Raw genomic sequence first — 72,089 nt, 5'->3', positions numbered from 1 at the left:
GTGGACCGAGGCTGCAGTTGGGCAAGATAGAGGACTGAGCCAAGGCACAAACGGCTGGCCAGGTAGGGCACCTGAAGTGCAGATCCGCCAGGCCCGCTGCCGGCCTTGAATTAGCGCTGCTGGGCAGTTTCCAAGGAGACGGGATCTGTCCCAAGAGGGGAGATAGGGCAGGGGTGCCAGATGCCGGGTTAGGTGCGGTCTTACAGGCGAGCCACGGTGAGAGGGTTCAGAGAAGCCCCTGTGTTGGCGGGGCTAGGAATTTGGGGTATGGGGTGGGGATGGTGTGTGCCATGCTCTGTGGTCTCCCCAAGAACTCTCACCCCCAAGCAAGGGACCCTGCTCCCTCCACCATTCACTGCATCCCCTGCCTTCCCCAGCACCACTGCCCCTGCCCCCGGAGTGTCCCATGAACTCTCCCCACACCGGGCACTGTCCCTGTTACAGGTACTGAGGTCCTGGTGTTTCCAGCCCGAGGGTGGGGGCTGTATCTGACCAGTTAGGATGCCTGGAGCCTTGTATGAAACCTCAGAACATAATGCAGACGTGCACAGAGGCCCCTCAAACAGGATTCCCTGCATGGCCCTCCCACCACGGACCCGCAGCGCAGCTGCCACACCAGGCCAAGCCTGCTGGAAGACCGCTGGTCCCTCTCACCCTGTTCCTGATCAAGAGTGCACCGCCCACACTGCTGGGTATTTAGGGGGCTTTAGAAGAGCAGCTGGTATTTTCATGGGCAAATATTTGCTCTTTTGGGAAGATTTTAGTGCAAAGGGATGTAGGATATGCTTTTTCTGTTGCCCTGAAACTGGTGACTAAGATGCAAACTTAAGTCAAAACAGGTTTTAGAGAGAGCTGCAAAATATATAACCCAAAGATCACTGTTCCCCAGCAAAGGCAATACCACCTGGCCGGTGGGGTCCTGGTCCCTCTTTCTGGAGGTTGGGGTTTGCACCCTCCAGCTGGGACAGAGTCCAAAACAGCTCTGAACACGCTCCAACAGGATTTCCCAGCACAAAATGCCTTTATTTTGAATCTGGGTGAAGGAACCAGCTGAGAAATCTGAGTAAATCTTCCTGGGTGTAACCATGCCTTTTATGCTGAATGAAAGAGCGGCTCTCCACATGCTAACATCTTAGAACTGAATGTGTGTCGAAGCCTTCATGCATGTAGCATGTTGGGAACAGCGTTTCATGGTGAGGGGAACTATATAACTTACATGTGTATGGGGAAGCCCTCACTCCAACAGGCTTTTCCCTCGCAAACTGCCTTTATTTCGAAATTGGCTGTTGCTGAGAAATCTTGGTAAGCGTTCCTAGGTGTGACCATGCCCATTATGCTGGATGAAAGAGCGGCTCTATACCTGTTCACATCTCAGAAATGAATGTGTGTTGAAGCCGTCATTCACGTAGCGTGTTGAGAACACAGAGTTTCGTGGTGAGAAGAACTATGTAAATTACATGTCTATGATGAAGCAATTGCTCGAAATGGGTATTCCAGCGCATACTGCCTTTATTTCGAAACTGGCTTCTCAGAAGACCTGTGGTCTCCACTGCAGGTCTGTCTCCAAGCCCTGGGCCAGCATGGTGACTCTGCTCCCCCTGTCTATTCTGGGAGGTCTAGGGGTCCTCCATGGCCCTTCCACCATTGTTTCTTTTGGAAACACTCCGCAGATGAAATGGGCCTGAGAACAGGAGAGCTGGATGCCAGCAGCCACTGCCCAGTTTGTGGCTCCTGGGAGGGACATCTCCTCTCTGTGGGCTCTGATCTCCCCTCCCCTCTCCCCTACCCCCACCCCTCTCCTCCTGCATTTCCCAATTGATCCCTGGATAATGGTCCATACCAGGAATGATCTGGGAGAGGTTTTATGAGTCTTTAAGGGGAAAAAAAAGAAATCTTTAAACAAATTACTGAAAGTAACTTCCAGCTTTCCCGGGAAAGCCCTCTTTCCAATGTTTAAGGCTAGTTGACAGGGTGTCAAATTGCCTAACCACTCACATCTGAGCAACAGCTTACTCTCTCCAGTTCCCCGCAGCATCCACCTCTGGCAACTTGGCCACAAAAGGGCAAGAAAGCTCTTTCCCCACACCAGCGCCAGCGTGGCTTTGGAGGCAGTGGAGGCTGAGAGAAAGGGCCCCGCCCTGAAGTTTGGGGGGCCTCCAGCCACAGCCAGAGGAACGGGGGTTTTCAGAGTGCCCCAGCAGGGAAACCAGGCAAGGCTGCCTGGCCCAAGTCTTCCCTGCCCAGAGAGCCCCATGAACTGCTTTGGGCCCCACTCCCCATTTGGGCCCCCTGCAAAAAGGTACCACGGGATCCACACCTGAGAAGGCAGAAGGACGGCCCTTTGGCCTGGGGTCCCAGCAGGTGTGTCCTGTGAGACCTGTGGCCACATATCTTCCTTGTCTCTCCAGGTCAGTGAAGGGTCTGTGCTGGGCACCTTGGTGCTCAGGAACATGGGAACAACTCTAAACTCAGAAGAAAGACAGAGAGACTCTGCCTGGAAGCAAGGATTCCAGGGAGACGTCTTGCCCAGAACTGGGGGACTGTGTGCTGAGTAGACCCCTGGGAGGCAATGTGGGGCTGTGGGGTCCTCTTCAGAGAAGGGAGCAGGTGTGCTTTCCATGGGTGGGGCCCTGCTTTGTCCAGTCATGTCCTTGTGTAAGACTCATTTACAAACACCTTCCAGTCCACCTAGGGGTGGCCTCAGGGTTGGGGGTAGAAGAGGAGAGTGAAGGGTGCAGACTTAGGGCCCCCTAACCCACCCAGGGAGCCAAGGGTCAGTGGGAACATCGTGGGAGTCTAGTGCAGGGGTGGAGGACGAGCACTAAGAACATGCCAAGTCATGCAATAAAGTGACCCATGATCACGAGACACAGGTGGCTGTACACCAAAGGAGGGAGATAGAAATTTAGACCCAAGCTCTGAGAACCTTGAGAGGGGCTGGAGGGTCCCAGGAGCCCTGAGGAACAGCTCTTCTAGGGGCACAGATATCCCAATACACACATTTCTCATGGATGCTTTTTGGGTGCAGAGTGAGTTACCAGGATCCTGAACTTAGTATGCAATCCCACCCCCTTGTTCATCACGATTCCTGGCAATAAATTGCTGTCACTTGTCCCTGGACATGCACAGGGGAGGTGACTGCTGTGGGGGTCACTGCAGGACTAGAATCTTCTGGTGTGGGCTCTGTGACCACAGAAACCCAGGGGGATTTCTTAACGGGAGCACATGGAGACCATGCCTGCAAGGACCACCCTCATGGGATGGCCAATGAGCCCATGGTACCCAGGTCACCAAGTGACGAATTTGTGAGGTTGCCTGGGGTAACCTGCGGGCATGTAGGTTTCTGTGGTCAGCACGTGGGCCCAGCATTGTGGGATGGTCTGCACAAAGAGGGGCCTGCCCTCCTGATGATGGCTTCTAACACCTGCAGGGAAACTGCTCCCTGGGCTCCTGGAGGTCCATATTGACAGCGTCCTGCCAGCCATGTGGGATCACCTTCCCCTGATGCAGAGGCAGACCCTCCCCCTTGAGGCCCAGAGGACACCTGTCTCAGGTCCCAACTGTGTGCCCTGGACACGCAGAGCCCCAGATCTCTGGCACAGCCTGGGCTGTGGTTGTGTCAGGGCAGGAAAGGCCCAGGGAAGGGGCTCATTCAGGGACAGAGGCCACTCTGCAGGGATGCTGGACATGGCAGCGATACACTGCTTCAGAACTTACCTGGGCTGGGTTTCCAAACTGTGGGATGGAAGGGCCTCTCCTTCCTGCGGTGCAGTGGGGGGAACTAGATCCATCGTCAATGTCAGCCCTGAAAATGGAGGCTGCGCTACATCCATTCCTGGAAAGAAAAATCAGGCCCCTCCAGCCCAGGTGACTCAGAAATTCATTCAGCAATGTTCGGGGCCCCCAGTTTAGGCTTTGAATTAGAGCTGAGCGGCTCAGGAGGCCAGATCCCTGTCCGTGGCTCCAGAAGTCGGCTTTCTGCTGGGGGACAGGATCCACACAAACACCTGTGTCTTTATGGAAAACTCCCCTCTGACCAGCTGGGAGGCAGGCTGCAGTTGTGGGAAATCGTGTTTCCATGAGCAGAGGGCCACCAAGTGGTGGGGGCACAGGAGACTGTGAGAATGAGTCCCGCAAAATTTCTGGAATCAAGAAACTGGCAAATGTGAAAAAGTGCATAATTTGTTTTATTGAACAGACTGCTTATGTTCGTTTGGAGGCCCAGGTTCAAGGACTCTGCATCCATCCATGACAATAGCATCAAGAGAAGAACAGACAGAGCAGGAGGAGATCTGGGATTTCCCCCAGGAATGAGGTGGAACAGGGACTTCTGCAGATTTGCAAGGAGTCCCCTACCACTTAGCATGGGGTTACAACCCCACGTGACCACCGTCGTGTTTGGCTTGGGCTCTGGGTCTGGCCTGCTCATGTATTCTTCCAGCTGAGTTCCAGAAACTCAGAGGGTAGACTTAGAGGGGCTGCATTTGGAACCTAGTGAGGAGCTGGATGGTCCTTTATATTGAGGCCCTTCAGCCTAATCACCGTAGCTGAATCCCAACACCCCCCAGGCACCCAGGGTGGCTGTGGAGGGAGAGAAAGCCTGGCAGGCGACCTAGGGGTCCCACTGCTGTGTCCCTCCCTTGTCTTCATTCCCTTTCACCCCAGAAGGTGTGATTGTCTCGTGTCATGGTGGCCACCGTAGTGTCCCTCCCAGCAATCTCTCTTCTCCATCAGGTGGGGTTCCCACCCCCGCTCAGCCTTTTCTCTGCATGGATGCTGAAGGACCAGGCCCACCTGAATTTCTGAGCTTGAGCAGTAAGTTGGAAACAAGAAACCAGTGGAAACAAAGAAGCAAGTCATTGTGGCAAAACTGCCCACCACAGAGAAGCTGCCCTGAGTGGAAGGGAGGGTGTGGGCATGCCCATTTGTTTCCTGTCTCCCAGTGCTCTTAGCTTTCTTATTGCAGGCCTGCATGGTTACAACAAAATGATCTGCAAAACTGAAAATATTTACTGTCTCGCTTTTACAGAAAAGGCTGGCCAGCCTCTGGTCCGGTACCAGGCAAGTAATTGGAGTCCCTTTCCAGTTTGGAAACATCTGGGCAGGCCCAGGTTTGCAAAAGTCTTTAAGAGTATTTACGGAGTTTTGCTTCTAAAATTCTTTACGGCTGTATGTACTTCTGAGATGCGGTTGTGCTGTGTAATTCTGAGCCGGGATTTTCTCAAACTGTTTCTCACTTCTTATACCAGACATTCCTAAATTCCAAGGGGAACTGCATATTAAGGAAGCCATGGAATTTAGGAAAAGAATACAGATCTCATTTCCTTTTAAGCATCAGTGTACCTCCATCATGGCAGTATTGGTTATGAGTTATTTATAGGGGAATTAAATAGTAACCAGATTAATAGAAAATAGGGGATTTTAGGTACACAGGTTCATCTTTTCAACATTTTTTGTAATATTTGCAGTTTAAGATGGCCATTCCTGAGAAACAGGTAGCCTCTTAGAATGAAATAGCATTTCCTCTGAACCATACTTAGTTTTTATTTCGTAGACAGCAGGAAGGGTAATCCCACATCACACACTTGGGGACGTCAAAGAGAAAATGTAACTTTCTGGGAGCGCACTGCCCTGTCTCCCCCTGCTCTTTTCACCGTCCCATTCTCCCTGGAAGGCTCTTTCTTATTTTCTTCTCATGGCTCCAGTAACTCTTTCTTCCTCCTCGTCCCTCAGCTGGTAAGGTTACTTTTCTACTTTGAACAAGCAAACAAGCCAACAGAAGAGAAGTTTCACAAGCAACTCCCAGCACATCCGCTCACCTACTGTTGTCTGTGACCTCACTCTCGGTGCCCCACCTCTTATTACAGGTGACATCAAAAGCCAATTCCTCGAAAAGTCCCCAGGGCCCCATCCCTCCCATCTTCTCTGGGTTGTCACTCCCAAAACCATCCTCTCTTTCACTACCTCATCTATTTTGTTCTCCTGCTAGTTGGCTCCCATCAGTATATAAACGTCCATCTTCTTAAAAGAAACAACAGCACTCCTTGACCCTAATTCACCCCCACCAATTGCCACCCTGTGTCTTTGCAGCAAATCTTTAAGGAGTTGTTTAAACTCACTGTCTGCATCTTCTCTTGAGCCATCCCCTTTTACACCCACTCTGGCTCTTCCCCTGATTCCTCGCTCTATGGAAACTGCCCTGTCAAGGCCATCAGTGACCACACGTTGCTAAATATAGCGGTCAATTTTCAGTCCTCATCATGCGTAGCCCCTCGGCAGCATTTGACCCAGCTCTTCCATTCCTCCTCCCCCGTGTTCCTGCTTCACTCAGCCTCCAGCCCATCTCTCTGTCTGCTTTCTGCTTTTGGTTAACTGGCTGGTCCTTTGCCAATGTCTCCTATTTTTCCCAAGCATACACTGTGGGTGTGCCCCAGGGTTGGTTCCTGGGCCTCTCGTCTCTCTCTCCGCTATTCCTTTGGTGGAAGCAACCCAGCCTTGGAAATTGGCATGCCATCAATTTCTCGATTTCTCCAAACTCCCTGATTTGCCCTTTCCATCTGGACCTTTATCCCTGAGACTCACATACTTTTCCTTTCATTAATCTTGCTTTCACATTCATACATATGTTCTACTATGTAATTACTTTTCCAAATTTTGTATCAGTAAATATATATATCATGTAAAATGCTCAAATCTGTATTATTTCCACTAAGATGCTTATTCTACCTTAGAACCTTTCTGCATTTCTGTATTTATGTGAAAAAAAGCGAATAGTATTTCTACAAGACTCATAGTTAAACAGTGTGTTTGTTTGGGGCTATTATGTAACATGAAATAATGATACATCAACATAGTCCTTTTTCATTTATTTTTATGTAACACCAAGATGAGGTTTTTGCACTGAAGACTGGTTTTATTGAAATTTTACCTACATTATGGACAGTCAGTTTATGTGAAAGCCCTCATTTCTCCCCTTTTCTGATATATTTTCCATTTGGCTATATATAACATATACCTTGGCATGAAACAAACTTCCCAAGTCATTCACATAATACAATAAATACCTTTAAATTATATTTTTTAAATGTTAAAAAGAAAAAGAAAACAGACTCCTTTACCTATTAGGCATTTCTGTGGCAAGATGTAATACACCCCTTAACCATGACATTGAAGAACTATGCTGATACTAGCCCCTTTCCACCTGCTCAGCCCCACCTTGTCCCATCCCTTGTGGATGGAGAGGACATCCCTCCCATTGTCCAGGTCCAGATGTTGGAACAATGTTCTTTCTCTCTTTCTCTTACACACACAGACAGCAAATCCTGCTTGTTAGAAAATTCTGGATACTCTGTCTTCATTAAACACCTGCTCCCTGCTCCCCGCCCTCCTAAGAGCCACCTTCAGCCCTTCCTGGACACCAATAGCCTCCTGTTTCCATCTTTGCTTTCCTACAATCTCTCATCCACACAGGGTCAGAGGGAGCCTGCAAAAGCTTACATTGAGGGGGTGGGTGTAGTTCAGTGGTAGGGCGCATGCTTAGCATGCAAGAGATCCTGGGTTCAAAAATGATTATAAATCAATAAAAAATGTTAAAAAAAAAAGAGATCCTGGGTTCAATCCCCAGCACCTTCATTAAAATAAATAAATTACCTCCCACAAAAAAACACAAACACAAAAGCTTAAGTTGGACTATATAACCCCTCCCCTCAAAACTCACTAAACGGGTCATCATTTCATTAGGAGCCAAAGTCCTCACAAAGGCCTCAGGACCCAGCGTGCTCTGCCTCTCCGCCTACACTCTCCCCCTCACTCTGGGGGTCTCTGGCTCCGGCTCTTCCTTCTTCCTCCGGATCTATTCTGCTTCAAGTTCATTACTCCGTGAGATCTGCCAGGATTGCCTTATTCCCTCCTGCCTGCCTCCCACCCCACCGCCATCACCGGAGTTTGCTCATATCACTCTTTTTTTTTTTAATTTTTCCAAGCTCTTACTACCCCCAACATGCTGCCTGTTTCCTCTACTAAAACTCTGAGCCCCCAGTGATGGGGAGTCATGTCTATTTTGTTGACTGATAAAGCCCGAGAACCTTATGAATGGGTCTAGTTAGGAGATTCCCGTACGTAGTAGGAGCTTATACACATTTGCTGAATGACTGTAGATGCCCTGGTCCAATCCGATGGAGCACTTCTGTGTCCTGCTCAAAGAATAACTGTCCTTTCCACCTGAGAGGGGGTGACAACTTCCTTGGTGATCAAAGGCAAGATCTTTTTGCTTTATGCTGTTAACCTTAGGCGGGGAGACTGGGGGATCTTCATATATATTTTTAAATTTGGTTCACTCTGCAGTTTGTCTTTGGTCTCTGTATAATTTTGAGAAACTCTTTATGAGTGATCATTCTTCCATCAGATTGAACAGGGTCCAGGGGGAAGGACCAAGCCTGTCCCATCAGCCATACTATGTGTCATGTCCTGGGACCCAGTGGATGCTCAGCACGTAAGTGAACAGACAGGAGTGAGTGAAGAGATGGGAGCATCTCCTTATTGTGGTGGCTGCTCTCTGTCAGATGCCTTGAGATTTGAGGAAGGGTTTACAAGTGCGGAGAGGGGAGATCAGATCCTCTGTGTTCTTCCTGAGTGTCCTGGCTTTACCCATTCCCCCAGCCCACTCTGGGCAGCCAAGCCGAGGAGCTGGGCCACCGGGGGTTGTGCTGATCAATAATCCACCTTCACCCCAAGTCCGGGGGGTAGGTACCCCTGGTTGTAGTCTCTGGAGTCAGGTCCTTGGAGGAATTCCTCACTGAACTATGTTTTGGACCTTTTATTTTTCTCTATAACCTCCAGCTGAAAAAGAAGATTGTCTTAGACACATGGAAGCTGAGGACGCCTACTGTCCCTTCGGAACCCAGGTGGGGCTGGGAGTCTGCTGTTTGTATAGCCGGTGGGCTCGTGTTTCTTTGGGCATCCCTGTGCCTGAATTCCTGCAGTACACTCGGTGGTAAGGAAGGGGTGCCTGGCAGGGAGAGAAGTGGGTTGGGAGACTGCACAGCTGGGGAGATGTTAACCTGGGGTGTGCGGGAGCCTGCTGATGCATGGCATCTCGGTTCAGGGAACTCTTCACGCTCAGAGGGGTTCCCACTCCCGCAGGGGCCCTTTGATCAGGGTGCTGGGCTCTCAGGGGACCGCAGGGGTCCCAGTGAGGATTACAGTGCCTTCAGGCCATGGGAAATGAGGGGTCCAGCGGCACTTGAATTAACTGTGCACCCAAACCCAGCCCCCACCTCTTTCAGCCTTTTTCCTAATCTGCGAAACTGGAATGATATTAACCATCCCGCGGGGTCGTTGATGTGCTGGGACAGACTAGACAGACAGGAGCTGTAATTCCTCTGTCCCCTGATTATTTTCCTTCTTTCTGACTATTTGCTCTCACAAGCTCAGTCTCTCTGTCTCTCTCTCTTTCACTTCTAACTTTCTCTCATGCTCTGGTTTCATTTGATTTCCAACAACCGCCCCTCACCCTCGCCAATCCCCAGATGAGTGAACTTGATTTCTGTGTGTCAGTTCCAAATTCCCAGGAAAGATGCTCTGTCTCCCTCTGGATCTGTTGTCCAACCCATCAGTTGTGGCCAGAGGAGCGAGTCCCTCTGGGACCAGCGGAGGGTCTCCGCCCAGCCCCCTAGCCACCACTTTGGGAGCACATAGCTCTTCAAGGAGGAGGTACTGGCTGTGACCTTGTGTCAGTCAGTATGAATTTATGTCTCCTCTTGCCCCTCCTTCATCCTCCTAAACAAAGATGAAAATTAAACACTCCCGAGATTTGTGTCATGGAACACTCAGGGTGGGGGCTAAGAGGGCTGGATTCCCTGCTGAGTGTAAGGGGCTACAGTGAATCCCCAATGAGAGCCTGCAAAGGGAACACCACCGGCCCCACCCGGCTCTTAGGGCTCTGAGTCTGCATGATGTAGAGCCAGGCTTCTGACCACAGCTCAGGGGTCTGGTCTGACCAGTTAGCCTTTGAAACCAACCAGCTTTGGATTCCTCAATCCCTCCCTGAGGTTTTACCTGAACCACCAGCTTCTGTATCTCTGAAGACAGATGATGAGGACCCTTCACGTAAGCCGTTCGCACAGCCCTGTGCAGGCCTTTGTGCTGCACTGTCTGCCCGGCGAGATAACTGAGGTTGGTATTTTACTGATGTTAGAAATAGTCTGGTTTCCCTATGTACTGTTTCACTGAACAAGCAACAGAAGCCATTTCTCGCTGATAAAAGCAAAAAAGGGACTTAATGAGAAGATGCTGGGAGGGTGTGTGGATTGGCCAGGACCGGAGCCAACCCAGGAGCTGTAGGAGGTGTTAGGGAGCCCCAGGCACCAGGCCAGGCTGGGTGCTACCGGGCCCCCTGCCACCCCAGAAGGGACCCCTCTCCACCCGACCCTCCACCTCACTCACTGCAGGTTCATATTCCGGCAGGGCCAGGTCACACTGAAGCCACCAGCACACACCTCAATGGGGGAGTTGACACTGTCTCAGCTGAGGGCGTGCCCGGTGTGGGGAGATGCCCAGTTAGAGGAAGGTGGTTCCCCTACTGTTCCGAGTTAAGGTGCAAGTCAGTGCCCATCACTCAGGAGAGCCAGGCTGGATGGACCTCATTGCGGTGACTAGGCTGTCTGAGTTCACTTAATACTTTCTATGTTTGAAGGCCCAGGAGGGAGAAAAAGTGAAGGTTCTAGTACTTATTTTGTGTTTCCCACGTACCAGGTGCAGTAAGCAAGCCACTTCAGACAAGGCCCAGAGCAACCACGTTAATAGGCCATGGAGCAAGTCGTGCAGTCAGGCCTCTGTGGTCCTGAAACCCGTGTCCCCATAGGTTCCGTAGTTACCAGTGGAAACTGGGGGGATTTATGGGACTGTGTGCTCCTGTAGGGGCTGGGATGTGTTTGTTTAAATCCACATCTTCAGAAACTCGGCTAGAAGAACAGCCACTGATTGCACGGAGGCAGAGGAGGGGAGGCTTCCAGCCTCTGGTCCAGCTCGTGTGGAGCTCAGAAATTGCTCCTTCTGTCCTGAAAACAACACCGGAGCTGAGGGAGTTGCAATTCCACTGCACTTCTTAGATCCCAGAAAAATGAGGGGAAAAGCTGCTCCCAACCCAGAGAGGCAGCCGGGCAGGCTTGGAGAGTCACAGCTCCCAGGGCATAACCCGCTTTTGTAAGAAACCCCGGGGCAGGCAGATTTAACAGGTCCCTGAGGCCAGTGGGAGGCTCAGCGTGGGGAAGTCAGAGTGTGACAACTACAGGGGGCCAGTCAGAAGGGCCCCCTGCTCTTTTTCATGCATTTTACCTCCAGGACCGTGCCCTGTTCTCAGAATGAAAGCCAGAGGATAACTCCTCATGCTTCCTGCCTGGAAAGGAGAAAATAACTCTATTGAAATACACCCAGAACATTCTGTTTCATTGGGGGAAGTTGTTTTTTGTTAGTTTGTTTTTTTTTAATGAGAAATTATTTTACCAGAGCCTAATCAACCTGGGAGAGGGAAATCCCTTCTGTCTCACCCAAATTGGGGTGAGGGGAAAGAGACACACTTGTGGAGGTCACAGCTCAGGGCACAGGCTCAGTGAGAAATAATCACAGGACTACAGATGCCCTGCTCTGTCCTGCTCCCCCAACACCTTACCTCCATGACAGTAGGGCCCCTGTGCAATAACAGGAATAAAACTAAAAGAAGTAAATATCTCAGGAGTGTCAAGGGAAAACCCAAAGACAGTGGGGAGATGTAAACAAGGACACACAGGCAGTTTTAGCCTCTGACACCAATAGCTGTAGCAAACTACACACAGCCCATCCCAGTAGATAAAAAGAAAACCTCACAGAAGAAATTTTTTATTTTGGTTCTCTTACCCAGTGCATTCCATGGTGCATCCTCGCCTAGAATTGAGTGGAATCAAGTCCATCTCAGAAGGGACATAACTGAAGAGGGATGGCTTTCCAGACTCTGATGGGCAGAGAGAGCAGCAGCCTGGGTGAGAGCACGGTGAGAGGTGGGGTAGGGGGTGGGCTGCCTTCTTCCCCAAATAAGGAAAATTCCTGAGGCCAGCACAGGAAGGAGGGCCATGGGGTGGAAGCAGCCAGACTTCTTCCTGAGAACTGATGGGATGCCTCAAAGGGACCATTCAGGTACCCAAATTGGGCCGTGAGGGTGGGAGCCAGTCGGTCTGACTCAGAGCCCAGGACTGAGGTGGGTGTACAGCAGGCCGGTCTTACTTGGCCGGATCCATTTCACTTCTCCGAAGCCCTGTGTAAAACATGAAGCGTGGACGGCCTGGTGAGCACAGCTCTGCCCTCAAGACCTGTTTCAACTCCTCTCTTCCTGGAAAACAGCATCTCTGAGCCCGTCCTGGGTGACCTCAGAGAGATCACCCTAGTGGCCCAGGCTAGTGACCGGGAACATGTACCTTCCTGCATCCAACCCCAGACGTCCACTGATGCATCATATACTGGCAAAGATGTGAGTTCCTGTGCGTTGGTCTAACAGCAGAAACTCTGCCACAGGCCCAAGATGTGGTGTGTGGGACATGCAGGGGTGCAGGAGTGTAGGCAGTGCAAAAGTGTAACTGGTGACAGGGGTGCAGGGGCTGTGGAGGGCGCAGGCAGTTCAGGGGATGTGGGGGTGCAGGGGTGAAGAATTGCAGATAGTGGCAGGGGTGCAGAGGTGCAGGGAGTGTAGGGATGCAGGGAGGTGCTCAGGCATGTGGCCAGGATTAGAAGCCAAGTGCACATCCTCGCAGTCAGCCTGACCCTGGGAGGCTAGTGCAGTGGTTTGGGGCGGCGGAGGCGGCAGCGGTGGCAGCGGGTGGGAGGCTGCCCGGGCAAGCCGGTCGATTTCTTCTCTTCCCTGTAGCCTGGCCTGGGGGGACCTTGGCCGCCGGAGATTCGCCAGATGTTGGACTCCAAGTAAGCTTGCTCCTGGGAGGTGGGGCGGTTAGGTCAGGGGGCGGCGGCAGCGGCAGGGGGGCGGAGCGGGGCTGCCCCTGGCGAACTGGTGGAATAGCTGCCTTCTCCCGGCTGCCGGGCCTGGGAGCGGCCGCTGCTTCCCCAGGTGGCCGGACACGCCTGTCCCACTCAGCTTGCTGAGTGGGGAGTGGGGACGGTGCCATTAAGGTGCAGGACCCACGGGGGTAGGGGGGCTGCCGCGCGGAAGCCGGCCAATTCGCTCCGCTCTCCCACTCGGCGGAGCCAGGGGTGGCTTCTGCTGACTTAGAGGCTGGACGCCGGTCTCCAGGTGAGCTTGCTCCTGGGAGGCGGCGGCGGCGGCTGCAGGGGGAGGGGGTCCGTTCCAGGGAGTTGCTCCATTTCTTCTCTCCCGCTCGGCCTGGCCTGGGGCCGACCTCTGCCGCCGGAGATTTGCCTGCGATCCGACTCCATGTGAGCTTGCACCTGGGAGACTGGTGCGGTGCAGTCAGGGGGCTGGTAAGGTGGTGGCTGCGGGGATAGGGAGGCTGCCCCGGGGTAGCTTGTGAATTAGCTTCCATGTCTGTGCCGCGTGGCCTGCAGGCGGCCTCTGCTGTGCCAGGTCCCAGGACACCCCTGTCCCACTTTGCCTTCTGGGGGCGGGGGGCAGGGTAGTCAGGGTGCAGGGGTGGCGGGAGTCGGGGACCTGCAGCGGTGGAGCGGGCACATTTGCTCCTATCTTCCCCGTGGCTTGTCCTGGGGGCGGTCTCTGTTGCCCTGGGTTACGAGAAACGTGTATCCTAGTCGGCCTGACCCTGGGAGGCGGGCGTGGTACGTTGGGGGTGGTGGCAGCAACGGCAGGTTTTCCCATCGAGCCGGTCCATTTGCTCTCATTTCCCCTCATGGTTTGCTCTAGGGGCGGTCACTGTTGCCCCAAGTTCGCCGGACGTCCATCTCCAGGTCAGCCTCCTCCCTAGAAGAGGCCACCGTGAGGTCAGGGGGCAAGAGTCGTGGCTGCTGCGGGGGTAGGGGGCTGCCTTGGGGAGTTGGTGGATTGGCTCCCGTCTCCCCGATGGCCTGGTGTGGGAGTGGCCTCTCCTGCCCCAGATCACCAGACACGCCTGTCCCATTCAGCCTGCTGGGGGAGGGGCGCCCTGGGTGGTGCCTTTAAGGTGCGGGGGTGGCGATGGCGGGGGTAGAAGACCTGCAGCGCGGAGCCTGTCAATTTGCTCTCCTCTTCCCCGCTGCCAATCCTGGGGGCGTCCTCTGCTGCCCAAGAAGCTGGATGCCCGTCTCCAGGTCAGCTTGCTCCTGGAACGAGGGCGCGATGCGGTGGAGGGGCAGAGGCAGCTGCGACGGCCGGCTGCCCCGCCTAATGGGTCCACATCTTCTCCTCTCCACTGACATGGCCTGGGGATGGCCTCTCCCGCGCAAGATTCGCCTGACACCCCACACCCGGTCAGGTTGCTCCTTGGAGGTGGGCGCGGTGATATCAGGTGGTGGAGAGGAGAGATGGGCTGCCCCTGGCGAGCTGGAGGATAAGCTCCCATCTCTCTGGAGGCCTGACGTGGCTGCCCCTCATTCCCAGGTCACGCTTCTCCGGGTCATATTGCTCCGGGGTTGCGGTAGGGTGTGGGGGCGGCGGGGTGTTGGCGGGGTTATGGAGCCTGCCGCTTGGGAGCTGGTGGTTTAGCTCCCATCTCTTCCGCAGCTTGCCCTGGGGGCAGCCTCTTTTGCCCCAGGTCGCAAAGCACAGTTTCCCTGACAGCTTACCCACCGGAGGTGGGCAGGATTTGCTGAGGTGGCGGAGGCAGCTGCCAAGGCAGCGACGAAGGAGGCTGTCCCTGGCCAGCTGGTCAATTTGTTCCCATCTCAACCTTTGCTGCCCCAGTTTCGCAGAACGCCCTTCTCCAGTTTATTATTCTCCTGGGAGGTGGGCGCAGTGCATGCAGCTGAAGGTCTGGGCTCTCCCCTGGGGAGGGGCAGAACTCTCTTGTTCTCCTTTGTGTTTATTCTTCAGCGAAGTGGTTACTGGACGCAATTCTTAATTCTGAGGAAGTGTAGCCTGTGTTACGGAAGAGCTGCTAGACAGTGAGGTTTCTGGGTGGGTTTTCACATCAGCTGATGCCCCAGGCAGGCAGGAAAGCTATTACTCAGAGCTTCTTAGTCTGGAGTTGGGGGATGGCCCCGCCATCCTCACCATGCTTTTTAAAAATGTGTTACTCCTCTCTTTTTCCTAGGTGACATTTTAGGTTATTGGGTCCCAGATTGCTTACACACTCATCCCTGTTCTCAAATATCTTTTAAACTTGGGTGAAGTGATAAGTAGGGGAAGATGATTTACCGAAAGGTAAGAATACTTAAATTTGCATTAAAGCTACATTCTGTCAATCTTTCTCAAATAATTTTTCTCTGATTCTAAATCCACGACCTAGTGAATGTTGTACTCCTGTGTAAATCATTGATCTTCACATCACATTTGTTAAATGGTCAACGAGATTTGTTAATTAGATTATTCCTGAAAGGAAAAGCTCAGGCTTTTGAGAATTCCTTGTCTGATGTCACCCAGGCTGTCACACTAGAAGACAGAGCTGATATAAAAATCCCTCAGCTGCCTGAACTGCAAAGCTTCTGGAATTACTGATCCCTGAAATGCAGGTGACTCTTGATGATAATCTGGGGGATGGTTTATATGATCAGATTCTTCCAGTCCTGTAAATGGGTTCCGTGGCCGCAGCCCCGGGAGAGCTGGTCATAAGGGCCATATCGTGAGTGGTGGGATGGGAAGGCAAGGTGTAAGAGCTGGCATCACTGAGATTCCACACTCGCTAAACACAGACTCCAGAGCCTAATTGTTGTCAGGTTCTGTTCTGGATTTGAGACTGTGTTCAGACATGATTCTTGCCCTTCAGGATTCACTGCCTGGGTGGAAGTAACCTTTACATAGATCTGGGGAGGATGGCAATTAAGTAGATGGGCTGTTATGGTTCTCAGTGTGCCCAGGCTTGCTCTTCCAGGCACTCTTGGGACTAACGAGAGTCATCTTATTCACTCATTCACAAATTTATTACCCTTGAATTGATCATTCGTCCCACAGTAAGTGAAACAAGGGATCAGGAAGCTGAGTTTTGTCCCCTCTCCTATCACTGATTGTATCTGTCAGTCGGGCGCCTTGCATATGCATTGTGAAATGGTGGTATTTCTTGCCCAATGGGGCTGCACTGTGAGTTCTGAGAATCAGGGGAGTCACGTGGGTAGGACAGCTCCCTGACACACATGGTCCCCCCCACCCCGTGAGACAGCATTGTCGATGCTCAGGTGACCCGATGTAGACCGTGGTGCTAAACCTGAACATGTTTAGTGATCTTGGTGGTTATGAAAATACAGACTACCTGTCCCTACCTCTGGAGACTCTGAGGGTCTGCACCCCAGAATTCTGCATTTTAAGAAGCACTTTAACTAATTCTGATGAAGATGATCTGAGTGTCCAATTGAGAAAAACTGTTGTGCAATACAGCAATATTGAGGATTCTCAGGGAGCGATGTCTTTTCAGGATGGTCCAAGGGCCCTCACTTGAGACTTTTGCCTTGGGTTCAATTGTATGTGTTCAGAAGTGATGTCTTTCACATCCAGTGCTTGTCAGCATGCTCTGTGCAGGGGTTTGCTCTCAGTAGATGGCAAAAACTATGATTCTTCAGGTCACCGAGCTAGAGTGTGAGCGATATTTTATTTCGGTTTTCTTTATAGCAATGCAGAGTCTCCCGAGAACAGATTCAGACTGAACAGATTTGTGTCAGACTTTGGAAGACCGCTGGTGCCCAAGGTGTTCTCTGGCAGCACAATGACGAATCTAGGTCCCTCTTTCACTGCTACGTCAATGAAGTGGGCCGCTTGGACAAGGCCAAAGCTGGTATCCCAACCATAGCCCTTGACAGGGATGTTCGGCTCCAGGAAGCCATCAGATGCAGCAGGTGGCCAGAGGAGGAGCCAAACAGGCTCATGAAATGTGACATCCCCAACTTCATCAACACTGACCAGAACTCTTCCTTTGGGGAAGATGATCTCCTGATTTTTGAACCACCGTTTGTTCTAGAAAATAAGCCAGTTGCCCAGACCTCACACAAAGACTTGAATTGAGAAACGTGCTTTGTCAGGTGTCTTTCTGAAGATATGAATTCTGTCTTTGTATGGCAGGAAGTCCTCTTTCACAAAATTGTATGTGTTTGTGTCTGAGAGAGAGAAATGGAGACAGACAGAAAGACGAAGAAGCAGAAGACAGCCCCCTCAGAAGAGAGCTAGTTAAGGTGAGTTTTGTGCCATTAAAAAATATTTGGGGTTTTGGGAGGAACAAAGTATTTACACTGTCTCATTCTCCTCTTTGGAAACCTTGGCCCCATACTCAGTGTCAGCGTCCTTGAACAGGGGTTGGCACGGTACATTTTATCTGGTGCTGCCACTTCCACGCTCTGCCTTTAGCATGTTGCTTTGCCTCCCATGGCTGCCACCCTTTAAACTGTATGTTGAGGAGTCTGGAGTAGATGATCCACCCCAGCTCTGCTGTTTTGCAAATTTCTGATTTCGTATTCGGATGAGGCTGGGATACACCCAGAGCAGTATAAACCAGGCCCTACCTCCTGTCTCTTGCTGGGGAATCCCTCAGGTCTGTGCCTTCTACTCAACCCTTTACTGAGCCCAGCTTTTGTCAGGAGCCCAAGTGCCTACCGGGATGGCAGGAGACTTGACTCTCGTGGTCACTGTGGCCGAAAATTCTATTGGTTGTGCTGAAACAGCTCTTCTGAGATCCCCCGGCCACCCTTGCTCAAACCTGAGGACAGCCCTACTGTTCCTTTCCTAGGAGTAGGATCAATCCATGGTGCATTTTATGACAATCCTGTCCCCAGGAATGCACGGAAGGTTATCAGCTGAGTGAGGGGAGGTGCCTCTGTGTCTCTGTGTCCCTGTATATCTGTCTGCTCACAGTGCCCTGCCACCGGCTACTGAACAAGAAAAGTGCTATTCACCATGCTGTGTGTTTTGCAGATGTGTAGGTGATGGTCTTGTGGCTCGTGTGTGGGCTTTGAGCTGGGATGGTGAAGGGCTTATAAATACCTCATCAACATGTATTCAAGGTGGCCTGGTGCCACTCAGATTTGATTCATGAAGGCATCAAGCCTGCACACTGGTTTGGAAACAACTTGGTTTTGATCAGTCACACTGCATGCATGACTCGCTGCTAATCTCTGGGTGGTTTTTTCATTTTAGAGTTATTCACCCCGTGTCTTGGTTAAGCTGAAAAATACTTTTATTTCACCAGAATATTCTCTGATTCTTTGTTTTCACACATCAAGTTTTTTAATTCCTTTAAAAATTGTTCTGTGTTTATAATGCCTCCTTATTTCTATCATCTCTAGGTTCCCAGTGGCCTGAGCCATGCACCAGATTTGATGCAGGAACTGTTCCACCAAAAGAAATCCCTTCACCATAAAATCTTTTGAGGAAAATATTATTCTTTAAGGCTCTAACAGTAAATCGTAGAACAAAGCATGGAACATTTATTGTAGTTAATACATGTTCATGCAAAAAGAAATGATATTTTCATTAAACAATATTGATTTTAATAACTTTTACTAATGTGAATATTGTTATTCATAATTTAAGTAACCAAAAAAACCACAGTTATTTATTATGAAGATTGAAAACTATTTACACTGTCTCTCAATTAGAGGTAGCTTTATTAGAAGACTGAAGGGTATTAAAAAGATGGAAAAATACCCATGATGACACCATCATTTTTATTAACTAAATATCAAGAACTGTGCAGGGTTAAGATTTAACCCTCTGCAACCTTCCAAGTTAGCATGAGGCAGTTTGTGGATGCTGCCAGAAGACAGGAGACTCCCCCAGGATCAGAGACAAAGAACTTTCTGCCAGCACAGCAGGCAGCTTGGGGTTCATGTTCATGTTGGTTCCTGAGTTTCTTTCCTATTGCTGTTGTAACAAAGGACCACAGACTCAGTGGCTTAAAGCAATACACATTCATCGTCTCACTGTTCTAGGGTGCAGAAGTGCAAAGTCATTGTCAGTGGGCTAAAACCAACGTGTGGCCAAGGCTACGTTCCACACCGAGGCTCTAGGGAGGGATTCGTCTTCCTGCCTTTCCCAGCTTGCAGAGGTGCTCACACTCCTTGGCCCAGTGCCCTGTGTCACTGTGACCTCTGCTGCCACTTTACATGTCTGTCTCTGACTATATAGATATAAAGGAAGAGTCTTCTACATCTGGTATGGACCCTTTTCCCTAAATGGACATTATACCTCTATTTATGTGCAGATTAAATCCCCTTCCCTCCAGGGTGCCGTGGCATCAGCTCACAAGATTACCAATCTGGGCTTTAAGTGTCCTCTTTGTATTGTCACCTGGGAACTTCTCTCTCCATAGTTAGCTCTGTATTACTTTGTTGTATTTTACCCGGCATTGCTGAAAGTTTTACTTAAAAGGGATCCTAATTAGCTCTGTTTACCTGTTTCCAGAGCTGAAAACTTCAGTTCTAGACTATCTGATTTTTCTTAAAAATACATTCCAGTATATTTCTCTGGTGAAAGTCTTGACCCTGTTATATATTCTCCCATCATTTCCTTATTTTCTTGAATGTATTAAAAGTATTTTATAGCCTTTATTGGTAACTCTGATGCCTACATCACCTGGAGGTTTGCATCCTTTGTCTAATGTTTCTTATTCTCATATTATCCATCATATAGTCTTGACATGTTGCATGTCCAAAAATTCTTTATTACATGGCAGTCATTGGAGATGAAAAACCCATATGTTATCTTCCGTGAGAGGTTTTCTACCTTCCCGTTAGGCAGACAGGGTGAGGGACTGATCATGTCACTCCAATCAGGCGCTGAGGTGGATCAGGACTAAAGTGCCTTTTTTCTTAAAACAGCTTTGAGGTATACTTGGCAAAGTAATGTTCACACTTTTAAAGTGTACAGCTTAATAAGTTTTGACATAAGTATATCCCCAGGAAACCATTACCACACTCAAGAAAGTGAACATACCCATCACCCACAAAGCTTCTCTCCTGCCATTTGTTGTCCCTCCCTCCCTCCCCATCTCTTCCCCTGGAAACCATTGATCTGCTTTCCATCACAACTTATTGGTTTGCATTTTCAAGATCCTTGTATGAATGGATTGATGAAGTATCTGCTCTATGTTGTCTGACTTCTTTCATTCAGTGTAATTATCTTGAGAGTCATCTGTGTTGCTGTATTAATAGCTTATTTGTCTTATAGCAGAGTATTGTTTAGTGTTGAGTTTTTACTGAATAGTTTATTGTGAGCAGTGTTTGGATAGACCATCATTTGTTTCTCCATTTACTTCTTGATGGCTGCATGGGTTATTTACAACTTGAGCTATTATAAATAAAATTGCAGTGAATATTTGGTTACAAGTCTTTGTATGGACATATGCTTTTCTTTTCTAAAGCACCAGATGAGGAATATCTGTGTTATATGGTAGATAGGTGTTTACCTTTTTTAAAGAAACTGTTAAAGACTTTTCCAAAATGGTTGTACTATGGTAAATTCCTCGTGCTGTGTATCAGTTCTGGTTGCATTACTTCCTTGCCAGCACTTTGTAAGATCGGTCTTTCTAATCGTATTCATTCTAATATGTATGTGTACTAGTATCTCACTGTGGTTTTTAAAAGCATTTCTCTAATGACTAATGGCATCTTTAATCAGCATCTTTTCATATGCTTATTATCCATCTGGATATCTTTACTGAAGTGTGTTTTCTGGCCTCATTCATTCATTCAGGTGTATGCATTATTATTGAGTTTTGAGACCTCTTTATTCTGGATCAGATACAAAGAGAGACCTTTATCAGATATATGATCTGCAAATAGCTTCTGTCTATGGCTTGTCTTTTCATTTGCTTAGCAGTGTTTAGAACAGCTTTGAAGAGTCTTCATTTTGATAAAGTTCACTCTATCAGTTTCTTTTTAAAATAGATTATACTTTTGGTGTCATAGTAAAGAAATATTTGCCAAACCCAAGGTCATAAAGCTTAAGCCTATGCTTTTTCTCCTAGCTGTTTTATACTTTTAGATTTCCTATTAAGATCTATGATCCATTTTGAGTTAATTTTTGTATACTTTGTGAGGTGTGGATCAAAGTTTATTTATTTATATATATATATTTTTTGCTTATCACTATCCAATTGTTCCAGCACTACTTGTTGAAAAGATCGTTTCTCCGCTGCATCCTTTTTGAGAATCAATTGTGTATATAAGTGTTGGTTTAGTTCTGAACATTCTATTCTGTTCCATTATTCTATTTTCCTGTTTTACACCAACACTGTACTTTCTGATTACTGTAGCTTTATGAAAAAAAAAAAAGTCTGAAAATCAGATAGTGCAAGTCTTCCAACTTTGTTTTTCTTGTTCAAAATTGTTTTGGATATTTGGGATCCTTTGAATTTTCATATGAATTTTAGAGTTAGTTTTTAAATTCCTTACATCCTATTTTTCCAAAATTCCACCCATGTCTTTGGCCATCTCCAAAGCCACATTTTCTGAAGAAGTCTCTCTAGATCCCAGGTGAAAGGAATTTCTCTTTCATCTGTGCCCCAATCACATTTGATAATATTTGATTACATTTATTCATATTTGGCTGTATGTACTTGTCTGATCTTTCCTGCCATATAGTAAACCTCTCAAGATTAGGAATCTTGGTTCCCTCTGTCTGCTGAGAAAACTAGTTCTATGCTTTTCAGGAGTGAGCCCTGCAGTAAGAGGTATCTGCAGCACACATCTAGCTCATTGCTTGCATATCGTCAAGGAATCCTGCAGATTTAGAATTGTTTATTGATTGTTGTCTCCAAGACGGCTCAGTCTTTTTTATTTCTATCGTTACTTCTGCAGTTTCAAAGAACAATGGGCTAATTATTTTCCAAATATCAAAACATACTGTAATTGAGTTGTGACGCAAATTATGTGCTGCTGTGTCTTAACAACCTGCTTAGTGTTCGCAGACTCTTCACTCATGGAACTTTTGGGAGAATGTCATATCCTTAGACATAGCAATGCTGTCTTTGGCGACCTGAGCAGTAGTATCTGAACACACTCCTGCTGTTTTTCCAGTGTCCCCTCTAGCCCTCCTCCAGCCCTCCATGGGGGGCCCTGCAGTTCTGCCCTCAAAAAGCCTGTTGCTTCTCAGGACGACTTCGCTATGAAACATATTCATGTCCTTCTTCTGGGGACATTCAGTCCAGAGACCTGACAGCAGGGGAAAATGTTTAGACTGCTTTTGGTTGAAAGTAAATTCTTCCATACTTGTTAAAAGCAAATCCAATGAGGAAACTGTGTTGGCATCTAACAAATCAGCATAAATATCTGATGAGGAAGATCAGCTTCCCCGTCCCACTCAGGCGTCATGTTGATGTGACGCTCACCTTGGCTAACATTTTCTACTGTGAGCAACGTAAAGTTCAAGATGTTATGAATGGCTTTTTGTTTTCCTTCTTTATTCTTTCCACATTCACTGTGTCTGGTGAGATTATATGAATCCTGCTTATTTTCAGCCCAACACTAAGCTTTTTAAAAGGATCACGTGTTTAAAAGGCTAGTGGACAATTTGTTAGAAGATCGAAATCCTTAGACTTTGGTCCTAGAGTTGAATCTTCGTTACTGGTGAATGAAAATTCCCATTAAAAGTTTAAATTCAGTGATATACAGTTTTAAAAATAGTTAAATATTAGTCAATTTCATTAAACACTATAGCAGTTATTTACTTTTAAGCCTGTCTCTGGGGCAGTTTTGCAATGATTCCCTCCCTTTATTGATTCCCTCTTTATCAGAATCCTTGAGAGGTCCCTTTCATCATTGTCAGTATCATCATCATCATCACCATCATCATGGAACTGATTTCTCTGGGAGATTCTAGGAAAATAAAGAGCTGGACGGGGTTATGTGCAGGTCAGTGTGTGCATATACAGTAAGAAAAGGTTTCAGACATTAGATTCAAGACACCCATTCCATTTAAAGAACGTGGTCATGAAATCCTGATGTGGTGAATGAAGGAAGCTGTGGGAACAGGATGGTCAATGGAAAGGAGGAGGAAGTGAGTGAATCAGGGAGCATAGATCCTTGGTTAGGTGATCAGCACATTGGTGATAATGAGGGGAGTGTGATGGCAGAATCATGTCCCTCCCCGGCCACAGGGTAGCCACCTGTGACATGTTACCGTACATGGCAAAATGCATGACAGATATATTAGGACAAAAATCTTAGAGGATTTCTGTCTTCTAAATTGTGTATTAGTTAGCCTTTTAAACCCATGATACATTATTAAAGATTAGTGCAGGGGGACAAATATAATGGATACATATAATCTCACCAGACATACTGAATGTAGAAAGGCTAAGGAAGAAAAACAAAAAGTCATTCATAAGTGCCTTGAACCATAAATTGCTCATGAGAGGAAATGTTACACAAGGTGAGTGTCACAGCCACATACATAATGCCTGAGTGGGATGGGACAAGGGGATCCTGAGATGAGACAATAGGGTGAGTAGCCTGGATTGTCCAGGTGGGCCGAATGTAATCACAGGGGTCCTTAAAATGGAGGACATTTCCCAGCTGAGTTTAAAATCAGAAGGAGGTGTAGCCATGGAGCAATGTTCAGAAAGGCTGCTGACCATGAAAATGGAGGAAGTCGTGGGGCACAAGCTAAGGTGGGTGACCGCTGGAAACTGGAAAAAAAAAACAAGGAAACATTCTCTTCTAGACCCTCTAGAAGGAAGGAACCCTGCTGCTACCTTGAATTTAGCCCAATGAGAACTGTGTTGGATCTCAGACCTTCACAGCCATAAGCTGATAAATCTGTGCTGGTTTAAGCCCTTAAGCTTATGGAAATTTCTTACAGTGGTAATAGGAAAATAACATAGTGAACCGTAGTGTAAGGGATTAAAGGTCTAGGATGGGGTGTGGGGAGGAATATGACATTTACACCTAAAAAACAACCAGGTGAAGTGGGAAGGTGTTTTAAGGAAGACCTACCTGGCAGGGATATTAAGCAGACTGGAGCGAGGGGAGCATTGGAGTTAGAAGAATCAATTAAATCTCTACCAGAAAAATAAGGAATAAAATGTAACAGGGCTTCAGTGATAGTGGATGTAGGAATGGAAATGGGCAGAGAGATATAAATATTACTTTGAAATTAGCTACAGGTTTGATGACTGCATGTTGGGGAGAGTTAGCCGATGTGTGGACTGAAGGTTTGCATCCCCTCAAAATCCATATGTCGAAACCCCATCTCCCAGGGTGATGGTATTGGGAGGCGGGGCCTTTGGGAGGTGATTAGTAGAATAAAATGAGGTCATGAGAGTAGAGCCCTCATGAATGGGATTAGTGTTCTTATACAGGGCCCCAGATTACTTGCTTCTCTCTGGCCCATGAAGATAGTGGGAAGACAGCCATCTTCGAGACATGAAGGCTATCATCTCCCAGATGCATTGACCCCAGCCTCCAAAACTTAAGGAACATGCTGGTTGTTTAAGCCACCCGGCCCATGGTAATTTGTTACAGCATCCCAGACTGACGAAGACAGTGGAGAATGCCTCTGAGTTTGGCACTGATTGCCTGGAGAATGCTGAAACCCAGGGAAGTGGGCAGCACAGACGTTTACTCATTTAATCCTGCCAACACAGTAGGAGATAGAGTCTACATATTCCTCGCTACTTAAAAGGTAAGGAAAAAGAGGTACAAATAATAACAAAGACAACAACAACAATAATTTGTCGAAGATTCACACAGAACCCCCTGGAGGCAGAGTGAGAATTTATACTCAGGCAGGCTGGCCCCAGAGCCCCTGCTCATAACTAATAAGTCAGATCACCTTGCTTATGTGGATCAGTTTTTTTCAACTCTGATATGAGGGTACTGTGTCCAGTAACTTATAATTTCAAAATACCTCACTGTAACGGAATCATTAGTCACAGGCATTACAAACCACAGAAATCTACACATACAAAAATAACTCGTTAGGACAAGATAACCAATAACGTTTTTAAACATTATACCTGCTGGGCCTTTGCAATATAATGTTTATTTATAACTCTGTCTGGCTACAGAATAACTTCATAATCCTGCATGTTGCTGGTGGCTCCCATGTTGGACAGCACAGGCCTAGAGATTTTAAATGACTTGCCCAGTCTTGCCCAGGAAGCTCGTGGTGGGATCCGAGCTATAGTCTGGGACTTTTCCTTCCTATCCAACAAGTCCCTCATGGAAGTTTAGAAGCTTCTCCTTTGGTGCCCAGCTGTCTATCTGTACTTATAGCATATTGTCAGGTGTCCCAGCCTGCTCCTGAACATCAGCCAGAACCCACATCTGCTCTATTTTGGCCAGGTAATACCTTCTAGTAACTTCCATTGCCTTCTTGGCATCAGTTCTTACCTGGAAGTGTAGTGGCTAGAGATGGAAATGTGTCTACATGACAGGTTTTTCATAAACATAGCAGGAGTGGTCAAGAGAATAAAACGTCAGGAAGACAAGTAGAAGCAGGTCATTTAATATACCAAATGGGTACTTTCAATGTCTGTTTGTTTTTCCGAGTCCAGGCTCCTTCTGCTCGTGCATTACAGGCCAATAAATCAGGAGACCAGGTTTTGGGGCAAGAAATAGCGATTTTAATTTGGAAAGCCAGCTGAGAAATCGTAGAATAATGTCCTGGGGAAGCATCTCCCCAAGTCAGATTTCAGGATCTTCTTATATTAAAAATGGGAAGCGGGAATGCTTGGTTGTTGCAAACTTGGTGTATGAATTCTTTGTTGTTAGAATCCTTTGTTCTTGCAGCTCTTCACCTGGGTCACATCCGTGTAAACCTCCAACAAACAAATGTTATTTTCTATTCTGTAGCTTGTTATCTTTATATGAATGGAAAAGTGTTAATATCCTTCAAAGTCAGAGCCTTGAGAATAGGGTCTCCTGTATATTTCAGGCTCTAGGCAACATTGTTTTACAAAAGGTGCAGAACCAACAAGACTAAGCCTAGGAAACAGGGCACAGGGTTAAAGTCAAAGGAACAGATCTAATATGGAGTCAGATTTGTTCTTTCCTAGTTCAGTAGTGCCATGGAGAAGGCAGTTTGGGCAGCTTTTTGTAGGGTCCTGCAGGCTTTCTCTCTCAGCCTCTGTGTGCCTCTGTTAAAAACACTTCATAGCGATCTGGCCTGCTGGAAAACCACTCCGCCTGTTTTGCCCCGAAGATGTGTTCTGTTTATAACTCATCTCTACTCCTTGAAAAACAACTCAATAAAAACTCAGTTGGTTTTCAACCAACCATGGACAGGGTTGAGGGATAGCATGTTATTATTTTATAAAAAAAAAAATAAAAGAAGTCTTAAAACAGCACTGGGCACATGGGAGAGAGTCAATAAATGCTTCCTGGCTTAAATCAAAAGTGATGGCTCAGTGATTCCATGGCTGCTGTATTTGCTGTGCTTGTTACTTCTTTGCTCCATTACATATTTTTTTAACTGAATAAGAAATACATGCATGTGGTTAAAAAAATTCAAACAGAGAACAAAAATACACAAGTGAAAGAAGGTTTCCCTCATCCTCTCTTCTTTCAGCCCTCCCTGGAGATGCCACTGTTTACAATCCTTTGGGTGCTTTTCCAGATATGCTATGCACATTCCAACCTATGTATGTAAATTCCTTTAAAGATTTAGTTATTTTTAACTTGAAGGGATTTAAATCCTCAAGTGTCTTCTGCCCCGGTAATAGAAAAGAACAAATCTGACTCCATATTAGATCTGTATTTTTGACTTTAACCCTGTGCTCTGTCTCCTAGGCTTCATCTTGCTTGTAAAACAATGTTGCCTAGAGCCTAAAATATACAGGAGAGCCTATTTTGAAGGCTCTGAACTTTAAGGATATTTAACACTTTTCCATTCATATAAAGATAACAAGTTACATAATAGAAAATAACGTTTGTTTTGTTGGAGGTTTACAGGGATCTGACACAGGCAGATAGCTGCAAGAACAAAGGATTCTAACAACAAAGAATTCCTACACCAAGAAGTTTGCAACAACCAAGCACGTAGGAAATAAGCCTGAATTCTGACTTGGGGAGATGGTTTTCCAGGACATTAGTTTGCCATCTAGGTCTACAGAAACTTGCTATTCCATGCCCCAACACCTGGTCTCCCAACTTACTGGCTGGTCCTGCACTGAGGAGAATGAATTTGGACTCAGTAACACTCCTATCTTCCTAGCAAGCTGGGCACTGGAATTGAGGGCAGCTCTCCCACACCCAGGGATATATTGGGTGCTCTTGATGGTTCCCTGAGGGTGGGGTGTGGTTTACCCAGGAGGGATGGGGACTATGCACCAACACTCAGGCAGTATGCTCCTTCTAGGGATCTGACCTTGTACCTCCAGCTCCCCGCCAGCACAACACCTGGGACAGTGGAGCTAAGGCAGAGAGACCTTGCCTTCCTGTTTCCCAGCGTGTAATAAGGGGAGTATGTACTCTTCCCAAGGTAGTTCTGAGCAACAACACCTGCGGGTGCTTGGTTCCCAGAGCAAAAGGAAACCCAGCTCCGCGTGGGGGCAACGGGTGTGATCCCCTAGGAGTCCTGCAGAGGCCTTGGGTGGAGGGCTGGACCAGGGAGGTAAAATATGAGCTGCGGGCCTTGAAGGGTTAGAGAAGTGTGCAGAGGCAGGACTGCTGCCTCCTTCAGGATGCCCCCAGAGTTAAAACTTTTTCTCTCCATCTCTGCTACTCTCCTCCCCCCTCCAGATCCCTGCCTTCTCTCTGCTCCTCCTATCCATCTCTCTCCCTCCGCTTTTCCCCTCCTCCCCTCCTTCTCCCATCTTCTCCCTCTCTCGCTTCCCCACCTTCTCTCACAGAACCCAGAGCGGATAGGTGGCCCTCCTGCGCAAGCGCAGTCGGTGCCAGCTGGAAAGAGGTTTGGAATCTCCAGCTCCGAGCAGGGAATCGGCCCCAAAGGCTTCTCAGCTCTTTCGCTGAGACTTTTTCGTAGGACTTTGGCTTCTGCCCCGGCGCCCCGGCCACAGCTGTCCAGGGCCAGGTGTGCACCTGCCGCCTCTCGCCCCAGCCGGGATCCCCTCAGTCCGCGTCTGTCGTCCCCTTCCCCTCTACCGCCCGCGAGTCCTCTCCTCCCGAGCTTCCTCTCCTCGGCCGCCGGCCCGTCCCCGCCCCTGGGCGGGCTGTGTCCCGGGCGGGCGGGGTCTGCGGACCCGGACGGGGGCAGGCGGCTGGGGCTGGGGCTGGCCTCCGAGCGGGGCTGCAGCCCGCGTCCCCTGCCCCGCGACCCCGGGGCTGCCCTTCTCTCCCTTTTCGGATCCCTGAGGTCCAACTCAGTGGCATCTGCGCTGCTTCCCGGGCTGAGAGCCTCCAACTGTAAACCCCAGCTTCTCCTGGTGGAGTCGGTAAAAGGGAGTGTCAGTGCTGAGCGAGCTTCCGTCTCCTCCCTCAGTGTTTCTGCCCCAGGTAAGTACCTTTAACACGTTCACGTGTTATGATGGCGGTGCTTGATGATGTCACTGTTTTTATAGTGAGAGGGATTACAGTGTTGAAAGCAAGGCTTGGTTCATTTAAAAATGAGCTGAAGGCATGAGGCTGTGACAACCTCCATCCTTCCCTCTCCCAGGGTGAAACATGTGACCGTCGATCTTAAAAAGATAGTTACACTCCCTAACTAGTCCAGCCCAGCTAGTGTGTGTTAACAGGAACAGCACCACCAGAGGCGTTGGAGACTCAGGGACATTGCAGTCCTAAAGAGCTCCTGGCAAAATTTGGTTTGTTTTGGTTTTTTTGTTTTTCTTAAATTGTGGGGCAGACTAGTTGTATAGAGGGAAAAATAATTGTTAAGAAATATTTTTTCATTTAACATCTTTACTGTGATATTGTTCACACACCATGAAGTCCACCTACTTAAATGCTACAATTCAGCAGCTTTAGTATATTCGCAGTGGTGCAACCATTATTATTCCAGAACGTTTTCATCACTTCAGAAAGACCAGTGGAAATGAATGACCTATCCACCCCTTCCCAGTGCTGGTTCTAAAGAAGTTTCTTGGCTGTTCCTGACCATAAATTATCTTGTTACCCATGAAAAATCTGGTAGGAAATCTAAACAGAATTGTATTGAATCTGTCTATCAAAGCAATAAGGATTAATATCTTTATGGCATAAATTTCTTCTACCCATGAATATATCTGGGACCCTATATTTTCATATTTCCAGAGCCTGGCCCATGGGAAGTCCTCATTAATTGTTGAGTTTGTGAATGATGGGATTCTATACACCGTTAGTTGCAACTGAAGCCTTTCACAGAAGAGAAAAGTAAACTCACTGAAGCCAAGTGACTCTCTGATGGTCAGAAAGAGTGACAGCCAGTGCTGGAGTGATCCAGTGGACTTGGTGCTTGCAACCAGAATTCTCCACCACCTACAGCTAAGGGGATTACAGTATTCTTTTATTTTTTCTTAATGGCATTGCTTTTATTTTTACTTATTTTTTAAAATTATTTTTTATTGAAATGTAGTCAATTTACAATGTTAGTTTCAGGTGTACAGCACAGATTCAGTTATAAACATATGCATATGTATATATATATGTTTTAGATTGTTTTTAGTAGAACTCATTACAAGAAATTGTATATAGTTCCCTGTGCTATATAGTAGGTCCTTGTCATTTATTTTATATTTACTAATGTGTATCTTTTAATCCTCCCTTTCCTGCCTGCTAACCACAGTTTGCTTTCTATGTCCATGAGTCTATTTCTAGCAGCACCGTTTTTGCTAGTAATATATGCTGGTTGGCTGCTTTCAGTTTCAGTAATTCCAACTTATCTGTGGGCATTTTACTTCTGGTGGGCCTGTGTGTGGTTTGCACACGTGTTATAAGAGATCTGTAATTGGGAGAACTCCAGGCCTCGTGTAGACCCTGGTACAGAGCTCCCACTGAGCTGATGCTTGAACTGGGAAAAAAACATAGTAAATGTTGGAATTTCTGTGATTCTCTGTGAATCAGATTCTACTTTCTGGTTGTTGGTAAGTTGGAGGAGAAGATGCCAGAGAATTGATAAAAAGATAGTCCACACCAGTCCTGTGAGTGACAGGCACAGGGGACCGGAGTCCCACTTGCTTGTGGTGCCTGGCGGGCTCTGAATGAATTTTCACTTCCTCCCCGGACATACCTCTATGGCTTAAGGAAGGGGCGAGTCATGTCGTGGCCATGATCTGTACTTGTCCTCGCAGGGCCCTGTGATCTACATGCCCTTCTCCCCTTCTGCTTCTTGTAGATGAGCTGGCAGGTGTAGTGGCCTGGGCAAAGCTGAGTGCATAGATGCCAGCACAGTGCCACTCCCAGACTGGCTCCATTCCTGTCACATGTCACCACCTGCTGAGCCCCGAGGTGTTAGTCAAGGTAGGTGCATCGGTGCAACGTAAGCAGGGACCACGTTCTCCCCCTGGACAGACTGATGGATGAGCAGTGGAAGCCTGGAGCCCTGCCCCAGCCCCCTGGCCAGTGCCTCCTCTTTTGTCATAGGAGGCACTGGTGACATTTTTGCTCAGCAACTGCTTGGCTCTGAGTCTGCAGACCCACCAGAGAATGCCAGCTTGTTTTTGCCTTTTGAAGTCTGCCCTTGGGATTTGGTGGAGTAGTTGGATGTGTGCTTAGCCCATAGTGGTTGACACTGTTACCATTGTATACCCAGAACCTTGTGTACCTGGCATGGCTCTCAGCTTCAAAATGCAGCAGCGGATTAAACCTCCCTCCTGGTGCGTCTGTTTTGTTACCATAAGGGCTCAGCCAGCATCTGAACATCAGTGAGATAACATGGCCAGTGAGCTCGGGTCAAGAACGTTCTCCTCCAGTCACTTTTACTCCATTGTTGCTTTTACTATTCCACAGTCATTAATTTTTTAAACAATGCTTTGGTGCAGGAACAGAGCTTAATTCTCTCCTGTTACTCATGTTGGGAGTGAGTAAAATTTTCCAGCTTGAAATGCGACCACATTTGGTAGCTCAAAAGCTGCCTAGACGCATCTAGGTGAAGTTTAGGTTTGGGGCGCTGACCATGTTGGGGTCCCCCATCAGCGCCGCTCTCCTCAGGCCCCTGCCTTCCCTGGAACAATAGGTGAGGGTGGGTCTCACCGTCCCCTAGTCCATGTCCTAATCACACTCACATAAATTCTTGTAATTGCTGTCAGTTATTTTTGTTCTCTTGTGTTTCTAATTTTCACTGTTCCTCTTTTCTTTTTTCTATTTCCCTTTCTCTCTTGTACCGCCCTGTGAGCATGTTGTTGCGTCTGAAAATGTGGGCTGTGCACACCCTGCATTGGAAGTAGCCAGATCGTCCTCCGTGCTGTCCCCATCGCTTTAAAAAGCAAAAACTTAACAGTTGCCTTGATACATATATTATCCTACTCATCTTTTATTTTCTAGATTTTTGGAATTTTTGCTTTGTTATCACATCACCCACTGGTGTTTGATACCTGTTAAAATCCTTGCTTTGAGGAACCTGTTTGGTCCTCCTTATATTTGTTGACAAATGCGCCCTTAATAATTTTGTTTGATTGTTTTGTAGAAGTGAGATGAGAATTGATTTAGGCGGCTGCTGAGAGATTTTTTTCATGGAGTATTTAAACTTGGAAAGTCAAAATCTGCAGCATCTTGCTTGACTCTGGCTTTTACACAAACGAGCTCAGCACGCGGTTCCTGGCTGTTGTTGTGTGACGTGCGTGACGGAGCTTCCTGGCAGGCGGTCATTGGTGAGAAAGTGGCAGGCTCGTGGGTGAGCAGTTGCAGGGGATGCTGTTGGAGGAAGCAGTCACCTTTTATGTTTTTTGTTTTTTGTTTTTGCATTCACCTTCCCCGTGCCATTTACTTTACTTTGCCTTCATAGAGAGGCAGGAGCGGGTCTAAACTCCATGCCACTCTTTTTTTCCCTTTACGAGGCTGGTTTTTCTGAGTATCAGAACAATATGGCCTTCTCCTAAGTAGCTGGCTCACTTGGATCTGGTGGACACAGGGACCGCTAAAGGGGACCATAGCTTCCTCTCTGCTCCAGCCAGTGGGCATTCAGAGCCGGGTCTGTGGTTTGCCTCAGCAGCCATGCAGGCCTTCCTGCACCGGCCTTTACTATTAACCTATGTTGGCATTAAGTAGCTGACTCCTTGTCTGTTGCAGCTGACGTCCACCACTGACGGCCGTGTCGTTAGTTTGCGGTAGTGAGTCTCCAACACCCCAGTGAGCCGTGAAGGGACCTTGCATTCTCACCCACACCCTGGTTCATCTCACCTGGGGGAAGGGTTTGGCCACCACCGTCATGCTGGCCATGAGACCTTGTTTCTCCTTTCATGCTCTGGTCCAAATGTGGACACCTCATCCTTCACTGACTTGGTTTCGCTTGAGACAGGCCAGACTTTCTGAAAAAGTCCATCACATTCTGGGGGGGAACAGAACAGAAGTAAAAGTCGCAAGTAGGAGTCTAGGCTATCTGGGTTGGCAAATGCAGGCTGGGATCTGTGATGGCCGGGCTGTGCCCTGGACACAGGCCTTTCCCGTGGCTCCTGATAGCCCAGGGGTCGGAGTGAGAACAGCCTTGCCTGGGTTCCCCCATCCTCATCTGCTCACTGGCATGTGTGTCTGCTAACTAGGAACTGCCCCAAACCTCGGGCCCTTCAAAGTTCAGACCACAGGAGAAACTTGAGTCCCTTCTCCTGGTCCTCCTTTGTGAGAATCCAGTGACTTCTGAGGTGACCAGCAGCAGGAGATGCCTCCTCCTCCAGGGAACTCTCTTCAGAGGACTGTGACTCAATGCACCTTGCTGTGAGCTTGTGGGGTTCCATCCGTGGTCCTTGCAGAATCAGACTTGAGTCTGGCTTAGTGACAGAAATGACAAGAGTGATTCCAGGGCAGGGCCGGGGGGAGGAACAGGGGAAATTGACTGTGACCTCAAACACCTAGGTGGGTTCTGAGTCTGTTACTAAAATCGGGAGCCTGGGAGGTACCTGCCAGGAATCGAACTCTAGAGTAAATGGTGGACATGAGGCATTTTTAAGATTCCATTTGTCATCCAAGTTAGGACTTCAAAGAGGCTCTCGGGTCTATGGCCCTGGGGCTCAGGTGAACGAGCCGGACCACAGATACACGTTGGGAGTCGTCATTCTTAGCTGGTGTTCACAGCCGTGCAGGTGGATGAGATCATCTCGAGAGGTGCAGACTGAGGCTGAGGCGGGGCAGGGCTGTGCCTGGGTTTGAGGAAAGCCCAGACCATGCAGCTTTGGTGTGTCAGTCAGCGGTGTTTGGGATTTTCAGAGCAATGGCATTTATCCTTAAGGGTCTTGGGGGTGGGCAGGGCCACCCAGGAAGAAATCTGAAGGGAGGGTTGTGGCCACATGTTCGCGTCTTGGGATGATGCAATGGCTGCAGTGTCCGGGAGGGGAACCTCCTCAGAAGCTGGAGTCGGAGTGGGGAGTGGGGAGAAGGTAGTCACATTCATCTGTGAGGGAGGGACGGAGGCCTAGGGAGTCCCCACCATAGCGGACTCTCTTTCCCACGAACAAAAGGCCAGCAGACAGAAGATTTGAGGTGAGAAGGGATGGGCGCTGGGAGACGAGCCAAAGTGGAGAATGGTGGTTGGACAGTTCTGGAATAGTCTCCCTGCAAAATAGAGTTGAAAAAACCCAGACTCTTAAGAACACTGATAGTAACGTGGGAGGAGATGGTTCTTTTTCTGGCCTCCTAAGGGTAAGGCATGTATCCGGGGATACACAGAAGAATCGGGCAGTCTGGTCTGGGGGCTTGACCCTTACCAGGAGGAACAGTGCAAGTTTAAAGGGGGACAAGGGCAGCGGAGGGATACTAACCAGGCCCCGTGTCAGGTAGCAGTCGGCCGTCCTACTTGCATGTTGCATTCACATCCATGCCTCCCAGGAGGGCGGTGGCAGCCCCCTTTTGCAGATTGAGAAGCCTTCTCAGAGGGGTCAAGGAATTGGTCCGTTTAGTGGCTAGTAAATGCTGTAGCAGGATTCAAGCAGGGCCTTGTCAGTCTTCAAGGGCATGTTCTATCTACTAATTCCGGCACCTCCCTGTTTTACGTGGAATGGTGAATTGGGTCAGTTTTGGAGCCTTTCAGAAAAAGTACGATTTAAGTGCCTCAGGACTGTTTCACAAAGCTCAGTGTTCTTTAATGGTTCAGAAGCACCGCAGTGATTTTCGCCCCACAGAGGTAAGGTCTTACTCCTTTGACGCTGACGTGGTTGCAAATGACGTACAGGTGCAAAACCAGACTTAGCAGCTTCTGAAGGGAAACTCTCCAGTTCTCCCTTGATCGGCTTTCTTCCACGGGATGTAACCTGCTGCAGCATAGGCCTGAGCTTTCCGTATGGAGTGAGGGTTTGATATCCAAAGTTAGCAAAAAAGGGTCAGATGGAGAAAATCGACGTTAACAATTTATTTTGGGGTTTCATTAGACAAGATGCACTATCACTTAATGGCCCATATAACGTATGTAACTGAGTACAGAATATTGCATTTCTTGCTTTCTAATGAGAGCTGTCTTGCAACGTAAGATTGTCTGCTTTGGAACTTCAGCTAGGGCGCCTGTCAGTGTGTTGGTGTGATTGTATTTACACAGTGCATGTAATCTGGGCTTCCTCAGCCCCAAACACTCCAGTGCAGAATCATAGGCTGTAGCCATCACTTAGTTATTCAAATACTTCTACAACTATATGATACAAAAAAAAAAAAAAAGAGAGAGAGAGAGAGAGATTGCCTTTATCAAAGTTCCTTTGGATTTTAACTGCAAACTGTTGTTGAGCAGCTCTGGTTTCCTTTGGATACGAATATATACATTTCTTTGCATGTAACTTGGATTTTAGACTAGAACACCAAGCTCTTGCTTTCCATGAGCCACAAAAATCACAGCCAAATGACATACGTATTAAACATTTTATTCTTTTCTTCTGAGACAGTATCCTTGATTTGGGACTTGGGCTGTGATTTTGCTTTTTGCTCTTCCCACCACTCTTGTCATCTCACTCCTTTTTCCCACGTGGCCTCCAAGAGGTCATGGTCTCCGAGGAGCAGGTGGACAAACACCAGTTGGTTGCCAAGCAGTCCTGCTGTAGAGGGAGCCCAGCCAAGAGCTAAAGGACATCATCAGAGAGGACTTCCTGGAAGAAGTGGGCTCTACATTCAGTTCTGAGGACAGAGTAAGAGTCAGCCAGGGGAAGGAATCAAGAGGGTGACTCAGGTGGCAGGAGCAGCCCGGGTAGAGGCCTGGAGGCTTGTGGGGTGGGGACTCGGGGAGAGTGCCCTGTGTGGTCCAGGGTGGAGGGTGCCCCTTCTTGGGAGGACACTGGAGAGGGCCTAGGGATGGAGGGCTTTGAAGGAGCTTGGTTTTTTACTAGAACTGACACAGAAGAGGCAGTGAATGGTGTCAGCAGAAAGTGACCCTCAGGAGAGGTACTCCTGGTTTTGCTTCTGATATTCTACAGAAATAAGGGGTCGGGATGGGCTAGAGCAGCTCTGCCTGTCCCTTTGAGACCCACCCCTTCATTCATTTATTCATAACACATGCAATTCTGAGTGTCTAAGGGAGAGAGTGTGGACTCACAGTAGTAAGCAAAATGTACTTGCTTTTTGAGAGCTTAGCAGTGTCAGAAGATGTCTTAGCATAGAAAGTTCTAGGAACACAGCAGGAGAACCTAACCCAAAGTGCGGAGGTTCGAGAGAAGGAAGGCTTCCTTGACAAACAGTCAAAATGAGCCTGGAGGCAAGTGGGAAGTAGCAGCAGGTCAGGGGGTGCCTGAGGTCACTGGGGACCTGGGTACTGAACTGAGGCTGGGCGATCTGGGTCAGAGGTGGGGCTAGAACTCTACCAGGGAGCCTCCGAAGGGTTTGAAGTGGGGGTGATGGAATCAAATTTTTGCTTTGGGAAGGCTGTCCTGGCTCCGTGTGTGTCTGTGTGTGTGTGTGTGTGTGTGTGTAGCGGGGAAGAGGGGGAGGATGCCACCAACTGGGAGGGTCATTACAAGACCATTCACAGGCTGGGAGGCCACCAGTGGGAGAGGGGCGTCGGGGCTGCTTGGGGACGGCAGGGGCAGTGTGGATGCCGGATTTCCTTATGGGGAGGTCTTATTAGCGGGGACGACCTAGCGGCATTTTGTGGCTGGAAGAAAACGGATGCAGCCAGGTGGACTTTTCTCTTCCCTGCCTTGTGTGATGATCTTAGCTCAGCCAACATTTGGAACAGAAGAGCTAAGTTCCAGGGTAGCCCAGGAATTTGTTGAGCTCGTTCGAGTGACATCTGATAGGATTTAGCCTTGTGTTGAGATCTGCATGTTCACTTAGCTAGAAACGTCCCGTCTTTTGGATTTCCATAGGGGTATTTATTCTTGATAAAGATTGCTTTCTTGGTGAGAGGAAATTTAATACAGCTGCTGTCTTTTTCAAAAAATCTTATCTTTTAAGAAATTTAATATTCAAAAGAATAGGAAAATTTAAAAAATGATAAACTAAGGCTTTGGTGTAGTTTCTTTGGTTTCTGAGTTAATGTAGAGTTAGAGCCTTTGCATTACTTATTAGCACATCCTTGTCAGTATTTAAAGAGCTGTTAGTGAGCGCCCCAGGCCCCACTTCTCAAAACATCATTAAAGCTTGCTCTGAAATAGTGAAGTCATAAAGGTCTTGTTTGCAGAAGCCAAACAGTTGGTTTATAATCTGCAGCATAGATCCCTTTATAAAATAACAATAGGTTCAAAATTAAGAAAGTGGAAGGTAATTGATTTTTTTTAAGCTGAAACATAAACTTTCTTGTGTTAATGTTGCAACTGGAAATTTCGAAAAGAAAAATCCTACTGTAATGTCATCTACGTGAAATAAATATATGTCTATTACGTTTGAAATGTAACTGCGCAGTGGTTTTTGAAGTCAGGACCATTCCAGCTGAGATAATGGCAGTGATGGTTGCTGGTTTTGAATGGAAGACCCTAAATTTGCCTTCTTAGCTTTATTCTTTTCTTTTCTGTTCTCTCTCTCTCTTTTTTTTTTTTTTTTTTTTTTGTAGTGAGAGGGCTGAGTAGTGCTTTGCCAGCATGATTTTGGGGCAATTTGGGGGCAGATATAATGCAACAGCAGTGAGATATTTCCATGCATTTTACTTTCCAGACATCACCATGGAACATGTGGGGGTTTGTGCCTGCAGGCCGGGATGCTGCAGGACTCCCTGGTCCATCACCGTTATGTCTTGGAGCTGCTCTAGTCAGTGAATGACTTTCTGTGGCTTGGAGGTAAGGTGATCTGATGCAGATGATCAGATGTGTAACTAAAGTACTGTTACTTGAAATAAGAGAAAAACCTAGCAAAAATGGCTCTAAAATACAGGATGAGGGAGGAGAATTGGCTGAGCTGCTTGCAGTTGGGAATATTCTCAGGTGACTCCCTCATTGTGTCTCCTGTCACTCCCCACCCCCCCAGACCTGCACGGCAGTCATGCTGAAGCAAGCATGCACTTTCTCAGACCATACTGAATTTCCTTGTGCCTCTGTTTGTTGGCTTTTTTTTTTTTTGAAAGCACATCTTGCACTTTGCTTTAATGCCATCCCTGCCTAGTCACCTCTTACACTCATTCTTCTGGACCTCGTCCATACATAGCTGCTGAATGGATGAACAGAATGTAGTATCTCCATGTAGTGGAACATTATTCAGACGTAAGAGTGAATAAAAAAGAAAAAATAAATAAAGGGGAATATGAAAAAGGCCACCTGCTCTGGGAAGTCTACCCTGACTGCTCAACCCACCCTTTTCCCTTTGAAACCCCACCATTTATACTCCTCTCTACTGTTTTTGATAGTATATACCACCTTCTAATAAACTTTAACATTTTCAAAAAAAAAAAAGAGAGATGCTGATACCACTTCAACATGGACAAGCCTTGATAACAGCACATTAAGTGAAAGGAACCAGACACAAACGACCACATATTGTTGATTTCAGTGATCTGAAATGCCCAGAAAAGGCACATGCAGAGGCAGAGAGCAGGTGATGGTTGCAAGGGGCTGGGTGGAGGGGGGTTGGGGAGTGACTGCTAGTGACAGGGGTGTTCTTCTGGGGTGATGAAGTGTTCTGGAAATAGATGGTGGTGAGGGCTGCACAACCGTGAGTGTGCAGAAGACTGCTGAGCTCTGTCTCTGGGAGTGCCTGTGGTTGGGGGCAGCTTTATTTTGTTCTCATCTTGCAAAGTGAAGAGTCATCTTGTGCTGAGGCCATTCTACTCTTGTGAGTGGTGAGGCTCAGAGACTTTGCAGAATCATGTGTTATTTTCCCACTTGCTGAGTGTAGGCAAAAAAGATTTAAGCCTGAGAAAGTGCTCCATCTGCAGAAATGTCTTTTAGTTTTGCATGGTGTAAAAATCTTGAGAGCTTTTTAATCGTTGAGGACAGCCTGTGGGGGGAAACAGCCCGTGAAGCCTGGGTGAGTCCCGGAAGAGCCGCGCTTCCCTCCCTGACACGGGTGGGGATTTCACCCCCGTTCAGGCAGTGAAGGGCCCAGACCCGTGAGCCGAGTTGACAATCGTGAATATTTACATTTATCTGCTGCTTCATCTTGGATATTAATTTCAAGTTGAGTCAGTTTGTGGCGGCAGCCTCATCCTACATCAGGAATCTATAGTATCTGCTCTTTGAGGTGAAGACCTGACAGACTTGATTATTTAACAGTCTCCCTTGAATTGATATGTCAGATTCCTTTGTCAATAGTAAAACAGCAGAATTATAGACGTCCTTTAATGCCGATGTGACCTGGAGCAGGTTTAGTCTCTGTGCCTCAGTGGCCTTATCTGCGGGTGAGGAAGATGATAACAGTGCTTCCCTCAGAGGGGCTGGTGAGGGGGAAGTGAGAAGCACAAATGGAGGACTTACACGAGATGCTTATTAATGACAAAATTTAGTGCTCTCAGCCTGGTGAGGCCTCAGGGGCAGAGATGGCAGAACAGAGCATTCCTAGCCGGAACTCGATCCGTGTTGGCAGCTGTTATGATCAGGATCACCCCTGTGGTTTATCAGGCAGTTTTAAGACTTGGTAATATGAATTGATGAATAATGTTAAAAGATTAGACAACTCAGATCTGGTTTACATAGTTCTCAAGATTTCCTGTGAGAAATGGATATTTTTTTCCCCATCTTAAATCCGAGTTGAGTCGCTAAAAACATTCTGTATTCCTCCACCTTTTTGATTTAATTCTCCATTTCTTAAAAAAAAGTTTTTAAATGGAGTTACTGGTGTCTGAACTGAGGGCCTCATGCATGCTGAGCACATACTCTCTCAAGTGAGGTATAATCTCCCCCCTAATTTTTTTTAAACTTTACTTTCTTAGTATGCAGAGGTTAGAGGCCTCTAATTCTTTTTCTGGTGACTTGTCCATGAACCTGTAAATCTATAATTAATGGACAAAACTTGGTTTATTAAAAACATCAATAGAACATTCTGCAATCCATTCAAAAGGAAATGCTCATTGACATAAAATGTTTCTCCTTTATGGTGATTTCTAATTTTTGGTCTGCCTTAATTTATTAAAAGTAATCCTCATCATCATAATGACCAAGCTTGCTCTGAGTGGACACTTACCTAAGGCTAAAATGCTTTCCTCATGTTTTACTTCATAGCAGGTGTTTGAGGGTAGGTATCAGTGTCTCCGTTTCTGCAGCTGAGTGATTGAGAGATGGGGCAGCTTGTCCCAAATCTCATGCAGCTGGCTCTGGCAGACTCAGGGCTGGAACCCAGGCTGCACAGGATGCTTTCTCAATGGCTCCTCTGATCAGCCCCTTGTTGAGTGGTTTCCCGAACTCCTGTGAGTCCATAAATGACCGATTTTAGCGATCTCAGCTTGATGAAGCCTTCAAAGGAGAGACACCAGTGATAATGTGAGACAGAGTGGCATAAATTAAATTTGTACATTTTCACAAATGTTGCTTTCTCAGGCAATGAGTTTAAAAGTTTATATTTTTTTATTTTAGTGCTCTGTAAACACTAAAAACAAAACATTAAAAATGATTATAGTGCAAAATAGGAGCGGGCTTTGAAAGTCCAACCATTGCTAATGATGTTGCTTGTTTTTCTCTAGTGGTGCTTATTGACAGAAAAATTTACAAAGACTGAATTTGTTCTATGAAGTCTTAGTATGGAGGAAGGTTTTGTCAGTGAATATTGTAAGTAAAATCTTTACTCTTTTCTTTCCTGATGATGAATATGTAAGTTGTTTTCATGGCTTAAGTACATTTCCTCATTTGTGAAATTTGAGTGATGCCGTTTACCTTGTTTGACTGTGAGATGTAGACGCCTTGTATACGAAGCACCCAAGAGCTGCTTAGTAAAAATATGCTGTCACAAGGACAGATAGTTTAGAAGGATCAACTCTGAATACTAAAGAGGGTGGCTTGTTTCTGGTGCATATTCAATACGCATATTTATGAATATATGAATATGGCTTAAAGTAACAAGGATTCAGGGTTTTGTGTGTGTGTGTGTGTGTGTGTGTGCAGTATGAAAGTTTAATGAAATCTGTATCATTCTAGTGAGAGAGAGACTAGTTAAATCATCTTAAGCAGACGGCCTTGAAGATTATTTACACAGAATGTGTGTTGTTACAACTCAGAATTCATGTTCCCATGTAACCATCCACTCAGACATTTAAATTCGTAGGAATTTGACCAGAACCATTAAGTTTAGAAAAATCCACATTGATCATGTGGATTTTTCTTCTCAAGCTTCTCAAGCTTCTCTCTTTTGTGATTAAAGAAAATTTTGATTTATTTTTCTGCACTCTAAATAGGTTTTAAAATATCAAAACATTGATTTGACATGTCACTTTTTTTAATAGAGTAAAGCTCATGCTGTTTTAATGTGCAAATAAATGTTTTTGAATTTCAATACACTTGTATGATTTCCTGGTTCTTTGAGAAGTATTTTGCAAGACACCTAGATTACTTACTGTTGGAAAAATACAGACGTGACTTTTATGAATATAGGCCTAGTACAGATCTGTTGGTTTTTGCTACAGTGCAAGACATGAGGCCTAGGAGAGAGAGCTATGCTGCTGACTGCCAGGAGGACAGATCCCAGATCTCAGTCTCCCCTCCTGTAAAATGAAGTGGCTGGACTGGATTCTTTCCTCTTCTAAGATGAGTTTCCATGAGCCTGTGTCTTTTGTTTATATTCAGGATTATTAGCAATGTCAGATTAAATACTGAATACCCCTCCCTTCCCCGAAGCAAAGTGCAATATGTGCTACATAAGCTTTTAGTTATCTGATTCTTGTTTCTAATCCAACAGGCAATTTTTGTGTTGCATCTTTCCCGGCAACCTGGAAGGTCTTTATAGCCATAGGTGGCGCTGTTGCACCTTCTTACAGTCTTAATTTTCCTGTTTGTAAAAGAAGCCTTAACAAATATTATTTTGTTTTGATTCCTTTGCTTAGTGCTTCAGAATTGCACAATGTCCATTATGTCTGTCTACCTGGAAAAATTATTCTGCTTACATCTTAGTTTTATTCTGTCATCTTGCTGTGAACATTTCAGACTTGCTGTGCAAACAATGGCAAAATCGGACTTTTCTTCCAGTGTTAGCAACCAGTGAGCCGGGAACTTATAAAGCAGCTAGTAGCGGCCTCTGGAGCACCTTAAAGATGAAAAGTGTACTGAGTTCCTTGAGTATTGACCCAGCCGCTGTGTGTCATTTGGTGGGAGGTGATTTTGTACATATAAGAAGGGGTGTAGTTTTTTTGACTTTGGTTTGCGTGCACGCGCTACCACTGAGCCACGTGAGCCTGAGTCAGTTTGTTCTGAGTTTCTCCCTCGTCTGTGAGATGGGGACGCTTGTATCTGCTTTGAAGAATTGTGAGAATTAGAAATTATGTAAATTGTTTAGCTCAGTGGGAATGCCAAAGGGCTCATAAAGTTTAGCTCCTGTTTTGTATGAAGCCATCATTTTACAGTCTTTGGCAATTACTAAGAAACAGGAAAACAAGAAAAGCTGGTTTTATGATGAAAGATATTTGAGTAAGTTCCATAGTTCCTATACCCATAATTTAGCATCAGCAGAGTCAGGACAGTTACACAGTCGCCCTGAACCAATGTTAAGCCACAGAATATTTGGTTACTTCATATATATTGGGGCTTAAGGGGACCCAATACTTATACACATGTTTTCTCCAGCAGCCAACTGAGAGATGACACAGAACAGGCAGGCGATAAATGTCTCCTTTATTACTGATGAAGCCACGTTCTCCATGAAATTCAGGGCTGTGGGAAAATGCGTGTCATGATACTGTGCCCCAGAATTAGAGACTCACACAGTCCCAGTTAGCTCTGGGCCACAGCGAGCCTTCCCTTAAGATGATCTGCCCCATCCTGCACAGGGCTGCCCTGCCATGGAGCTGAGCATCCCGGGTGCTTCCCAGGGGTGGCCAATGCTGGAGGGAAAGGAAAGGTTTCATATTCCCTGCTTGTATCTCCGGACTCACACCTCAATCTGTTAGTGTGAGGAGGGCTAGCCATTGTCCAGGAGTCAGGGGTGTGAAGGGAGAAGCACTCTCCATGGACCAGAGTGTGGAGGAGGCATCCCTTCCCTGAGTTTAAACAGGTGGTGGGATGCAACAGAAGGGTGCTCCCCAAGAGTTTATAAGAGGGGAAATAACAATTTCCTTTGGGACTCAGACTAGCCATGAAACACAGAAGATGATTAGAAGGGAGACTTGTAAATCATTTTCTTATTAAATTCACATTTTTTGAGCACCAAAAATGTGCTACATTCTTTTCTGACCGTTTTACAGAAATGAATCCTTCAATCTTCACAAGTGAATAAGGGAGATTTGACTGTTATCCCAGGTTTACAATGTGGAAATTGAGGCACGGAGAGAGTAAGTAAGTTGGCCAAGGTCACAGAGCTAGTAAGTGGCAGAGCTGGTATTTAAACCCTGGCTGTATGGTTTCCAGGCTCCCAGGGATGGGCTTTGGGTGTTTAGAGGTATCTGCACCCCTGGATGTCTGTACCTCTGTGCATCACTTAGACCAGAAAGGACAGGGAAAGGAGAGTTACACAGGTGCTCACAGTCGTGTCTCAGCCACTGTCCACGGACAGTGCACCGTGATTGGCGTTAAATGTCTTCTGGGCAGCAGATCTGTTCGTATAACAGAAATTTAGTCCATTGAGTTAATCTAGAAACCCTTCCTGTTCTGCTTCTGTCCACGCTTGCCATGTGACTGCCTGCCCATGATTGGGCCGTTGAGGAGAACATGTACTCATGGTTGAACTCTGATATTTCAGTCTGGTTTGTAGTTTCACGTCTTCTGTTACAGTAATAAGTTAAGTTTCTGGTTTTCTTGCATCAGGGTGTCATGAGTTTGGTTAATGTGCAATCAGTCCATGGGAGCCCAGGGGTGCTGACAGTATATTTTCTGAACACATTGTGGCACTTCTACCCATGCGGACCTGGGTGGAAGATTTCCGCCTTCCACACTGATTTCCCCCAACAGCAGGGTCCTCTCCCACCACCGGATGTGAGGCTGGGAGCTCTCTGAGTAGGCCAGTCAGAGGCCTAGTCCACCATTCAGAAAATGATGAAGTACCCAGAAGTGGGTTTAATAGAAGAAAAGGGCTTCCAGGTAGTCCGATGGGCTGTTCGAGTCTATTTGGTGAAAAGCTATCCACTGTGTCTGGTTGAGCTGCTTCTTTGCTGTTGAAAAGTCTGGATTACATGGAGGGATTTTAAAAAGCAGAAAGGTGTGATTTCATGTGGTACATCCACACCGGTGAGAAGTGATGGATGACCGCCTGTGTGAGGCATAGACAGAGTCTTACAAACTTCATAAAACAGCTTGAAAAGCTCTGCCATCTGAGTGCACTTCATATGGGGTCCAATTCGTTACTGGGCGCACTGAGAGGGCAAATAATTGGTAATGGCTGAAAGGACACGGAGGCATCAAAAAGGTCTCAGTCATGTTCCCTGCTTAAAGGATGAGGCACAATGTAATATATTTGAGCTGGTTCTTCACTGAACAGTTTTGAGTGTTTTCTGGGACTCCCCAGTGCCCCAAGGTTCCGTGCAGCTGGGTGTCCCCTCAGTGCAGCTCTGTCAGCACTCATCCTGGGCTGACGTGGTGTCACGGGGAGCAGGACGGTCACCGTCCCCGGCTCCTCCGAGCTCCGTTTCTTCATCCGCAGTGCCGGGTTGCTCTTCCTTGTCTACTTAGTAGGGTTGCTGAGAATCACACGTGATGGTTGTCAGGTGTGACTTGTGGTTGTCTCTGTGATTGCCATATAGTCAATATTTGATAGAAACTCTAATTTTTTATTAAAATTATGGCTCCTAGATTGCAGTGGTTTTTAGTCTGCATTTATTCTTTTTATAACTTTATTCTTATTTTTAAATAAGCACTTATTTTTATTTATTTTTATGAAGGTACTGGGGATTGAAGCCAGGACTTTGTGCATGCTAAGCAGGTGTTCTACAACTGAGTAATACAGACCCTCCTTGTCTGAACTTAAAAATAAATATTTCAATACACAAAATAGCTCTTAAACACCATCGTGGGACCTATTTTCTGTACAGACAATTGAATACATATGCTACTTCAGTAAGAATAAACGTTGTTTGGACATACTTTCTGAATCTGTTTATGTGTTTAAAAACGATCATAGGTAGTGATAAACACGAGTCTTGGATCCAGTACTTAGGGTCTGTTTTGCCATCATGGGAAATTATATTCTACAGACAAGGCTAATTGGGTCTCGTTGATATTTGGATGATTTAGCAGATGATGAAGACTTTCAAAAGCTGACAATTTTGTATTTTAAACTAAATACAAAGTTATCTTCTATAAGTTGGAAGTCCTCAGCTTGTGAATTTCCCAGTAATTCAGTGTGTACATGTCTGTGTCTCTGTGAAGATGTGCTTGTATGATTTCAGGAAGGTAGAAATAAGTTCCATATAGACTTCTGATACCTTTCTCTTCCAGTTCAAGGTGTAGGCATATATTTATAGAAATAAATTGATACTCTTTTGTCATTTGGCATATTGGTGAGAATAAAAGGTTCTCATACTTGTTTCAGAAGGGTTGGGGAACATAAGCTTAGAAAATAGGAGGAGACAGAGGCAGGGAGGTTCTTTACTCTTTGTACAGGATGAGAAACAGTAGCTTTTCTTTCTTCTACTAAAGCAAACTGGCACTGAATTGTAACATACTATTACTCAGAATTGTTTTTCTGATCAGATACAAGTGCCTCAGATTTTTCAAGGCAACATGAATGATAAAATGTGTTTTAGCAGTTATCTTTAAAAGTAGTTGTATTTTTTAAGTAAAAGGCTATAGCCTGTTCTTTATTCCAGCTGTACAAGAAGTTCTCATTGATCCAGATACATGATAATTGTGCTTAGTTTCTTTGGGTTTTTGTTTTTTTTTAAGTGCTTGTTTCACTGTGGTGTGAAAGAATGTTTAAAATTTCTGGATTTTGATGTTTAGAACATGCTGATTTATCAGAACTGTTAAAAACCTGATTGCTGTTTGGTCCTCGTTTGGTGGGGCACCTTACTGATTTCTGTTGTCTGTTAAAGAGGGAAATTCTTCCTCTAGCCTGTAGATCATTAAGTGAATGGTTTGCAGTGTGCCTTTAAAATTACTTGAATGCATTGAGCATGTTTGTCCAGTGAATTTTGAATTGAGTCATAGTAATGACTTTGCTTTGATTCTGTGGCTTTTGCTCCTCTCCACATGAATTTGAATTCTCTGTTGCATTTTGTATACGTGTTCTTAACAGGGGAAGAAATTTTGCATTTTTTACAGAGCTGGGTTTTCCTATCCCCTCTGAATGCCTTCTGTAATTCATACAGCGAAAATCTGTTATTGCAGTGCTTAATTATTTCATAAACTATTTTTTAGCTTAATCAGAAACAATGACAAAGAATAATAATAAAAAAATATGAAAACCTTCCTTCCTTTGAAGAATAGAAATGAGGTGGTCAGGCTCACGCATGCTTTGTACCTGACATCCTTACTTTCATGTCATTGTGCATCATGATTTGGAGATGGAGTTGCTTCAGGTTTGTAGATTTTTGTTTTAACACATGTGTTGAATTCATTCTCTAGGCTGATGTTTCCTGATGTGTTTGTGGAAAGTGTAGATGAAGGGAAACAGATGCTTTGTTTTGTATTCAGGAGGCCTGAGTTGCTGAAGAGAAAGGAGTAGAGGGTGGGCTGAGGAACAGAGTGACACTCCCTCACCTCCAGGCTGAAATTGATAAACAATGAAATCAATTAGGTGTATCGGTATTTGATGAATAGAAGTCAGAGGGCCCAGACTGTCTAGTTATGCGCAATGGAAAGTACTGAATTCACCTGCAGAATTAGGTGATTTACCAAGTAGAAGCATCTTAGAGTAATCAGAAAAATCAGTCCTATGATGAGATATAAAAAGAATATAATATCTATTATTTCTGAAACTATTCTACGTTAAGCTGTATAGAGCTAAAATTAAGTTCCAAGCACCAGGAGTAAAGAGTCTGGGTGGTTCTGTGGGTTCGTTATTCAGTGATGTGTCTAGACCCTGCTGGAATGGCCGAAGCTGGCAGGAAAAGACCCAGAGCCAGGATTTGTCATCCTAGGTTGTCCTCCATAATGGTTCCATGTGGTAGCCCATGATTGGGTTAACAAATATAACAGACCCCAGACGCATGTCAACTTTAAGAAGAAAAAATGCGCTTAGTAACTTCTTTCAAGCAAGCACCTGTGCATCCTCACTCCTGTCTCCTTGCCATAAAAAGCAGAGACAATGCCTTGCTTGCATATTTGAGGTTTTAGATAGCACTCTGCTCATTGCACAGCAATGACCTAGGCCCTCAGCTATAAACGCTGGGCGTGCTTGCTGTTAGATAGTATATTATTCCCAAAACAGGGACCTGGCTGGTCTGGTGGTCTGCTTTGTAATGAAGATATCTAAAGAATTTATCTTGTTCCCCTCTCCCCATGTCTCCCCTAAAGGTAAACTAAGCCTTTTTACTCATTGCGGATTCTACAATCTCTGCCTCATCCCATCTTTCCCGAAGTTCCTCCTTACTATCACACAACTGTTAAAGACTATTAGCTTTGATTATACATAATAAATATGGGAGCATTTGAGAGGTTCTTGGAGTTGGCTCCCTACTCCCTCTCACTTTCTTTCCTTTTTCCACAGTCTTGAGTAATTCATTCCATGTTGGTAAGACTTCTGGCAGCCAGAACCCACAGTTCCAGGTGAGAAGGATGCAGACTTTATCTCTCCTACCCGAGGGAGAGAGAGAAGAGAATTGAGATCTGCTCCCCCGTGGTCCCTTCCTGCCCCAGGGCCACTCCAGTTCACCTGCAGCATTCTGGCCTCTGCTCAGAGGGCCTCTGTCCCAGGACTGACTGCAGCCTTTTCTTCACTTGTCTATATTTCCTGTTCCTTTCAGAAGTTGGTCTCTTCTCTGCAATTCAACCCTGGCAGATGTGATGGTGGTCAGCGAGCTGGTGGGCAGTTATTTGGGGACTCCCAGGAGCCATGCTGATTCTCCTGAGTCTCTCATTCGGGGTTACAAAACTGTCGAGCACCGGAGGAAGCCCATTCACGTGAGGTCAACACACCATCACATCACTTTCATTTTATTTTTGAATTTTCAGTGGAGAAATTATTTGTAGCAAACTGTTCCAGATATTCGGCTGCCTGCTTTCCTCACCACTATTTCCTTGTTGGCTCTGGCGCTTGCTTAAAGAACCAGGTTTCTTCTCTGGTCACTTGTAGCAGCTGGGCTTGCCGAATCCTTGATCTGCATTTGAAGCAGAATGCTTCCTCGTGATGTCAAACTGATTTTCCTTGTCATGCCTTAATAATTTGTGTACACTCAGCAACTGTTTCAAGTGAAATGCTCTTGTCCAATTTCGGTTAACTCACATTTGCTGAACTCCTGCTTTCATGCTGAGGGCAGTTTCTTCTTCCTCTAATAAAATTTAGCAATTTGCATTTACTATGGGAAGGTACTGGCTGGAGGTGCTTTTTTCTTACCAGTTTTAATAACAATTCACCCATTAAAATGTACAGCGGTTTTTACTCTATGCCCAGAATTGTGCATCCCAGTCAATCTTAGAACATTTTCATCCCCCCAACAGGAAGCCCCTTACGCATATGCAGACGTTCCCATCTTCCCCATCCTCCCACAGCCCCAGGAAGCCACTTTTCTCTCTCTGTGGATTTGCCTGTGCTGGAAATTTCATGTAAGTCGAGTTACTTCATGTAAGTGGAACCATCTACTGTGACTGACTTCTTTCACACTGAGTAACGTTTTCAATATTTGTCCAAGTTGTGGCCTGGGTCAGTATTCTATGTTTGCTATTGCTGAATAATATTCCACTGTATGGCTGCGCCCCTCTGTTTACCCATTCATCACGTAATAGACATTTGTGTTGCTTCTGCATTTTGGCTGTGATTAGTAATGGCTCCATGAATATTCCTGTAGGAATTTTTATGTGAACATTTGTTTTCAGTTCTCTTATGTGTGTGCTCAGGAAGCAAAATTGCCTGGTCATTCAGAAACCAAATGTTCAACTCTTTAAGGACCTGCCAGGCATTTTTCCAAATTGGCTACGCTGTGTTACATCCTCACCAGCAACGGCTGCGACCTCCGTTTCTTCTGTGTCCTCATTAGTGCTTGTTACTCTTTTTTTGATTATAACCTATTGTAGTGAGTGTGAAGCGGTTTCTCCTAGTGGTTTTGACTTGATTTCCCTTACAGCTAATGATATTGAACATCGTTTCACTGTGCTTATTGGCCATTTGTATACTTTCCTTGAAAAATATTTTTCAGATACACTATTCATTTTTTAATTGAGTTGCCTTTTTATTGTTGAGTTGTAGGAGGTTCTTTTTTTTTTTATAGATACAAATTCCTTATCAGATAAATGATTTGAAAAAATTTCCTCCTGTGTGTTGTTTTTTCACTTTCTGGATGGTAAAATTTGAAGCAAAGTTTTCACTTTTGATGAACTCCAATTTATCTCTGTTTTCTTTTTTCCTTGTGCTTTTGGGGTAATATTTAATATCTGAGGTATTTTATTTAACCTTTTATATATAAAATAACTTAATTATTAGGACCGTTCTAGGAGACGGGTGCTGTTGTTGTCCCCAGTCTATGGATAGGAGACTGAGATTCAGAAAATTTCACTGACTTATCAGTGTCAAAGCTAAACAGTGCTGTGGGAATTCAGACCCTCATGTTTGTCCCAAGCATCTGTGATCCTCACGACCATGCTCCACTCCTTCCTGGAACCGTTAATGAAAAAGTCTTTACTTTTTTGATTTCTTGTTAGTTTTTGTTTTTCTCATTGGGGCCTCATTTCCTCATTTCCTTAAAGAGATCAGTGTAGGTTTATTTTAGCTCTCTTTTAGGCAGAAGCATTGCTATCTGTTAACTTCTTTATTACTCACTCCCCCGTGATGGCTTTTGCTAATTGACCTAATCAAGCCATGCTTAAGTCTTTCCTTCTCATGACACTAACAACAGAGTCATGACTTACTGAATGCTCAAAGCAGAAAGTATTTGATTGATTTTATTTTGCTAACCAATCAAACCAATCAAATAAAAACCCGATGTTGAAACAGACGGTAAGCCCTCCAGAATAGGGTCACTGTCTTCCTTGTGTCTCATTTGTTTGGTCACAGTGTCTGCATAGTGCCTTGCTGTTCAGCAGTTTTGTTAGGATACGGTGCTCGTGAATCATTGTAAGGACAGAATTTTGACAACAGACTGTGTTGTTCATTTCATGAGGGAAAAGTTAATATCGAAATACTGCTCAGATCTATTTTAAAATTAAGCTTGGAATTTTGAAAAGAGTTCAAGAAACCATACAAAGATCTTTTTCACTAATTTTAGAACTATCTTAGACACATTATGTTTACATAGCAGAGTAACTTATCAAGTAGATTTGACAAGAGGAGTGTATTATTGATTATTTGTTTTAGTTGAAATATTCTACCTGGGATAAAATATTCAGTGCCCATAAATGAACAAATATGTTTGTATTTCTATGCAACATGGGAGTAGACTTCATATGTTTCTATATAATATATATGACTGTGTGTTTTAATCTGTCTGTCAGTGTTTTTATAGTTTTTCAGCAATGTTGTAACTTTAGAATTCTTCTAAGAAAATCACCCCAGATTCTAGTACAGTTTGTACTGTGTATGCTGTCTTATGCATGGGATTCCACTGTCCCCTCAGTGAGGAATTTCCTCTTCTATTGAGTTAGTATCAGAGTTAAAGGAACTGTGATTTCTAGGCCTTTGCTCTCCATGTGTTTGCACTTGGGTGTCAATCACAATTTTCCCTTTCTTGAGTTTTCATTGTTCAATTAGAATTTTTGAAAATAACTATTAATATGTTGCATCGGTCTCCCTAGAAACTTGATGTGTTTGTGCTTTTCAGTTTTCAATTAATGAAAAATGTAAATACACTCTTGTTTTTAAGTAGTCCTTTTTCACTAGATATTTGTTTACCTCCTTATAGTTAATATATTTTTTCCCTATGAATGAATCGGTGTGCATGTTTTAAAAGATACCTTACTTTTTATTTTTCTTATTGTAACAGTTATATTCATTGTAGAGAAATTAGAAAATAAGGATAAACACAGTAATAACTTCACAATGGCCTCTAATCTCACCTGGAGATACAGTTGTAAGGTTTGAAATTGAGAATTACAAGTCCTCTTACATGTTCTTCTTTTTCAAGTACGTTTTGGTTACTGAGTCCCTCGAATTCCCATATGAATTGTAGCAGCAGCTAGTCAATTTCTGCAGAGGAGCCCGCAGGGATTCTGATCGAGACCACGTTGAATATACGGATCACTCTGGGGAGCACTGCCATTCCAAGAGCTCTGTCTTCTGATCCAGGAATATTCGTGGTGTGTCTGTCCAGGTATTTAGGTCTTCTTTAAGTTTTTTTTAACAATGCTTTGAGTTTACAGAGTTTTCTTTTTCTTTTTTTTTTTTTTTTTTTGGCCTTATACTGAGGACAAGTGTGCAAGGTACCAGGATCAGAAGTGTATTTGAGCCCTGCCACTTGCTGCCACCATGGTCGCTGAGCTCTTTCTTCACCTGCTATACAATCTTGCACAGAATAGGACCTCAGTAACTCTCTCTCTCTATTGAATGATTGTATGATTGTTGGATGATGTTTGAGAGTCCTTGTGATGATTTTATTTCCCCAGCCTTTCCCCACTTCTTTACTATGCCCTTTCTCTTCCTTTCCTCCAGCCTGGGTTTCAGTCTACCTGTCGCATTGATTTTTCTTGTCTGTAGACACTTCCTTTCACTGGTTCACGATAATTTTACATGTGGGCTGTGCAAACTTGCTAGATGTCAAGAAATAGCCAATCCATTGCATGCTAGTATTTTTAGAGTGTGTTACTGTTTTATCGATTGAAATTAAATCAGGCTGACCCACTGAGCCCTCCCGTGATCTGTTTTAGCCTTCCTAGAGGTGATACTGCTCTGGTTGCTGAATGTGCCCTTTCCACAGACTTGGTTTTGGAGTTAAGTCACCATCAGTGGAGCCCTCTCTTTCAAAGATGAAGAGAACATTTGCTCCTTCTCCCTGCTTGGGGACTTGGATGAGATGAGGTACCAGATAAAGAATGGAGCCCCAGCTCATTCTAACACCCGCTCGTGTTCCATTCCTTTCTCCAGGGAAAAAGAGTACAGTTCAACACTATAAACATTTATTGTGAGCTAATGAGATAGACAGGATAACCGATCATTTATTAAATATCCTTTCATGCCAGAAACAAATGTATTATACACACAAAAAGCACACAAAGCACGGTAGTACCGTGATTACAAACGTGGGTCCGAGTTCAAGTCCTGCTCTGGAGTGACCAGTCCTGTGAGATGGAGAACTGGTAGGTCAGCTTAGCCTCTCCCGGACTTGTTTTCTGTCCTGCAAAGACGGGCTCGCTAGGCGTCCCTCCCCCGTAGAGGTTCTGTGGGGTGTAAATGACGCGCGTGGGCAGCCTGAGCACAGCTGCTCTTTCCTCGTAAGTGCAGGATAGCATAGCTTTTGTGGTTATGGCTTTATGACCGTCCCGTGTAGACTCTTAGCGCTCCGAAGGGATGCCTTGTGGTTTGGAGATGGGATTTTCACTTCTGTAAATACCCAAGGATTGTGTTATTGGGCCCTGCTGATTTGAATCTATTCTTTAGAAAGTACATATTGTAGATATATTTTTCAGGCATGCATGCTTTTTTCTTTTATTATTTATAGTTCTACCCTCTCTCTTGGTGGGACTTTTCATGGAATCCAGGAAACAGTCCTAAGCTACCTGCCTCTTCACACTTCTCCGTGGTGGTTTTCTTCCCTGACTACAAGAGGGTTCTGCATAGGAAATTTTCTTTGTTCCCCTTTTCTTGAAGTCTCCCTGTCTGTCTGCCCAACTCTCACCTGTCCATCTGTCCATTTATCTACCCACTGATTCTTCTGACTTGTTCCAAAAAGCTTTTCAGGCAGCTTACAGAACAACAGATACCAAATAAACAGGTGAGAAAATGGGGCCAAGTTCAGACAGTGAGGCTAGGAGGCGAGCCTCTTTGAGGGTTGCAGGCATGAGAGACACGCATCTGCCCTGTGACTTATAAGATCGACAGCTACATTGTGCCTGAGGCTCCGAGCAGACACAGGGAAACAGGGTTTGTGGGAGATGCTCACTGGCTGTGAAATAAATAAGTGGCTGAAGAGAAGCCCAGCCTTTCCAGCTACTAAGGCTTAGGAGAATATTTTGAGTGTTTTCAAAATCAGAGTATTGCATCTTTTCTTTTGTCAGAGTTCTACGTATAGTTGGTTACATTCTATACATGGAAATTTCTCCAAAACTGCTTCCCACGTGAGTCCCATGGCTCGGGAATGGGGTGGTTCTGCTCATTGACGGGTGTTGGCCAGAAACAGAAAATGACAGCCTCAAAGGAGCCTGGGATTTGTCAGTTATGTTTTGTCAGTACTGTAGAATTCAAAAAGTGCTTTCACAATATCTCTCCATCTGAGGCGGCAGTGTGCTCTCTTACCAGCATCAGGAACTCAGGACCACGGGATGGTGCGGGCTGAATGCACTGCCGTCAAGACAGCTGAGCTAGTCACTGCAGGTGTGGTTCTTTTACATACGGCCTTTCATGTTCTTTACTAGAATGTTTCAACAGGGAGTTAATTGAGTCAATTCACATTTAATAAATATGATGCTTTTTTGAAAAGACAGTTATAGGCAGAATATAAGCTGTGAAGACTTTAAAAACTGTTTCATTACTGAAATTTCAGTAGGGAAGATACACAGTTTATCTTATTTATGCCTCTCTTTTAAAGTAACAAAGAAACAAGACAGAAAAGGCAGAGGATGCTTTCTGTTCTTCCTCTCCGCTTGCAGGTGCCCTCACCTCCAGTAGCATCCATCCAGACACCAGCACTGACACTGGCCTTGCTCAGAACTGCCTCAGCCCTGAAGACACAACTGACAAATAGAAGGGGGCCACGCCCTGTTACAGCAGGTGCTCTCAATTTGTGGGTCCTTATGTAACTGCACGTTGTTATTCAGGATCGTCCATTCTACATTGTGTAGCGCTGCTGCGGTGTCTCCTAGTTACTTGTTTCTGTAAGTATTCATGTATTATTCCCCAATGCGTGGTACTACACGCCTAAAAATGCTTTTTTCAGATGAAAAATAATGTGCATTTAATATAATAAGTCTGAAAAAAGGGGCAAAAGATTCTATCCTGGTCCCGCTACTCAGAGATAATAATTAACAATTTAACATTTATTTTCTGTTCTTTTCGTCAGTGTGTATCAGCTCTGTCATAAAAACCAGTGAGCACTCTGTCCCTTTTTACTGTGCGGAGACCTCCATTTTCCATTTGGCTTATTACATGTTTTTCTGCAATATTCTATCTCCCCTGGCATGATTTTTAATGACAAGTGTAGCATTCTGTCTTAAGGAATGCATCGTCCATTTTACTTTGGACTTAAATAAACTTTTAAATTCCAAGTATACTTAACTGAAATACTGAAAAGAGAACTGTGGTGGTACAGGAAGGCCCCTAACTCCCTTCCTATTATTTCCTGAGAGTAAAAGCTGTGGAAAATTTGGTATATATATTTCATGACCTTTATGCTTATGAGATACATATATATGCACATATGAGAAATCAATGTATACGTGTGTGTATATATGCTTTATTTAAAAATGAGACCATACTATATGTTTTTCTGCAGCTCGCTTTATTCACTCAGGGGTATATCATAGACGTCCTCCCACTCCAGACTCACCCGGTCCTTTCAGATAGATTGGAGGGATCTCCTGATGTGCGGGTGTCGTCTCTTGTCCACGGACACCTTTGGTGGGAGAGTACTGTGGACAAAGCCCTGGCCCACGGCGAAACGCCGGCTCCCTCAGGGCCTGCAGCTCGCCGTGCTTTACCGTAACATTGTCTTAATGGTGGACAGTTAAGTTTTCTCCATTTTCCACTGTCAGAAAGAATGTTTGACTTGCATCCTTCTTGTACAGACATTCCTGTGATCTTGCATGTGTATTCCTTTAGTTAAGGCTTCTGGAAATTTAGTCCCTGGATGTGACAATTACATTCATCACAGACTCCTTTCAAGTGACTCTACAAATTCCTTCTCCATTGGGGAATGAAAAAATGCACAATTACTTATGTAACCAATTCTCTATCGCTGGATATGATTTCAGTTAAGTTTTTCTTCCCACCTTTGTAAACAGTGCTGTGTAAATGCCCTGATGGATACATCTGTTTGGACTGATTTTTTTTTTCCTAAAGGAAACGATTCCTAGAAGTTGAGTTGAGTCAGTGTGTACGTACATTTTTCAGAGTTTACATATCCATTGATATGTCATCCTCTGAAAAAGTCGTTTATGATTTGTTCTCCCACAGATGGACACTAACTAGAATATCTTAAAAATATTCGCCAATATGATAAGCAAAAGTGCTTTTTCATTGTTTTAGTTTGCATTTGATGACCAGTGAAGTTTTGAGCATTTTTCACTCATTAGCCTTTTGACTTTTTTAAAATGAATGATTCATTTTGTCCTTTGCAAACATTTAAGTGAGGGAGCTTCTTGTTGCTTTGTGACAGCTCTTTGTATGTTATGAAAATTTACTTCGTGACTTCATCAACATGTATCACAGAGCTTTTTCTTGTCATTTCTTTCCTTTCATTTTGTTCAGAAAGTTTTGTATTCTTGTTGTGGCTCAAATTATTCTTAAGATAGTAAAGGTCTTCCTTATGGGTTTTATCTTTGACATTATTCTTAGAAATACTTTCTTATAATGGAATAAATCTCTTCTGCAGGTTTTTTTAATCTCTAAGGTGGAGATTATAATAGTACTTGTTATAGTGAGGAGAAGTTGAGTTAATAAGAGCAAAGTGTTGTATTTGCTGTTACTAGTACTTTTTAATATTTACATCACTATGTGCAATTTATCTTGTGGTCATTATGACAGGAATAGAATTTATTCTTTCTAGGTGATTCTCTGATTGTCCCAGGACAATTATTGAATTCATACTTTTCTCTTTGATTTGAAATCCCATCTGTACAAAATACTTACATACACTAGAGTCTCTTTTTGAGCTCATGGTTCCCTTCTGTCAATCTCCCTTCCTTACTCCAGCACCATATCTTACATATTGTAAAAATTTATTTAATAACTGGCAGTCTGATTTTTTTTTGATTCTTTTCTTCCATCCCAAATTTTCTTGTCTAGTATTATGACTTTATTATTCCTGAAGAGTTCCAAAATATTTTGTTCAAGTTAAAAAAAATCAGATTGGAATTTTCATGGCATTTTTTAGCAAGTTTTGAATTATTCTTAGGAGAACTTACATCTTTACAAAACTGCTTTCCTCCATGCAATATGTTTATGTCTCTACATTCATGCCTCTTACTTTAATCCTCAGTACAGTCCTGAATTTTCTCCATGTAGAACATGGGCATTATTTTTGAATTTATTCCATTTTATTGTTTATGTTTTTGTTAATTTTGTGAGAATTATTTGCTATTATATTTTTAAATGCTTAAAACTGACATTTTGAAAGGAAGATTCGGTTTGTAAATACTCATTTTGTAACTTGTCATTTAAAATTGTAAGTATTAAGCACTTATTCCAGAATCCTTTCTTTTCTGTTTTTAAAAATTTGTTTCCAAGATTCTCAAAATGCTCATAGCTAAGTAGTATAGGTGGGGAGACAGGTGGAGAGAGGTAGTGTGGCTCATGTACAAACTGTGAGCATTTTCATGGCTGCCTTTAGGCTGGAGAAGCCACAGAAGAGCCCAGGTTAGACCCAGGGGTGGCTTTGTATGCACTTGAAAGCCAGCTTTCCTGCCTGTATGGTGAAGCCTGGTGGGCGTGGCAGGTAGATGATCAAGGTCCAATGGAGGTCATTGGCTGCACAGAGCGCTGTGTCTGTGAGAACTGGCGACCATTACCATGGGAAATTCTTGGCTCCAGGAACACTGCAGGGGAGCTGGGGAGCCTGTGTGTTAAGGATTTTCCAGTCCTGGGGGTGAGAAGAGCAGACTCTGCATTCAGATCTGAGTTTGAATTCATCCTCTTTAGTTTACTGGTCCTCTGACTTTTGTCAAGTTATACATCCTCTTTGAACTCCTGTTTTCTTGTCTCTCAAAACAGGAGAATTACAGCCTGCTGCTAGAGTGTTTGATCAGTGTAAATGATTTGTGTCTATAAGATGCCATGTACAGCCACAATCTCAGTGAGAAATGGGCTGTCGCCTCTTCTTCTGCAACTCAGTGCTTGATAAGACATCGGGGGAAAGCCAGTCCCTAATTTGTATGTGATGCAAAGAGGAACAAAATTAACTTCTTGCCTTTCCCTAGCAGTATTCTTACTTCTTTGTTTCATTTACCTCTTTCCTCCTTTACTCTCCCCTTTCACCTCCTCCACCAAAAGAGACTAAGACTCTCTCAGAACACTAGATTCAAATTACTTTAAATGTTGGCTCATCCCCATGAAATTACAGTGACATTAAAAAAATCTGTACACATCCCAGACTTGATTACATTTGATTTACACACACACACACACACACACACACACACACACACACACACACAATCAGGCTGCCTCCCATTTGCTGAGGGAGAAGGACCACTTTTTCTGAATTTTCATTCACTGAGCGTGAGAGCAAAGTCTCTTAAGCAGAAATTCGCCTGGCTTCATGCATGGTTTTTAAATTGGATTTCTGCTTTGTGTCCATAGAAATATTCTCCTATTAGAAGAAGGGAAGTGGAGACATAGATATTCTACTGAGATATTGGTGTCATCATATTTGAGTTGGAAATGACTTACGACAGCATAGAGTCGTAACTTTTTATGGGCGAGAATCCATGATAGTGTAACTTGGACAAGAACCCGGGTCTTCTGTCTTCGTATCCACGCAGATGAAGAGGCAACTGGGTGGGGGATGGCAGGGATCCTTCTTGCTTGAGTTCCAGGGTCTTGCTAGTTTTCATTGTTCAGCTGCTTTTAGTTTATGTCCATGTGGCCTCTCATGGGAAGGTCACTATGTCCTGATAGATTGAGTTTCTTATTAGCAAAAATGTCTGGACCCACACATGGTTCCCAGAGATTTTCTGCTGACCTGCTGACACTTTATATAAATGAGACCTAAGAAATTGCTGGATATAAAATCCTTATTGTTATCATTTGCCCTCGAGTTCCATAGGAATGGGGTGCTGTCTCAGGCTGTCTAAGGCTAAATCTGAACAAAGATAGGGTGATAGGCTGCGCAGCTGGACCCTCCTCAGTCTAATGGGATTTCCACCTTAGTTTTTAGAATCAGGCAGATGAGTTCAAATCTTGCCTTTACAAGTTATTAGCTTTGTGACCTTGAGGAAGAAACTTTACTTTTTTGGGGACCAATTTTCTTTATCTGTAAATAAGTTCAGTATTTATTTTAGGGTTTTTGTTTAAGAATTGAATGAGCTAATTCCCTTATTTACTCCTAAAATACAGATCACATGGTTCTATGCTGGTGCCTTAGTAGTTGATTACTAAGGGACTCAGCAGTGAGAATGTGGGTGAGGCCCCCTAGATAATAGAGCTTATATTCCAGGATATGCTTGTAAAAGACTGGATTGCAGTGGATTTTTAGTAAATGTCCATTCCTTTCCTAATCCTCATTGATTGTGTATATATCTTTATACTAATATATGAACAATTTTTTTATTGCAATTTAAGTCTCTGTAGTATTTAAATATGTAGCTATAACAAAAATACGTGAAATAAAATGATTTGACTTTTATTTTCTTTTCAATAAGCAAAACAAAATAAAATAGAAAAGAAAAGAAAAAGTTTTGAAGGAATAGAAATAATTTTATTTCCGTGGAATCAACTCCCTATGTTAAGTTTTTTGGTTGTGTTCTTAAACAGCATATAAAATTGACAGGTTTTGACTTCAGTGTTGATAGCTGGGTGAGTATAGTTTCTTTTTGTGGTTGTCTTTGATGAATTATTTGCACTAGATCATAAGTAATGTGCACGTTACATATTGGAAACTAGGAGACAGTGGAGACATACTACCTCCAATGCAGTCATTTTGTTACCGAATCCAAACTCGTTCTGTTCACCGCATGACAGGCCAATAAACCGGGAGACGAGGTGTTGGAGCAAGAAATAATGACTTTATTTGCAAAGCTGGCAGATCCAGAAGATGGCAGACTGATGTCCTGGAGAACCATCTTCCCCAAGTCTGAATTGAGTCTCTTTTTATACTAAAAAGGGGCGGGGTGTTGGTTGGTTGTTGGAAACTTCTTTCTGTATGAATTTCTTGTCCTTTGAATCCGCTGTTCTTGCAGCTGTCCATGCGGATCAAATCATGTTGCCCCTGTGAAACCTCCAAAAAAAAAAAACAAAGGTTATTCTCTATTTTGCAACTTGCCATCTCTACATAAGTGCAGATGAGTTAGCATCCTTCAAGATCACAGCCAGGAGAATAGGCTGTCCTGGATATTTCAGTCTAAAGGCAACTTTCTTTTACAAATGGTGCAGAGCTAGCAAGTCTGAGCCTAGAAAACAGGGCACAGGGTTAAAGCCAAAGGAACAGACCTAACATGGGGTCAAAATTGTTCTTTTCTATTACAATTCCCTTTTCTGCTTCATAGATAATTTTAGTAAGAAACATGAGCAATTTTGTATTTTTGCTTCTTAATAACCGATAAGTGGGCCAACTATATTTATGTGAGCAGGGATGCTGCGCGGGCATAGGGGTCACAGCACACTCTTGTTGGGGGTGGCCGACCCTGCAACATGTCTGATGCCACATGAGTGTTGGTGAGGGTCCCCCTAGCCAGCGGCACTCTTCAGGAACTAGCATATGGGCATTGACTTCTGGAGACCTCATTTTCGGCTGCAGGAAATTTTTTCAGATACTGCGATTGAAAAATCACTCCAGCTGGGGATAATTATGGAAAAAAGGAAAAGGAAAAGGGTTTGGAGTAGAGTAGATGAGAAGGACATAAGATCACAGAGCCTGAGGGCTTGGCAGCGGGGCCTCGGTAGAGAGGGGAGCAGAGGTGGGGAGGGGCCTGGCTCCGGAACCAGCTCCTGCACCTGTCCCCATGCCCAAGCCACATAGCTTTCAATTGGCCTGGGCCACCTCTCTGGGCTGGATGTCACCCTGGGCAGAACCTTGAGAATCGAAGGTAAGGGGTGGGCAGCACTCACCTAGGGGGTCACTGTGGATTTCAGTCAAGTCCACAGTGCCTTTTCTGGTCATGTGCCTTCACTTGTCCTTTATCTCAGGATCTGAGGAGGAGGAGAAAGGAACTCAGGTAGAGGTCCAGGAAGATGTCCGACTGTGTTAAGAGAGGACAGACACAGTGACAAGGGGACCGTGGACACTTGCAGCAAAGTAAAACAACTTCACAACTATTGCATCAGAGCTGCAGGTGTGAGAGAGCCTAAGCCTGTTTCAGAGTGCAGGGGACAAGCAGAAAGGAATGGCAAAATTTCCACTGACAATTGAAATTTTGTTAAATAGCCTGCTACTGTTGCTTGTATCACTTGAATGAATGCAGGCATATTTCTATGGGCATTTATATGTTCACTCAACCCCACCAGCCACTCTTGCCCCCATCGGGGATGGGCTTTCTTAAGCACAGTGCACCTCCTGCTTGGGTGGGCCACGCTGTGGGTCCTCGCCTGGGGCCGGGCTGCTGCAGGGCACTGAGTCCCTGAGGCACGGACTGTGATACACGACAGGAACACCTCTGCTCTTGACTGAGGGCCTCCATTTCCCCCTGCAGTGTAAGAATTCCAGTGACTGAATTAGAAGAATGCTTCCAAGCTGTCCGTGTCCTCGGCATCCAGAAGCGGAGCCTGGAAGCTTCCGAATTTCTCCAGAATGCAGTCTACATTCACCTTCGGCAGGTGAATTTATGTCCTTACACAAGTGGAGGAATTACTGCCTTTTCCTGGAACTTACTCCCCACTAGTCCATCTGATTTTTCTGTGCTAGGATTCAGTATGGCCTGCTAAAAAATCTGGAGTCACATCTTGAAACCCTGATGAAGAGGATTATTTATTTTATTTCCCTATATGATAATCTTTTACTTTCAAAATTCAGAATTTTTGGTTCTTTCAGGCATTTTTGGGGGGGTTGGCAAAACAAATTTGCTCTTACCATCTTTGCGACCTGTTGCTTTGGGCCTCTCACCTGTCTTCTGTCACTTGTGAGGCAGTTCCATTTGTGACCCTGTCCGGGTTGTTCATGTTATAAAACATAAAGTCTGTAAAAGTACAGTCCCTTTTACTCCGAAGATATTCCACAAATACTACTTAAATCTCGGTGTGGTTTTAAGAAGACAGAATCATTAGAACATGTACCTGCAGGATGCTAGTGCAAAATCCCCAAATCAATAGTCTAGCTCAGCATCTAAAATCTTTTTAATCTACCTTGGATTTGTATTGATAAGTGAAGACTTTTGCTAAGAACTCAAGACCAGTGTTAGAATACAGGCTGGTGTAGCTCAGCAGGTCTCCTTGAGCCAGCGCTGTGCCAGAGGGCAGGGCCTTGGGGAAAGAGGAGGGCCAAGGAGGAGGGGGGTCCTGCCCTCCCTGAGCTGACAGTTTCATGGCAAACACCTTCACCAGGTGAGGAACTTGGAGTTTCTTCTAAGAACTCTAGGTTTGAAAAGAGTCATAAAAGAACGGGAGTGACAAAATCCAATTTGTCTCAAGTAGGGGAAAGCAGCTGGAAGGCCACTTGGGAGACTCATGAGTCCAGGTGGGCAGTGTTGGTGGCTTCTACCTGAGAGGTGGGACAGTCAGTGGGACAGTCACCAGGAAAAAACGAACAGATTTTAGGCATGTTTAGATGGTAAAAAGGAAAGGATGAATTCTGTCTGTGAAGGTAGGTTGGAGTAAGGCCCAGGTTTCTGGGTGGATTAATGAGGTAAATGATGGTCCTGCTGTGCTCTGAGGAGGGAAAGCTGCAGAGGGAGCTCTGGGAGAAAACTGATGAGTTCAGCTGTGGATAAAGTGAAAGGCTGTTAAATGTGTGGTCTGGGAGCTCAGGTGAGAGCCAGTAGTGAGTAGGGGGAGGGGAGAGAGACGTTCAATTCATTTTGTCTTGTAAGCATACAAATAATTATGAGTAATAAAACACTTACGCCTCTATATTCTGGATTTAACACCCATTAACATTTTGTTATATTGACTGCAGAGGTTCCTAATATTTCTTAATAGAAATAAAATAAATAGAAACAAAATAGTGGAGTTAATAAACATCTTAGAGTTGATGTGTGTCCTTGTATGTATTTTGATACCTCATCTGTTTATAACCATAATCTATAAAAAGTTAACTAGTTTAGCATAAGAGTTAAACAGAGGGATGTGACACACAGTTTCAGGGCTTGAAGCTGATCTTCTCGGGCAAATTATGTAGCCTCTCTGTACCTTTGTTCCATCTTCTGTGACTGCCCCCAGGCCCCTCATCACAGTTGATTTCCTAGACTAGATTTTGGGAGGGAGGCTGCTGAAGGGAGTAAGAAGTGGCAACCTGGCAACCGCTAGGGACACTGAAGAGAGAGACAAAAAGAGATTAAAGCTGATAAACTCAGTACAAACAAATAGTCTCAAAAGAGAAAGAATCCTGCAGTGTTTTGAGCTACTTAGCGTAAGCAAAACAAAACCACGTGGACCCAAAGCTCTTGAGCATGTGAGTATTGTGGGTGGGGTGGTGTCATCAGAAAAGGGTTGAGAAAAGGTCTTTTGGTTTCCCTTGACGTTTCCAGTAAGGATGGGGAGCAGAAGCAAAAACCCTCCACTTCAGTGGAAGCTGCTGTTTTGTGTGAAACTGACCAAACCTTGGAGACCAGTCATCAGCAGTGCTGGCAAATGAAGAGACTTCTGGATTGGGTGGGGAACTTGCTGTGACTTCCAGGTGACCTGCTGGCTGGGGGCTGTGAGGCGGGCAGTAGGTTTGCAGGGTGACCCGGGCATAATCCCTGGCTCTGAGGCTGCTGGTCTGACTAGCAGGCCTGGGCACATGCAGTCCTAATGGGGCAGCTCGGGATGTGGCCTGGGACACCTGCCATGCTGAGGGCGAGAAGAGGGCTCCCCTGAGGGGTTATCCCTGCAGAGAGTGGAAACGTCCTCCTGCAGGGGAGGAAGAGCCTCTGAGCAGGGGGAAGGATGCACAGGCAATACCAGCCTGAGCACGGAGGTTTTGGGAAGCCGGAAGTCATACAGTGGCCAGAGCAGCCTTGTTCCTGAGAGATGGAGGGAAAAGATGCTGAAAAAGCAGGCTAGGCTCAGACCCTGTGCTGGGTTATGAGTGACAGTAAAGGACTGGTCAGGCAGGCACGAGAGAACCCTGTGGGTGTCCCAGCTGGGGCGTCATGCCGGAGGGAGGAGCAGAGTTATAGACTTTGCCACTTTTTAGCTGTGTGAGTTTGAGCAAGGTCACCCCACCTCTCTATATATACCTTCATCTGTAAAATGACAGAGTGACAAGCTCGTGTCATCAGAAGGCTTAGTTTAGCTCTGATCCTCTGTGTCCAGTACTTTCAGTGCTGCCCTGTGAGGTTCTGCAGCGGCTGCTCTTACCCTGAGATGGGAGGGCTTACAGGGACATTGTAGCACCCGAGGGCAGGAAGGGTTTGCATTAAAAACAGACATGTAGCCGCCTGCAGCTGCAGGCCTGCAGGCAGTTTGGTTGATGGTCCAGGAGAGGACTTTGGAGGCCTTAGCATCGTCATAAGACTTGTTTTCCCTTGGGGGCCGGATTTGCCTTTGCAGATTAATGTTGAAGATTTGGGCTTCTGGCAAAGCTGTTTTCAGAGATGGTAATATACATAACATATCGTATAAAATATAATGCTTTTATTTAATCTGTGGGACTTTGCAGCTGTTAGGAACAGCTCTGTTGGCCAGGTCTCCATGGAGGACACTAGGGGTCAGCAGAGCGTGCGGGAGGGCAGGCAGCCCGCCATGCTGCTGCGGGGTGTTCTCCCCAGCACAGCACTCTGCTGAGTTGACTCTTCTCTGAGTTTGGTTGCCAGACGAGCAGACAGCAAATTAATGAGTTCTGGTGGGATTGTATAATGACAGGAATAAAGAGGGACCCGTAGTTTTTCTGGAGTAGAACACGCTTTTGGTTCCTGATCCAGTGTGTTCCATTACAGAATTGATGAGTTGTGTCTATTCTGGGACTTGTCGACTGAAAGAAATGTGTAGCCTGAAAGTTTAGAGTTATACTTTATTAGGCGGGAGGACTCGAGGCGGGATGACAGCCTTCAAATCTGTCTGAGGGACTGCTCCCAAGAAGTAGGGGAGGAGCTAGGATTATATAGGAGCTTTACAACAAAGACCAGGGAGTTGGAACAATAAAAGATTGCTTGTTATCTAAAGAAATCCAGGCATCTCAAGTTCAAGAATTTAGTGCTTTTCTATGTATGGGAGGAAGCAAACATTTTGGCTCATTGAGTTTATTCCTTTTACAAGCACCTAGCTATCTAGGGCCAGTATTCTGTCTTTTCTTATTCTGAGTACCCTCAGAGGGCACCATTCTGAGTGGCTGCCTAGGCTGTGCTGCAGGCCTGTCCTCGCTGGGGGATGGAGGCAGCTGCTGATGACTTGGTTTCAGCATTCTTTGTTTACTGACGTGGTTGCAGTATTTTCATTCACATTGTAGTATTTTCATTCACAGTGCTCCCTCTTGGTCCTAAATTCGACCAATATTTTGAGAGACATTTCATGACCAAATTTGTCCCAGGGTGCTATGAAGGCTCATTCCTAGTTCAGGTTGAAGAGCCTTCTGACCTGCCATTCAAGGTGTTAGGTGTTTTTATCAGGCCCTGTTGATACTAAAAGTTCTCTGGATCGCCTGTCTTACTAGTCTATTATGATCCAGGAAATGTTTACCCTTTGATGCTCATTCCCATACATAGAATCACACTGTTACAATTATTTTATGCAGGGTTATAAACTTTATGTATTTCTTCAATATGTTTTGCCATCATCAATCTTGTTGTAGGCCTAGTTACACATTGGGAAATGTAAGAGAAAACAATCTTATAAAATAGACAGGATAAAAGTAATAAAGCTAGTAACGTTAATAGAGTCACGATTAAGAATTTAATAGTTGAGAAGTTATATTTTTGGGTTAAAATTTTGCTTGTGTTTCTGGTTGAGTTTGAGTGATCTTATGAGAAAGTTCTTATTTATGGTCAGGCTCCGAGCAGGTATTAATTGGCCAGGTGAGGTCTCCCACCTTGTAAGATCAACAGTGGCCTAAACAGAACTATAATTTCTTTTAAGAGTAAAGTTTCTGAGGGCTATCTAGTTAGAGCCTTGGTGTAGGGAAACCCACCAAGGTAACACAGAAATACTAGACATAGGTAATTTACCATAAAGTTAACAATTGGAGTAGTTCATAATCAAAGGTAGGAGAAATTATCAAAATAATTGGTATACAGGCCTGGTCTGGTGACTTGGGTCAGCTGTCTACCTCATATGTCATCTTCTTCTCATCCTGGCCTGGTAGCTTTTTCTCCATTTGGGCATTCTTTTAAGGTGATCAGTGCTCTATAGGCCAGTGCACTGCAGGGGCTCTTTCTGATTGGAAATGAATCCGAAAGTCAGTTTCCTTCAGCTTTGGTGTGTATGGTCTAGTTAAGAGTACCTGATAAAGGGTCCTTCCATTCATGTTGGAGACAGGTTTTTAAGTCACGCCTGTTCCAGTATGTATAATCCCCTGGCTGCAGGTCATGGGGCATTGGATCTTTACCCAAGGATATATTACTAAGCTTCAGAAAGAAGCATACAGTGTCCTTTTAATAATTCAATTAAACTTTGCAGCAATGTAACATAACAGCAAGGAATGATCTGGGAAGTGTCTTACTAACTATAGACTTCAATTAACAAAACGAGAATTTAATATCCACTAAAATATAATCTTTTTCTCTCTGAAGTTCCCTCATTTTTATCAAATACAGTCAAATCAAGGTGAATTTGTTTACAAGTTAAGTCTGATTATTTGATCATATAGGCTTTTTTAAATTGGCTGTGTTGGAAGTTTTAATAAGGACTTTTAAGCTAGAATGTTAATAAGGTTTTCTAAGGCCAGAAAAGCCCCGTCAAGGGCCTGTCATAGATCTCTGCCTAACAGATTTAGGTAAATTCTTTTCTTTTTGAAGTCCTTAAAATACCTTGAGATTCCTATACCTGTTAGGAGACGATTTTCCTAATTTATCTGATAGCACCACTGGGGACCTAAAAGTTTTTAGTCTCATGAGGGATCAGATAGAGAGAAAAGATAACTGTTCTAAGTCTGCTTACATAGGTATAATTTATCAAATTGCCGTGAATCATAACTAGTTTAAGGAGAAGAGTTTCTTTATGTCTGGTAAACAGGTTAAAAGCCAGTAGTATTTCAGACAAAATCAAAAATTGTAACTATATTCATCAGTTTACTCAGTCCCACATAACTAATTCTTTTAATCAGAGTTTTCATTAGACCTTTAAAATTTCTTACCCAGTTTATTTCAGTGCTATAGTTGTGAAATTTATTAGAAATCAGTAAATCTCCTTAAAGAGAGAGTATTTTGCAAAATCATCAGAAGAAAACAATTACCTGCCTATAAATGACAACAGAATTAACAGCATGGTTAAACAACGTTACACTGTAATCTATAAAGAGACCTGGTCACAATAATCAGAATTATGACTGGTAACATTTTAGATATACTAGAATTTTAGGAAGTCCATATAATTTCTAGAATATCTATATTAATAATATTTTCTCATACAATATAACCTAGGAAGATTTATTATTCATTTGACAATACTTCCCATGTTATTTAACATGCCAAATGAAACTTACTACTTTAAAATCTCTCTTTGTGATGTTTCAGGGACCCTTTGTAACATCCCAAAGTTAACTGGAGACTAAAAGAATTTTAATGAGAAATTGATATTTGGGGAGCTTGTTAAAAGTTTTCAAAACACTTGGTCAGATAAATGTATAGATCACTGTAAAGTAGTACTTACTCATTAACAAGAAAATATTTCAAAGGTAAAGGCACAACAGATCACTTAAGTCGCCTAAGAAGCTTTACAATTTGTTACTGAAGGTGGATTAATATTTTAAGAAAATTTTGTCCCCTTAACAGAGAGAAAACCAAATCTTGTCTTGTACCAGCTTACTTCGAAGATTCATTTACTTTGCCCAAATTGATTCTAAACTTAGCCAATTCCGACGACGTACGAAACATTCCTCAGGGTTCCTCTTCCACAAGCCTTCCACAGCTTTCTATACTCGTATTATTGTGTCCCTTATTTTTTCTTCCATTCAGAAGTAACCAGCTTCAGGACAAAGTCACTATTTTTCATTAACAAAATATAATTCCATTCCTTATATCTTCCTTTACACATTTATCTTACATTCCAAGGATACTGAGTTCTTTCCCTTAATAATAGAGACTATTTCAGAGTGGCACCAAGCATTTATTAATATTTCTAAACACCTTTAGTTTCTCTGTAAGAGGAAGTCATATGTTAAGTAATTCATATTTCAATCTTATTTTATCTCAAAATGGCATAGCTATTAAATAAAATCCTATCATCTAACTTAATTTAGCACAACTCTAGAATTTAGATACCAAACATTTAGAGATTATCTTAAGCATACATGTTAAATATATATTTTAAAAAATTTACCCAAAACTCTCATCTCATTTGTATTTAATTTACTTAAAATTTTATCACACCACATTACTATTATATTTTTTGACTAATCTGCAACAGATATAACAGGATCTTATTTGACTTTCATTAAACCTAGGTACAGTAAAGGTATTATACTTAATATTGATGAATTTAAAGATGTCTATATTAATTAGAACATACTTAAACTAAACAATACCAAGTATTCTCTTAATATTGAATATTTTCCTGTTCACGTGAACCTGAAGGTCAACTTAGTCAGTTTTTATTTTAAAAATACTTGATTTGTAAACTCTTACTTTTTATGTAAATTAAGCAGAGCTCTTTGACTTTGTTTTTTTTTTTTTTTTAGCAGTAGATATATCTCATATCTATAATGTGAATGCAGGCATATAAACAGACAAAAGTTAGAGATCTCATATCTTCACTTTAAAACTTACTTATGAGATAGGTATAATAATAGCTGGAGTAAGCTGAATTTTCTGGCTCAAATCACTAAGGCTTACTATTTATGAAAAAGACATTTAAGATTTCTTGACAAATTCTGACGGACCTGTCAGAGTTCTGAGTTCTAAAATTCCAAAAATTTCTTTGGCCTTAAGTTTTATTTCATTGAGCTGATTAGGCTCAGTCCTAGGTCACTGTTTGTTGTATTTACATTTCTGATCTGCAAGACAATGACAGACACTTCCAGTTCCCCAGAGAACTGCTCTGTCACCTAGGCCCAATTGTATCTCCTTATTTGGCTTTTTTGTATCAGTGAGAAGAGCTGTAAACAAAGAATTCCATGTTTTAAAACTTTAAGGTTCAATTTATCTTGTCTTCCAAAGCTTGCATAAGGCATTTAGTAAGGTCTCTTTTCCTTGAGTTATAAGTTAAACCCAGGGTAAGCCTCTTATTATATTTTTTTATTAGCCACTGAATATTAGTTTTTAGTTTTATATTATATTGTATGGCTCATGTAACTCTATTGGTTTCCTTTAGTTTGTTCAATTAATATTTTCCGAGGGACAGAAATGTGTCCAGCCTTGTAATACCAAGAAGGGGAAGCGTTTTTCCATTGAAATATATCTATCCCACAACATAATTAAGCAAAAAGTTTATATAAAGCCCATTTAAACATACCAATTTTACAAACTTTTATCTCAAATTTATTAACTCTTATACCTTTAATTTAAATATTTATTAGGTTTAATCAATAATTTTTATTTCTAGAAGGAGTGCCAGAAGCCTTTTTCTTCTTTTCTTCTCTTTCTTTTTTTTTCACTGTATCTAATTTTATAGAAAAGCCTCTGGGATCCCCAAGTTTAAGCCAAAGTACTTAGGCCCTTCTCAACTTTTAATTTGATTAATTGGTCTGTTGCCCCAATCATTGATCAAATATCTCAGTCTAGATAGATATATATATATATATATATATATATATCTAACCCTATAAATACATACATTTTAAACTGGGGTAAATAATACGGACTTGTTTGAACTTTAATGTTGGGAGGGCAGTAGGTGATCTCTTTGGCCATTTTTTTTTTTAACTTTATGTAGTGTAGTATCAAAACCTTGTATCTAAATCCAAAAATGTCCATTTTATTTATCTCATTCAAAATAACCATCTAAAAATATTTACCCATTTGGGATAAGCCCCTTATCTTTTTTTTTGTTTGTTTCTTAAGAAAAAAATCTTTCGACATTTTTACATTCCTTTTTCCAGTTACTCAACCTAATTAACATTAATTATTCTAAGATTTTATTAGCATCTCTAAAACCATTGATGGGAAAGGAAAAACACAAATGTAGCTTTTTAAACCAGTTTTTTTTAACTAAGTTCTTAGATTAAACTTTAGATATATTTTCTACCTTTAAACTTGATTTTAATAGGTACCAATAAAATGGCTGTTTATAATGAGAGCTCTTTCAACTTTCACCAATTTAAAATTTTTTCCAAATTAAGGGATCCATCACATGGTCATCAATTTATACACACACACATACACACACACTGATTTTAAACCAATAAAATGAAGAGATTTTTCCACATGAGAGTGGGGGTGTTGCCTAAATAAAATTCAAAAGTTTACTCTCCAAACGGTAAAGCCATTTGTGGTCCAGGATGATGCAACAAAGTTTAAGATGCAAGATGCCTGAAAATTGGTTCAAAAGATAGTTGAGAATCCCAATTTATTTGTGTGGCCACCATATGTACACAATACTTGTTCCTTTTGCATGGCAGAGTCCAAGTTTTCCTTTAAAAAAAAGGAAACACATATATACATACATACACACACATAAAACATCCAGAGAAAGGTAAAACGTTTACATTTCAAGGACACAGGAAGAGAAATCCAAGTTCCCCCTAAAGGGGTTTTGGTTTTTATAAGTTCTGAATTCCAAAAAATGTTTTTATCAGGCCTGGTTAGTTACTTTCAGAGTGAGTTATTTTTTTTTTAATTCCCAATTAAAGTTGTAAGTTTGTATGTATATAAACCTGGCTGGGGTATTACTTGGAGGCTGGCTATCTGTCATTTCTTTTTCTTTTTTTCCTTTTCTTTCTTTCTTTTTTTTTTTTTTTTGAAAGTTCTATTCCCCATTCTAAGGTAGGGTTGTCAGAATAAAATTGCTAGTAGGTTTTCCCGCAGGGACAACTCTATGGCATGAAGTCTTTGCCTCTACCACTCCTGCAAGTTTCTCAGTCATCCGAGAGAGCTGTTACCAGCCAGGAGGAGGGTCCCATTTTTGGAATTCAAATGTTCCTCATTAGAGTTTTACTTTTATCATGAAAAATTCAATGGAGGTAACCAAATTGAGGAAAGCATTAGACCAGCCTCTTACCTAACCACTCAGTCCTGACCCCAGTGTCTTTCAACATGGACCCACTCTGGATGTCTCCACTGGGTATTTTCCTGGTATCTTTCAACTAGCCCCACCTCGGACGTCTCCTAAAGGTGGGTATTTCCCGTTATCTTTCAACCAGGCCCCACCCAGTATGTCTCCACTGGGTGGATAATACCCCCCAGTATCTTTCACCTGGAGGGCCAGGTACCTGGATACACCACCAAATAAAACTCAGGATTATCAACCAATATGGGAGATCTGAGAATGAGGATAGACTCATCCAAATTCATCTGTACTCCCCGAGGAGGCAGATGGGCACAAAGGGCCACTGCTGGTACCAAGGTTCCGGTTACTCGGAGAGTTCAGGTGGAGAGAAATCTGCTCTGGGTCCCTTCATGGTGTCCAAAACTTTTGACTGAATTACATGTGCAGCCTAAAAGTTAAGAGTTATGTTTTATTTGGCAGGAGGACTCGAGCCAGGATGACAGCCTCTCAGATAGCTCTGAGGGACTGCTCCGAAGAGGTTGGGGAGGAGCTAGGATCTATAGGAGCTTTACAACAGAGACCAGGTAGTTAGAACAATAAAAGATTGCTTGTTATCTAAAGAAAGACAGGTATCTCAAGTTCAAGAATTTAGTGCCTTTCTATGTATCATTTGGCCTCACTGGATTCATTCTTTAGACAAGCACCTAGCTATCTAGGGCAATTATCCTGTTTTCTTATTCTCAGTCTGTTCAGAGGGCACCATTGTGAGTGGCTGTAGAGGCTTGGCTTTAGGTCTGTCCGTGCTGGGGGGTGGCGGCAGCCTTGATGACTTGGTTTCAGCATTCTTTGTTTACGGACATGGTTGTAGTATTTTCATTCACATTGTAGTATTTTCATTCACAGACTGATTGTGGATAATCTGGAAACTTGGAAAGGAACCGAGATGGAATTACTGCAGGTACCTTCTACTTTAATAAGCCGTGTGCAAACTTAAACATGGAGGAAGCATACATTTGAATTTGGTGGTGTAGGGAAGGGTTTCTGCACATTACAGGAGAACACAAGGCAGAATATCTCTTCTTTGTTGGCAGGGATGTGGGTTCACCTGTCTTTTCTGTAGCGGTTTCTGAGAGCAGTTTATGATAATTAACGAACATTGACAAACGGTGGCACACTTTGCACTTAAGAGCTGGCCTGTGCAAACGTGTATTGGACAGGTGGATTTCATAAGCAAGTGGTGAGGTGGATTGGAGAGAGGTGTAGCCCAGGCCTGGGCTCAGATTCAGGTTTACTTCACCATTTCCTCACCAAAGGAACTTGGACTAGAGTGTAACCTCCATTAAACTGTTGGTGAATCTGTGAAACGTGCATTATAATATTCATTTCTTCCTGGGTTTGTTGCAAGTTTTAAACAGTATTATAACACACATGAAGCACTTAACAAACAGGCACTTAGCAGTGTTCACTGTGTCCTTCCGCCCCGCTTAGCATCAGTCACAGCCGTAAAGGTAGCATGTGCCTGTTGAGGACGTACTGGTAGCTCCTTGAATAGGTTGTGAATTTGGTGATTTCCTTTAATCCTTGAAACTCTACGTGCCATGGGCAATTATTTTCATGAACAGATGAGGAATCTTAGGGTAAAGAAGACTGTGTAATTTGCCCAAAGTCAGACCATAATTTTGGGTGCTGGGGCCTCGGTTCAGCATGGGCCCCTGGGCTTTCTGCCCTCTCCATTCAGCACCAGAGCCAGACGTGGGGTCGCCTGTCTCCCAGCCCAGAATATCTGGCAGGCAGCAACACAAACCTGGACCTGTGCTGCTTAAGCAAAAACTCCGGAGGGGAGGCAGGTACTAAAGGGATAAATGTAAAAACAGACGACTGCAAACTGTGATCAGCTCTGAGAAGGAAAGGAACACGCCTCGCCGTGCAGAGCTGGGAGCTTTCCATTCGGGGCTGCTCTGGGGGCATTCATTTCAGCTAAA

This window comes from Camelus bactrianus, chromosome 29 (genome assembly GCF_048773025.1).
Source record: "Camelus bactrianus isolate YW-2024 breed Bactrian camel chromosome 29, ASM4877302v1, whole genome shotgun sequence".
NCBI lineage: Eukaryota > Metazoa > Chordata > Mammalia > Artiodactyla > Camelidae > Camelus > Camelus bactrianus.
The sequence above is the reverse complement of the archived record's forward strand: the minus strand, read 5'-3'. Positions refer to the sequence as shown.